Source organism: Numenius arquata, chromosome 8, assembly GCF_964106895.1.
Source record: "Numenius arquata chromosome 8, bNumArq3.hap1.1, whole genome shotgun sequence".
Taxonomy (NCBI): Eukaryota; Metazoa; Chordata; class Aves; order Charadriiformes; family Scolopacidae; genus Numenius; species Numenius arquata.
Genome location: NC_133583.1, coordinates 45,021,416 through 45,093,504, shown reverse-complemented (window position 1 = coordinate 45,093,504; position 72,089 = coordinate 45,021,416).

Genomic DNA, 72,089 nt, shown 5'->3' with positions numbered 1-72,089 from the left:
CCAAAGCACAGGCTAGCATCTGGTCACCTTTGGACCTCTCCCTGGTGTAAGTCACTACTTTTTGCCATTTTCCTTTCAAGGAAGACAAGATAGGAGACATCAAGGTTCTCAAGCCAATTCTCCCTCCCCAGAGTCTCTCACTCCAGAGCAGCTCCAGCTTGGTTGGGGCAGCTTCATTTTGGATCTGCCCTACTCATCAGCTTTAGTCCCAGCTGCAGCAGTAATTAGTCCCTCCCTTTACCATTTGCTGCTGTCTGGGATCTACATTTGTCATTTATCTGTCTCTATGAGTGATTCAGCTCCCTGTGCTACACCTGGAGGGACAACGATAGCGCTTGCTCTGAAGGTGTAGCACAGACCTTGCTCTATCAAATGCCTGGGCACTGATATACTACAGTGCTCACAGCAATCCCTGGCAGTGCGGTCATTCACCATAAATATTCAACAGAGAGATGCTTGGAGAATAGTGATACTGAGATATCTAAGGGCGATAGCTCTAAAGAAATAAATTACCCCCCAAAGCCTGTATGATTTCCTGCCTCATACACTGAAGCATCAAGGCACAGAATAGCCTTACTAATCGCTTATTGTGAGGGAGATTTGGGGCTTTGAGGTTTATTTCGCTGAGAGACACCAAGTGTCTTGAGAGAGATAATACACTTTATCAGGCCATAAGAGAAAGCTGGAAAAAGCAGCTACATTTTCCATAACACGGGACCTGCATGAGGTCATTTAATGTTCTGATCCTTTGAACATCATCACTCTTGGCTCAGTTTGGGCACTGCATCTTTCCAAAGGCATTAATTGATTTGGCTCTGCACAAGATGAATAAGAATATGACAACTAAAAATTTATTCTTGAATAGAATGCTGAGGAATGAGTATCACAACTCTTTTTCCACTAATTTCTATAATAGGTTCTAATTAAATATGGCAAAGAAAAAGATAGGTAGGTTGCCTTATTCAGAAACAAGTAGATCATCCAAGCAACAAATTTGTGGTATAGCAGTTTGGCATTTACCTCTAGCCTGAAAATTTGTACCAATTATCTTACCATTAGTGGAACATGGTACATCACAGATTGCATACTCCAGGCATATAATTTCAAGGGCAGGAAAGGCATATCAAAAGCATCATTTTCTAATTCTGTAGATGAGGGTTTGTTTACACAACCTTATACTATTTCAGATGAATGGAGGCAAGATCAGTAGAAAAAAATTAGCTTTCCTATAGATAATGTGAGCCTCAGCAGGCCTATTTCTTAAGGCTTATATTAATGTCAATACAAGTTTCAAGGGATTACCCATAGGATACTCTTGAAAATAAGATGTCACATTTCAATGAATTTAACCCAAGGCACAAATTTTTAAGTGCACACTGTAAATATTAAATAAATTTGTCTACTCCCTTGTAGCTGCTGCTTATTGTTTGAGAAATATTTCAACTTAAAAACTAAAAACTGTGAAAATTTTGGCATGTGCCAAAAGAATTTTAGAATTTTGACATAAACTGTGATCTAATTAAACAATAAGACCTGACAAAACAGTCACCACTGTCTGATAATGACCTCCCGGGGCAGTTAAACATACCAAAGCAAAGCAGAACAGACTGAGAAGGTCAGCAGCAGCACTAAGAAACCTTTTAGAAGAGGTCTAATCATTCTTATAGCTCTGACTTACTTTGTTTTATTTTTCTTCCATATAAAAAACCCCACATATAGAAATAGAGAAAAGACATTGCTTTGAATTATTTGCAAGTACAAAAACTCTAAAATATCACTATGTGGTCTGATAAATAGTCCCAGTCTCGCTGGCATATTATTTTGCAAATTTCATTAAAACATAATTATTGTTCTCATCTAGGAAAATGAATACTAACATACTGGGGCTAAAAAGAACACTATAGAGACAGACTGTAGAAGGTACTTATTCTACTGCTAGCATATGTATCCCTCTAACATGGAGACCAGAACATATACAGCTCTGCATCCTCTGTCAGATACAAGCAAAAGGTTCAAGTTCACGGTGTGGATAGTCTCTCTTTATATGGGTTGCCCTGAGCTGAGCTATTCACATGCAATTTAGGATATTCAGCCACCTTACTAATGTGTAATTGAGAGTACATAATTTTAGTGAGTTAAGCTGTGCCCATATAATAACTCATAATGATGGATACATTCACAGGTTAGTTCAAGGTTCTTAAGTGCTATACCTAAGTTTACGCTGCAAAACATACTTCCACAGGCAGCTTCCTTTTCATCCATGACAAAATCGAGCAGTTTTTAAGGTACAGAATTAATCTGGGGAGATGTTTATATTACTGCTTTTTTATAATGCAGTTAAGTAACTAGAAACACGGCCCAGGGATCTCCTCACAGAGCTGACAAAAATATAGCCTCTCTCTTTTCAGACCAGTAGTAAGGACCATTCCTTTGTTATTTGCTGGTTCTCTGAAAGACCACCGGTTGAGAAAAAACGCTACGTACAACATACTTAAAGGAACCTCAACAACTTACTCTATAAATTTGATTTCTGAAGTCAATTAAAAGTTTACACATAACACCAAAAAATAATTCCCTGCAGAATGGTAGGGACCATATCCTGGTAGAAAGTCTCTTCCTAATTTGGAGAAAAAGTCCACATAAATACATGTACGTGCTTATACTGAAACGGCATGTAACTTGCTGCTCTGTAACATCCCAGCAGCATGGCAATTATTATAGTAATCTTATTACATTTACTCCCTCTAAGGATAGGTTTTTGTGGGTTCCAGAAAATTAATCCCAATATGCTAATTTTTTTTCCTAATTAAGAATATCAGAGTACATGATATGCAAAAAATGATCCTGTTTCCTTTTGTATATGTAAAAAGGATTCGTTCACCCTCCTTGTCCTCTAAAACATTTTGATTTGTTTTTCAGTTTTTAAGCAGTTAATGCTATCCCTACCTGCCGACTTCCATTGGGATTTCTGCATGGTTTAGTCTAATTACTCTTGATGCCGGACCTCTCATGCTATGAGCTACTTCAAAGGAGAGAACTAGAAAAGGGATTGCTTTTCTAAAAAGCGCAATATCAAGAAGAAAAGATAGCATTTTGCTCTCATGATATGATGGACAAATCATAGAGAAAATCTATTAGAATGATAGATCGTATAAATTTTAATATAAAACACCAGCAGAGGTGCTTTTTTTTCCTGGAGTGGCTTTGAAATTGTGCAGTCTCTGTTTTGTCCAAATTTATTGCTAAAGCCTCCAGTTGAAAAGTTCGCCAATGAACAGAATCAAAGTAATCAGATTTTTACATTACAAGAACTAGTAAAATCTTGGTTCACAGCTATGATTTCCTAATGAAGCACCAGTACCTATAAATGAATATCATTTCCTGCCTCAAGGCTCCCCTGTGTTTTAAGTACAGTGCCCATTTATCCATCAGCATTGACCAGATACTGTTGGATTATGATCTGCTTTTTGGAAGCAACATAAAGCAGGGCCATTTTTTTAAGGTTTAATGTAGCATGTAGTTTATTATAATTTTTCTGGTCAAAGGAATTTTTACATAAATATTCCAATATATCCCAATCAAAACATAGTTTTGGTTCCTAGAGCAAACTTTTTTTCCAGATCAACAATTGGTGCTTTATTATTAATCCAAACAAATATATGTGTTAAGGCAATGTTATGATGTTTTGATTCAAAGAAGCAGACTGGCAGTCAGTCACTCAGTGGTACAGATCAGAGGGAACAAATTTAACTTTAAGCTAAAATTCCAGAAGAAATTCAAACCAAAATTATGTCAGCTTCTACCAATCTATGTCAAAGCCCAGTGCCCTGTTCAGTGGTGGCAGCAGCCGAATGAAAAGACCACAGCTGACCAAAATGTGCGCTCGACAGCCAAGCAGCAAATAACCAGAGCAATAGAGGAATGCACTGATTCAGCAGCCGCTAACAGCAAGGCTCATACGAAATCCCAACCACAAATTAAATTAATCTCCTTCCATCATCAGAAAACACCAAAGGAAGGCAGAGTGCAACGAGCCATGCTGAAACAAGAAAGTGTTATTTATATCTTCCAGACCCAGCACTGGTGAATTTGGCCCTTCATCTATAAATTACCCATTTATGCCTTTAATAGGTATTTCAGGGCCAATGATTTGTAAGACAAAAAAGAGGGTTCAGACTCATGCAATAGCTCAGTGCAGTTATGTGTTAACCAATAGGTTCAGCCTTTGCCCTAAATTTTCTGGGCCAAATTCTAGCATTAATCAGAATGTAGTTAATCGAGTTGCAGGGTTGTATTTGAAGGCAGAAGTTACTTCTCTGTTTTGCAGGTTTCAGTGTCTCCAGTATGTTCCCAAGCAATATTTCCATGCATTTGTCAAGATTTGTGGGCTTTTGGAAAGAACATATGTTTGGGGCCATTTTGTAGTTTATTATATCCCAGCATCTGAGGTGTTAATTTGTTTCATTGTTGGACTGAGTGGAATTCTGGCAAACAATGGGATTTTTAAATGATCAAATAAAAATAATAAAAAGCTTTTTTACATTGTAAACCATTCTTAAGCTTTCATTTTTGGGCATTTTGTAAATGTAAAAATAACCTGATTTTAAAAAAGCAGTAGTTTATAATTATATGGGTAAATTCATCTGAAAGAGCAGGTTCTCTGTCCAAGTTACAACTTGTAATAAACGTGGATTTATAATAAAACTAATGACAGACATAACCACAGAGGTGTCACCAGGCACCACTGTAACTATTATTGTGATCTTCTTATTGACAACTGTAACAAATTCTAGCAGACAGAAACTGGAATCTTAAGGGTAGCAACTGGACTACATCTAAATACTATTAGATACTAACTAGTCAGAACTGTCAGGCTGGCCTTACTTCAAAACATAACGAAAATATCCCCAAAAGGAAGACTTTTTTTTTTTTTAGCCCATTCCTTTTCTTTTTTCTTGAAAGACCTTAACAGGCTGCAAATGTTTTTTGAGTAGCCGTCATTAGGGTGATGCAAAGGGCTGCAGCCTGCTCTCCAGCACTGCCTTCAGAGAGAACCAGCCTACAAACAAGTTACCACAGGGTGTGAACTTACAGTGCATCAGCTGCTCTCTGGTAATTGCCCCTGTGCATGCTTTTATCCTGTGGGTACTTCAAGGTTGTTTATCTTTCTCTCATAGAGAGGTAAACTGCCTTGAATTATCTGATTAGCTGAGGGGAGAGAGGGTGCAGATGGGCCGATCCTTTGAAGCAGCTGATGCGCTGTGGGCCCACACCCTCACTCACCCCACAGTAACGGGCTCCAAGTTCTTCCAGCTCCGGTGACTTAACTCCAGCTGAGTGGAGTGACTCAGGATTTACGTCGCTGGAGCTGCGAGCAAACCCGAGCCGTTACTCTTCATCACGTAGGGCCATACTGTATCATCAATTTTTAAGTCTAAGCCCCAATTGGAATCAGTTAAGAGATCAGCCTAAAAATCAATGACACAATATGGCCCAGAGATAGCAGCAATCCTTCCTGTAGATCTCACATCTTTGCTTTTAAATCTCCTCTCTTGGACAGACCTGTTTTGTTTTGTTCTGCTCCTACTATATCTGAGTAAAAATCTAAGATGGGCCTAGAGTAAAACATGGCGTCTGAATTCCAGTCACCTGGATATGTCTGAAATTTGAATTCAGGCCCCGACTCTAATTTTGTACATGGCCCTAATGTCACACAGATGCCCAGACCCTACTCTTGCCGATCCTCCTGAGAGCTGTGGAATACAAATTCTCTACTAATGATGGCAAAGAGTAACAGAAATAATTTTCAAGAGATTGTCACTACATGGCAAGATCAAGTACTTACCATTATGGGATAAGACCTCTTAAAATGGGAAGTCTCACTCTGACCTTCTACCTTCAGCCCTCACAGAGCTCCAGAGCAGCTCTGCTGGGACTTTCACACCCAAATGCCAAGGGTTCAGAGCTGCCTCTGTCTCTCTTGCTGGAAAGAAGAATGTTTCATCAATAGCAGTCTCTGTGAGTGTATTTTCCTGAATGAAAGACACATAGTTATCTTTCAGAAGGGCATAGGGTTTACGGGTTCTTCCTGTTCAGCTCCCCATGCTCATATGCTGCTGCTCAAAGAAGCTGGTATGTGAATGTGTCATCTGAACATGACCAAGCTGGCTGACAGGTGGAAATTCACAAATGCAAAGTACCAGGGCAGTACAGCTTTCCTAAACTAAGTGCATTTGGCTGGTTTTTAAAACAGCAATACATTTCGAAGACAAAAATGCCACTGTCAAGGCTGGCTATAACTTCTGTGAGGTGAATAAGATTAAAAAGATTTTTGGCATTCCTGCCATAGGGACCCCACCCCAGGAGCATACCACAGCAACCTCCACCTGCAGGGGCGCGAGGCGGACGGTGTGTGTCTGTGCATGTAGGTGTGCACATGCCCACATGTGGTTTCTCAGCCAAAGTGGATTCAGAATCCCGTGGCTAAATTCTAGGCTCATTTACACCCCCCCTCTAATCCCAGCAAAATTAGTGGGACAGCAGGCGGGGGGAGGGAGCGCAGCGCTGGCCTCCAGGCTGTGTGATTCCATTCAATAAACACACTGAGGCACTTGTGCTGAATGAATGCTTTTACCTTCTCCCTTTAAACCTGATATTTTAGATATTAAGAGAAAATAATTACATCCTCCTCCTGGGAGGTTTATTTCAAATCCTTACTAGGGCCCCACTGTGGCCAGTGCTTACATTTTTCAAAATTGATTTTAGGCAGTATAAATAGTCTGAAGCTGCACGTGACATTTCCTCACCCTAACAATGACACACTATTGCAGAAACGTTTCCGAATGCAACACGTGAGTTTGTTTTTTGGCACTGCTTATTTATTAACCCTTTTGCCCTATGCCAGCAAGTGATACCTTTACCATGTGAGCAAACTTATTACTGTTGACAGTTAGAAGAGGGACTCAGATTAATATTTTTGTATATAGGCTCATGCTTAAAAGTGATTGCGCTCCTATGACTTAGCAAGTTACTACTTGTCAGCTGAACAATAGAACCAGATCCTGCATGTGCCTTCAGCCAGTCCCAAGGCAGACTAAAATACATCAGCTTAAATCACTTTCTTGATATTGTCTGCTCCTCTCAAACTGCATGCACAAACACTCTCCATTGAGAAGGAAATCAAATTAATTTCATATAAAAACTGTTCTTTGCAACTTTTTGTTAAGGTGAAGGAAGAACATTTTCATTCTTAAGTTAACTTAATGATTTCTATTTCTGATTCTGTTTCTGGACAGCTAAAAAAAATAAAAGGAAAAGACAACCTGCCTCTCATGAAACAGGCTTTGAGTACTAGAGCTTATGTTAATTTAAAAATAAAAATCAATGTAAGTCTTTATTTCTAGGTTGGTACTCTAAGCCCATAAATGCAGGGTAAAAGGCATATATATGAAGAAAAACCTATTTAGTAACTTTAATGATTGAGGTGTGTGGATCAAAGGTATTCAGCACGTTGTAACTTCTGGAGGTAAATGCTCCAAGTTATAATTTTTATGCTTGATATTTACACAGACCTTTTTCTGCTGCAAGCCATGGAGGCTCTGTCCATCCTTTCAGCCTTCACCTTTCTTCCTGTTTCTATATATGTATTTTTAAATCCAGACTGTTACGAGGTGACAAAATGCTTATGATGATTGATGTAAATACTTGAAATGTGAAAGCAAATAGCTACTATCCCAGCTGAGCACCATGACCACTAATAGCTTGCCTAAAATCAACTTCTGAAGATGAGAGGCACTGATGAAACAGTACAGAGTGTTTCATCATTCCATGGCTTGAAGGCTAAGTCCAATAGCAACGTCCTAACTAGCCTGGCAAAATCTGCAGGGCTCTGCGAGGAACTCTAATGTTAGCGGCCTTCTTACTTCCACCACATGCAGAACTGGCTCACTACTTCAATTAAAATGTAATCTTAAAGGAAAATCCCCGAAGGCCAATTTCAGTAGAAAAACACTTCCACAGATTTTTACTGGCTCTAGACGTGGCCACCGATACTCCTAGCCGTGTCTTGATATGATTTTGGTCTGAAGAAGTCTGAATGCTTTAAATCCCCGAGTTGAAACTCCTTCCTATGAGCTGAATTTAAAACACATTGGTGTGACTGTGCTATACACACAAACACACATCAGTGAAAACAGCCGCGACTGCCCTTTGCTAAAACATTTGTCTATTGATTTTGTTACAGTATTAGTTACAGCCATATCTTGAGTCTACGCTGTAAATCTGTTGCTGTTTAAATGTTTAAATGACAGTATAAAACTCAGATCATATTGATGTTGCAGGTAAATGATGTTTTAGCTCTGTGAGTTGCTGGAACAACTCTTAGCCAACTCTGAATTACTGCGCTTCCTAGAAATTTTGTACTTCTGGAATGTGAGCAGAGTTTCAGCCTCTGGTTTTCTAACATTACAGTAGCTGCTTAGCAAGAGCTCCTTGCTTCCACAGTAAACCTTTTCGATGAGTTTTTCAGTTTGTTTGCTATATTTCATTAACACTCGTGTGCGCATGCACATGCATGCACACACACATTTTGTTGTTTATGTATAAAGCACAGGGTGAGAATATGATAATATTGTATCAAAAAGAATCCAGAAGACAGCAGCAGTAAAGCATTCAGCCTGAAAACCTTCCATCTAACATGTTGAAGTGAAGTTGCTTTGTTTGTTATGCTGACCTACATGAGCCGTTATTGCCATTTGGCTCTGAATTATTAACAATCAGTAAAAAGATTTAGCACCCCTTCAACTCCAGCCTTGTCTATATCCTCCAAGATAAAAACAGTTTACTCTCTGTGCTAGTTAGAAAACATCTGTGAGCACCCCAGCTCTCAGCTTCTAGTGATAACCTTGTTAGTGCTCCATGTAACTGCATGTAACCACTCAGCGTGACAACCTTTTGCATTTCTCTTTATGAATAATTTTGTTATATCACATCCATTTTCATATGCTCTTTATTACAGCACACGACTACATTTATTAGAGTCCCCATCAGAGAATTCTTCTTCTTGTTATCTTTAATGGTGCCATGTACCATTAAAGGACCAGGGAGGTCCATGCCCTCCCTGGACTGTAAGCTTGGCACTTTTCAAACACCATTCACTAGGGGTTTTTTTCACTTTATTTTTTAAAATTCCTGCAACGAATTTCACAGGTGGAAAAATACTTAAATAAATATTTGATATATATATAAGGAGCAACTTAAACACAAAAGGAAGAATTTCAGGGGACTGTGGGATGAAAATGGAGTGAAAGGTGAACTCTCTGTTACTTCAATATAACATTTTATGTGGGAACACTGCGATTTTGCAACCAAAATTTAATTTTCTGGATTGACAAATAAGAACAAATCTGGGGCCTATCCACAACATTTTTTGGCCCAGTTACCAATTTATTTACCATGTAAATAGGAAATTTGAGAAAAGGTTAGGAAAAAAGACTAGACATATCGCTCTACTTTCACTAAGCTGGTAAGAAGGACCAATTACAGAATTTGAGAGGGAAAGTAATGCTACTTGTGGTGAATTTTCATATCTCTAAACTTAGTTTTGTTAGAAAATAGCATGACCTTCAAGGCATGCTTTAAAGCCTAATGTTCCCAGGCATTTAATAGAGATTTGTAGGTGGGAACCAGGATCCAAGCTCCCTACTCTTTGCTAATAAAGATGATATACTTTTAGAAATTGAGGTGTCGGGGAAAAGGTTCTTTAGCAAACTGATAATTATAAAAACAATGAGTCATCAGGTACAGATGATGACATTACACCAAGAGTTCAGAAGGTCGTCAGTATAAATTGGCTAGGCTGCTGGCAAAAGGCAAGCTCTACTTGAGAGACGTACCCTTCCAAAGGAGTTGGGCCAAGTGAATGTTGTCTCTTCAGTGCATGAGACACCACAGAATCATCAAGGAATTAGAGTTTTGAATCATTCATCATGTCTGACTATCTGAATTCAGTAAACCGATTCAAGTAACAGGAAACTATGCCTCACTTAATCTCTTGTAATTCACCACATCAGTATCATAGCAGGTAAGGAGAGCTGCTTGACATAAGGTAACTCTAGTTACAAAGGGCCTGTGACAAGCTTCTTCATGAGAAACTACTATGGAAGCCAAGTGGTTAGGAAGACATATACTGCTGGGGTAATAATTTCTGTAGCAGAAAGTTGAGTATAGCAATCAGGTCAATTTTCTGTAAAGCAAAAGGCTAACTATTGAAGGCTTCATGTTCTGTACTACACCTCTTCTTATTTTGTTGTCTCTTAATGCTTTGGGAGGTCCATGAGCAGTGAGATGGCAGCATCTGCAGGGTACATAAGGGTTAAATACCTTTAGGACAAAGGAGGACCATGATGATATGCTGAGATATCACAAGCAGCTATGCAAATGGACAAGAAATTAATTGTTGACAATTGTAAAGTAATGTACATAAAAATAAAAAACGTGCACCTTTGAAATCAAGAGCCGGACCTAAAAGACATAATGAAATCCCAATAAAATCTTCAACTGCCAGGAAAGAGGGGGGAAAAAGTGTTAGGTGATGAATGAGATACAGTGAAAAACAATTAGACTGTTTGAATACTCTGAAAAGACTAAGATTATTTACTCTAGAAGGGAGATGAACATTAAGGGGATGTATTGGAAGCATGCTAATGAACGGTACAGAGAAGGTAAATCATGGTTTTCTTGTCATGATCAAGAACCAAAAAACCCTCAATCAAGTTAAAAGTTGGGGTATTCAAAACATTTTGTACCATTTCTAGCCACTGGAAATAAATGAGACAAAACACTTTCCAAGATACAAAACTGACGCTTCTACAGAGAAAAAAACCCCACAAACAAACAAACAAAACGCCCAAAACATAACAACCCAGAGAACTGAGTTATCAGAACTGAGTTTTGAAAATACCGTTGAAGGAATACTAAAGTCCTTCCTTCCAAATTTAAATCAGTCTAGGAATATTATGTATTAACAAGACATTGAATACTTTAAGGGAGAAAAATCACCCCACACCTTCCTAATGTAGGACAAATGTAGACACTTGGTATCTCAAGTGTCTGTCATGGATCACTGTCAGAGACAAATCTAAAGTCCTTTCCAGAGTGTAGACAGCTCTATTTCTTTGTTTTGATTGTATTTATTTCAATTTGCCAAGCAGGCAGGTCAACACAGCAGAATCAGTGACCAACTAATAGCAGGTGAACGTTAAACTATCTGCTGTCACTAAATAATGATATATTCACAACGTTCACAACAGAGAAGGTGGTTATTTTGCTACATGGACTATAATTCAGACCCTCCTTCGTACTCTTTTGGCTGTGAGAAACAGTCCACTCCTCCAGATGCTGCAGATGCTGATAGTTAAGCCAATCATGAAGACTCTGTTTCTCACACACATGAAGACTTGCCTGGCTATATCATAGCTATATCATACAGAAGAACTCAACGCTTGTGCTGAACTACAGACTTTATCTGGTATGAAAGCTGATAGTCACCTTAGGACCTCGACTACAAGAACATAAGAATGAGTGCCATAATATTTTGAAGCACACTTTTCACTGTAAATTCCTAAATATTTTTCAATATTCATAACAGAAAAATAGTTGCTAAAGTAAGAATTTTCTCTACAAAATTACTATAAAAATCCCATATGCTCTAATGTCAAGTTTTGTAAAGGAGAATCCAAAAATCTGGTGTAGTCTGCATGGAGAGGACATCTGGGCCTTGCATTCGCACTCCAGAGTCTCGCATTTATTAAAAACAAATAAGCCTATGGTTTGTAGAATTTAAAAAAAAAAAAAGAAAGGAGCCTGAAAAAAAAAACCTCAAAATAGAAACTGTCCTGTTCATCTTAAAATGGACAAACTCTGAAACCATGATATACTCAATGTTATATTCATCTGTAACTAATTCACCAGAATATACAGTGAAGTTGACAAATATTATTAACTAAAATCTAGGGGGATTTCCCAGACTACAACATGCCTCCTTGGGAGAACATGTGTGAAAGCCTGGCTATACCGGATACGGAAGATTAAGACAGGAACATCTTAATCAACACACTGGGGCTGGGTTGCAGGGACTCAATCTTTGAACGGTTCATGAAATACAGTTACAAGAGCAAGTCAAAGTATGTTTCCACAGCAGCTTGCTCTGAGACAAGGTATGCACTGTTCAACACTATAAACAAATTTCAATAATACCAGCAAGTTTCATTACCCAAATACAATGGCAGTTCACAAAGTATTCTACGAAGTCCCCATTTTTATGAGCAAGTAAGAAAGATTTATAATGAATTTTGGCATAATTAATGAACAAGAGGCTTGAATCATTCTTTCCCTCGCAGAGCAAAATTCAGCTTTCCAGTAAAAGTTTAAACAAAGATTAAGGCTGATCATCTATAAGGGGAAAACCGAGTCTATTTCCATTAGTAAAAAAAGGAAGAATTGGAAGAGTCCTTCAAGAACATCACACTGCCAGCAGAAGATTATCTGTGGAAGGTTTACAGATTATTTGCACAAGTCCTTATTACATAAGAGGCTACAATGAAAATCAGATGGCTCAGCTCCTACCTTAGTCTTTATTCAGACTGATGAAATTAACTTTTAAACAATTTTGCTGTTCAAACTTCTATGAGGGGTGCACAAGGACTTACATGTCTTAGAGTAGGAATGCTTACTGATTCACTGTGCTATGTTTTTCTAAGGCACAGACAAGTCCTTGGGTGAAAGGTTCTATGTATGCATACAGAATAACTGGACGTTAACAGCAATAAAAACCTGTTTGGGTAAAAGGATTTTTCTTGTTTGCATCTTTCAGTGTGAAAAGTGCAGGGCTAAGCAATGCCGATGCCTTCACATTTCCGAGAGGGGATACAGTTTTCCCTTCCAACTGGTGCACAGTAATATATGAAAATCCATGTATTTATAACTTTTAAATATATAAGTCAAGTATAAATTGAAGTATTTTTTTCTTTTAAATGTACAGGAATATATCCCATTCATAAATGAACTGTTCAAAGATTGCACTGGGACTCAGAAGGCACACCAGCCACCATCTTCACAAGACAATCAGCTTACTAGGCATCCCCAGTGCTCTGTGAATGGCCCAGATACTTCTGGAAAAATAAAAGAGAAGCATCTGAGAACACTGGGGAATAATGAGAGGTGACTGGCTGGTAATGAGATGTATTAATAATATGGCTTGGAGGAGAGGTAGCAGATGACTTCATTTAACAACACGGTTACAGTGACTCATTGCCAGGAATGGAAAGAGGTGACCAAGCTGATTGGCTGACTTTCCACTCCCACGTTCCTTACCCTATCACAGTGCCTTGTTGTCTCTGCCACCCTAGGGCATGTGCAACAATTGCACCCCAGACACTGGGTTTGCTCACCTATGAAGAGGAAAAAGGTAAGTCTTTCTTCTTGGCCATAATTCTTGACCCAATCCATGATAGGACAGGAGAGATGAGAAGGTGGAGACGACTAGTCCATTTTAAAGCTTTGATTTGCTTTGTCCATGATACTTTGCATTGCTGCCACAGGCAAGAGCTGACAGATGAGAGAAGGAGAAAATCATACCTAAAGCAAACGGATCTATCCGTTGGCCTCTCAGGAGGAGTTGGCTGTATATCCTGGAATGCCTAATGTTCAGAAAATTTATCTTGGTAAAGGCTCAGGAAAATGTATGTTTTTATTTTACCCAAAGTAAAAATATTGGTCAATGTGAAATTAAAAAGTGAAAATAATACTCTCCCTTGTAAAAAATTCCAGCCTCCTACACTCACTGTATCTCATAGACTTCTAAAACAAATAACATGCATTTTATGTGGGTTTTTTCTACTAACATTTTATTGGTATTTATAATGTAGTATTGGAAGAGACTTTTAAGAGGGAAAAAGGCAAGTTACAATAACATACCAAAGCATTTAGAAAAGGTTGTGATTGCAGAGGACATAGGCCATGCTACCTTCCTTTTCTTTCAAGGTGAGGAACAGAAAACATCAGGCAAGTAATGCAAATCCTTTCTGTTGCCGCTGGGGCACACATTAGCATAGAAGGAACATATTTCAGAAGGTCACCTTTTCACACCTATTCTGATTCTAGCAAAAGAACTAGGTCTACAGACCCACGGAAGTAGTATGTATAGATCACCATCAATACAATGAGTAGCAAATAATCCAAAAAACTTCCAAACATAGTAGGCTCTGCTCAGTTAGAATAGAAGTAAAATGGAGGAGAAGGGGGAACAGCCTGGGTGATAACCCTATACCTAAACAGAGTTCTGAGCATATTTTTTCTTAATTGCTTGACCCAGGTGTCAGTAACTACACTGTTTGGAAAGCTGAAGTTTCTAATCATGTTTTTTATATCTCTGACCAGGTATCTAAGACACGTTTGAGACGTACAAATGCAATTGCTCATGGCACTTGTTGAATAAGGCAGATTTTATACCCAGAGTGCATGATTGATGTTAGCCAGTTAATCCTTCAGAATTCCCATAAATTAGCTCTCAAGACTTCTCTTCAGGAGAGTATTGGGTAGTCTGTTATTTGGATTTTACAGTTATTGACACCTGACAACCTTTTCAGCTGCCAGTGTCATCTACTGCTGTCTTAATCGGGAAAATTTAAGCAAGACCTTCTCCTCCTCCCAGCCTTCAGGACAATGGTGTTGAAATGAGAAGCTCTGGTGTCTTATTTCAAATCAAATGGTTGTCCCTATGGTCAACTCATCTTTAGAGGGATATCTGGTCAGCTGGACTCAGACTAGACACGGAGCTAAGCACATAGCTGCCTTTGCAAGACTGGATACAGAAAGTGATGGGCCTACCCAAGCTAGCTGAAAGGCTCAGCTGACCCTCTACTGCCTGGGCTGGGGTGTGAGGCGCTCCTGGCACTCCACCAGGGGACAGGCTGAATTCTAAATTATTTCTGCCGTGTTGCTGCTAACATATGTGAATCTGGTGCTTTTTCTGATTACTTCCACCAGGGCTTGTGAGTTTTGAAAGACAATATTACTGAGGTCTTCTTTCCACTGCTGTCCCTTAGTCCCCAGGATTGCTGTAAAAACAGCAGCTCAGTGCTATTTTGGAGTGGCAGAGTGAAACTGCACGTCCAGCAACCTAACGCTTATCTGACACTAAAAGAGATATACAATGGACAATTGTTTTTCTTCCAGAATAAGACAATATAACCATTGCTTAGTTCATGTTGTTTCAGTAAATACAGGGTACTGAAGTAAGTTTAGCTTCAATCAGTTATATTAATACCCACAGCTCTCAATCAAGCATGTTTCCACCATACTGCCCTTAAATATGTTTTATGTTTGTGTATTAAGCAAGAAGTTCTTTCACAGATCTGCTTTTTTAAGAACTGTAGTCAAAATAAAGACATCAAAGTAATAAAGGCCTGGAATCCAATAATAATAATATGTTAATACCAATACCACAGAATGGTAAAATTCCTTCACATTTCAGCAAACAATCTGTCTTTCTTACAGGCTATAACTGTGCAGATGACTAAGGCAGTCTCTGAGGGGGTGGAAAGGCATGTAGAAATGTTCTGGGTTGCAGCTTGTTAACCATTCCAATGGAAGCAGAGTCCACTGCCTCTAATGAGCTCACTATTTTAAAACAAAGATATTGCAACAACTGTAGAGCTCACTGGTGCCACCAATTAGTGAAAATATAGGCTTGGTTATTGTTCCTTCTAAGGTAAAACTAACTGTCATTTGAGAGCATCAAAGCCACTCTCATCATCATTGGTGAAAGTACAGTTCATTGTACCATCTCTGTAATCAAGAAAGATTATCTAGAGGATGGAAAAATAAAAATAAATAGTATATTAAAAATGACATTACAACTGCTACTATCCAGACGCAGTTGTTAGCTCTTACTCTTCTATTTAATTTTCTTAAGCATGAAAGCTTGTAAATGCGTGACTTGTGCATTGGACTGCCTGTGTCGGTTTTGAATTAGTGCATTAGTTTAATGTGAGATACTACGATATGGAAAGAGATGAGAATTTCTGATACAACGTCAGACACATCATCAACACCTTTCTCGTGCAACATTGAAAGTTAGTCTGAGGTTAAGAAAGAGGCTGTTACTAGAACAAGTAGGAACATGAGACCACATTGCATCACTGCAGAGTTTGGTGAGATGTACAGGAAATGGGGAAGCCCTCAGGGAACCAGCACAAGGGTTTAGGAGAGAAAGCACCTTGAGAGAGGAACTTGGACAGCAGGGAAGAAACTGTGGGGAAGAGACACTGAAATATTATCAGGTTGAAACAAGCCCAAAAAGCAACCCCAGTAAAACAAGTAGGGCACAAATGAGTGGCAGGCTCTGTCACAGCCGCTTTTGTCCCAAACCTAAAGAGAATGAGAAGATGAGTTAGAAACGCAGTGGGTTCTGTTCACACGACAAACTGAAATTTCCACAAGAGAAATACACATGGGCTATGTAGCATGTTTAGTTCCTAAGGGTACAAGAGAGGCCATGCTGATTGAAAACCTATAATGGATCATGAAGTTGTTCTGTCCTCTAGGAAGAGGTCTCGACAAACAGCACCCTTCCCTTTGAGGCTGCAGCTATTTACTCCTCCCCCTTTCCCCACTTACTGTCTGACCAGACAGGCAGCTCCATCTAGGAAGTGAAAAGGAGGCAAATTCCTAGAACTCTTGGCCTTGTCTACAGAACATATGTAGTATTTATTTAGGAACTGGCTTTCTCTTAGTAACCCATGCCCTCAAACAGATAACTTTTACTACATCATAGCTTTGCACTTAGTAATTGCCATTTGCCTTTTATAAGAGCTGGTCTAAAACCAACAACATCTGAGCCATCTCAAACTGCTGGAAACCAGAGCTCATTGGGAATTCTCCAGTGAAACTTGTTTGTTGAAAATGCTGGTTCATCAAAATCTATATATTTTCCCCAAAGTCTCTATTTCAGCCAACATCTGATGAAATCCTGCCTGTCAGGAAGGTCTTGGCATGTCTGGCTTCCTGCCAACTTGTCTGCTGAGCTGTTGGGAAGCCCAGTTTCCCAGACTGCTGTATGTTCTTCTACTGAAGTTCTCAGAACTGGTTTCTTAACTCTCTGGATAAGAATCCAGCCTCAGTCAAACCAGAGCTTTTGGGATCAAGAACCCTTGCCACATGCCTGAAAGTGGCTTTCAAGGTCTGTAGCTTGTGGGTGTCTGCAGGATGACATCTCTCATCCTACTGAATCCCAAAGCTTTCAGATTCCCAGTTCTGATATCTGTGCAGGCTGCCTAGCTCCCATACTGCTCCGCAAGTTGGGAGCTAAGTGGTCTAGAAACCTTGGGTCCTTGCTCCCAGGACAGGTCGTACAATGGACTGTGGGCCCTGGAAGCCCTGGAACCAACAGAATTCCCTCCACTTGGACTCCTCCCTGCAACTCACAGCACTAAAACTGACCAAAATTATGTCAGACTCCATCAGTCAGCTCAGGGTTCCCTGCAGCACAGTTCATTTTGGACATACCTTGTTTCCTGTGGTTTTGGCTTTTGTCAAAAATGGGGGGTAATTCTCCCCTCTTCCTTCCTCCAACCTCAAAGAAAACATTAAAATCTATGGCAGAATGGAAATTCAGTTTCCCAGCCAGCTCTACCTGCACTGTTGGAAGCGACATATTTGGCTATTTCATGACAGTATCCAGAGATCTCTGTAACGCAGACATTGGTATTTCAAGGTCTGTTTTCTACAGCTCTTCTCTATTAGGAAGAGATTTATTTTCCTTTCACCAGGCAGAGGAGAATGCACCTTGCCCTGCAGAGGCATTTTTAAGTTTCGAAATAGGCCCTTCTATTTCCAGCATTTTCTTTGAGATTGCTTCAGTCAGCGCATGATAAAGTAACCTGCACTGTATCAAAGCATTGATGCAGAAGCCCCAGGAAATCATAATTTTCCAAAACCTTTATGCTAAGTCTCTCAACTCCTGCGACAGTAGCTAATACAGTATGAACAACACTCATCCTCTTAAACCTTTGGGTTCCTGTGTCTAAAAATTAATTCCTTTAGGGTTTGTTTGTTTCTAGATATCACAGGCTCAGCCCAGGACACATAACGCTTTGTCAAGAATATGAAGAAAAAAGCAAAAGCATCTTCAGGAAGTATAACTGAAAGACTGCCAGAGAGCTCACAGAACGTCAAAATGGTGTGCAACATGCCCAGGCTTGTTTTCCTTTCCAGTTAACTGAACATTAGGCATAATTTAGAGCCTGATTCAGTACAAAATACACCCACAGTTTCCCTACAGTAAAAGCTTGCACAAGGCTTCTGTAACGCTGAGCCTGAATGAGTTCTTTGCTAAATCAGGCCCTCAGGATTCCCAGTACGCATACATAAGCACGGCTGGAAATGGGGAAAGAAAAGGGGGCAGACTTCTCACCGCTGCAGCGCAGGCCTGATCTGTGTAGCAGACCAGAAGGTCACAGCAGAGGGTGGGAGGAAGCACTGTTCTGCTCCATTCAGGCAGAAGAATTTTATGTTTGTTCAGAAGCATAAGAAACTTTGAAACACCATATAAGGACTGAGACTCAGGCCCTGCTGGAAAAACCTGCTGGAGCTGAGCTCTGTGCATAACTCATATGAACATTAATGAGAGTTAAATGCATGCATTGAAAGAAGAATAGACCCCTTAGTGATTTGTCAAGATAAAATTCAAAATAACTTTGAATGCTCAGAGGTAAATATTAGGTTTAGGAATTAAAAACAGCAGAAGTAGTGGAACAATTGCCTATAATGAGATCCAGGAACAATCTACCCACTGTACCAGGTTTTCATTAGAGTTATGGCCTGCAGCCATACCACCTTGTGCTGTGATCTTAAAAGCTAAGACGGGTTGGGCTGGTTAGTATTTGGAAGGGAGACCTCCAAGCAAGCTTACCACTGCACGAACAGCTTAGTGATTCCATAGATAATGTTCTTCCTTCTGATTCAGTACTGGATCCAGGTGTTAGGAGATCTGAAGGTCTTTTGTGCAAGATCTAAATCTAAGGATCTGATGATCTGTGGTCATTGAAGTATGCCTGTCATTTCTCATGAGTGTTACAATGTCACTTTGAAATGGCTACTGCATTTCACTGTAGAGGCGGTTGCATGTCAGTAAGTGCTGCCAATATAATGTAATAATCAACTTCACAAGGAGGTTGAAAAGCTAGATTTGCCAATACGGGATAAGTAGTTTAAGTCCCAAAAGCTCCAGAGAGGTGCTAAGAAGTGTTTGCTGTATTTTTTTTTTAAGGGTCCATATCTACCCTGGAAACATTGTTCCATCTCAGAGCTCTGCCAAGGGAGGGTACTTTTAACCCTGGGGTTACCCCGGCCATTACTATATGCGTGCTCACGTGCTCTATCACCTGCACACACAGATGAGCTGCCTTTGCAGCAGCACCTGAACCATCAGAGTCCACAAAATGGGCTCCAAGCTTAACAGTGGAGGAGCAGCTCTTGAGGAAGCTCAGCTGTCTAGCTGATGGGAGAACAGCAGACAGCTTGTCAACTGTCCCATCCCTGCTCTTAAATCTTCTGGGATTAAAACCTGCAGGCATTAGCCCTGTAAGGCATTAGGTACATATTCAGTTGTAGACAGTGAATAGTTCCCTTTACCTAAATCAATGGAACTACTCACAGTGCATGAAGTTAAAGATGCATCTGTCTCCAAAGAAAGAAGGCATAAATGAGCAGTGCAGCTACACAATTCCTAATTGATGTTCTTGATTTATTAAGCTCCCTGGTTGTCATCCAGGACACTGTACTAACATTGTTTTGTTTGTCCATGTAGGACATGATCCTGAATACTGCTGAGAGCCCTTGAGTCTGTAGTGCTCAGAGGGCTGACTTCATCAGGAATTCACTGAAATACATCAATTGGAGTTCATTGAATTCAATGGGATTTGAGAGCATTTGGCTTCCCCTAGGAGGCAATTAGCACCTTCCAGAAAACGGCCCTTAGACAATCAGGTCTAGGAAGTTCAGACAGGTTTTCCTCTGGGTTTTGGGGCAGTTACTATTTGTATATAATAAATAGCTGTTTAAATTTTTTGCTTTCATTTTAAAATGTAATTTTGAACAGAGCTTGAGCTGTCTATTAGCATTTGATACCATTCTAGGACTGGACACAGCAACAAGCCTCTGATACTGGTGAGTAACCTACTGGTGATCTGCCAGAACTGAGTAGCTAAATTTATTTAATATGGAATGCATTATAATATTACCCAAATAAAACATCTCTCCCCTTTACCATGATGCTTTTATTTGCTGAATAAAAGATCTGTTTGAAATACCCATACCACTTCCAATAGTTGCTCATCTCTAACTTCTTGCCATGACAAGGAGGAAGCCATGAGTCTGTTGGCTTTAAGTAGCTTCCAGACTATGTCATGCCTTGTGTTTGTACATGGGCCATATTTGCTTAATATCCCAGTTTTACCATTGCCTTCATGGGAACAAGCAAGGTCACATAAACCAGCTGGTGATACATACTTGTGAGGAGGAGGGAAACTATCAGCGCACACTACCCGCTGTCTTATATCAAAAACTCTTCCAACTTACTGTAAATGACGTTGGAAACTGGAGCTGTAAGAAAAGCCTTTCCTTATTTTGATATTTTTCTTTGCACTACATAAACTCAGCCCTAGGACTTCACTCCTATTGCCACAGGCATTCCTCTTGAATGAGTATGTTTGATATCAGTGTCTGTTATCATCATGCTGAGAAAATACCGTGGCTGCTCAGCACAATGAAGACTTTACTACACAAAATGCTGGATAGGCTCCTGTGAACTGACAAATTGCAAATGAAATCAGTTATTCAGGACACCCTGCTGATCTGCTTGAGTCTGCTTGGAAGATTTTCTACAGACAAAATGGTGGTCAGGGAGGAGAAATTACCAATTGAAAATATCTGTTATAACCACCGATAATGTTAAGGCAAGCACCTCGAGCCATTCAGAGAGACCTTTCAACAGCGCCCTGTGTTTGCAGTAGCTCCAACTTTGGGTAAATGAAACTTCCTTCCTTGAGCCATGATCCAAAGAACACTGGAGTCCATCGGAGCTTCTGAATAAAATCAAATAGGTTTTGGATTAGTCCCTTAAACAAAGACAATTTTGCAGGAAGATGTAGCATTGTAGTTAGTACATTTTGACAACTGAGTATTTCACACTCATAAATAACAGAACACTTTAAAGTCTGTACACTGTTCCTTCTTTGCTTTGCTGGTTATAGGTTTATAACTACATTTCCTACTAATAGCAAATTATCACACAAAGAATCACGTAAATGTCCAGTACTCAATACAATCAGAAGAACCAAAGGAACCATGTCCCTATTTAGTTTCCAAACGCTGCTCTAATCCCTCCTAAATTCCTAACAGCTTCTACAGCACTGCATGGGAATCCTTATGCTTCAGAAATACATCTTATTTATCCATGCAGTAGGCAGCTCAAGGCAATAGAAAAAATCCACATTAGAAAGAAGAAGAGTGTAATGCTTTTATAGCATCCTATATCAGCCTTCACACCAGAAAGATGTAAACCACCAAATGTCGAAAGAGCGTATTATCCAGGATAAAGTGAGCACTGCTGCCACTGTCAACTGCTTTAATATATAAGCACTTGAAGCACTGACAGCAATAAGTGAAACTCCTGTTCACATTTTTTTAAGAAATACATATCCACTTTTTTTTTTATCCAGATAATGCTGTAAAGTTCTACCAAGAGGTTACACAAAAGAACTGCAAATAAAGTGCATGTACATAAATAACTTTGTCTGACTTTTTGTTTAATGTCCAAGATGATTGGAACAGATTGTATCATGAACTACTTTCCCTTTGGCTAATTAAATAGCCGTCCCCACTTACCATAAAGCATATTCTTATTAAAACAAGTATCTATATTCACTCTGTTGGATAAATTACTTCCAAGTAAGTGCCATAAAGCCCATTACATTCCTGCTTTAGAAATGGATCAGGTCCAAACAGACAATCAAAGGATTTCACTGGGATTATTTTAGATTAGAAAAACTACGGAAGACATGAGGCACTGACAAGATCGTAAAGGCATAAAGGATAAATTAGCAGTTACATACCAAACAAAGTACTCCAGCAGTTCCCAGCATATTCAAAAAGGGAAAAAAAAAAAGAAAAAAGGGAAAAAATCCTATTGTACTAATCTGAACCCAAATGGAAATCTGTTCACATAGAAATAAAATGTCATGTATAAATGTTATCTCCCATACAAATCAAATAGCTATTTCAAAGTTTAAAAACCAACAATATACAAAAATAACCAAGTTCACCAACTAGCTGAGTAGGAACTTACTTCTTTCCACAAGTTCCTTTTTAAATTGAATAGAAAAGACCATGTTATGATTTACCATATTAACGAGCCATTATTGCATAACTGTATTTTTATTGCAGATATATTACCTGCTAAATGATGCTGTTTTTCCAGAAAAAGTTCACAGTACAGATTCTATGGGAATGTTTCCTGCTGACAGTTCCTAAATCTTTCAGAAGCTGTCAGCAACCTCAGAAATCAAGTTTGCAGTACCCTAGCAAGCAGAAGCACATGCACAGGCTTTCTATTTTTAAACTGCAATCCAAACCATTAAAGAAACGTCTTAAACATAAAAGATTATTGAAAATAAGATGATCCTATCTCACTTGTCAATCTAAAGGACACTGTCAATTACATGTAATCTATGCTGCAATTTTTATAAATATAACTTGACATTTAAAATCTACTTTTTTTCCCCCCACTAACTTCTGCCCAAACTGATTATCCTCAGAACCACATTAACAAATCCTTGATAATAAAATAAGTAATATTAAGTAAAATAAACATTTCCACAGAGAACACTGATCCATGGGGAACATCCTCTTTTTTCTGTTTACCTGTACTCAGCCTGCCTATCATATATTCTTCACCCATGGAGCTCATGCAAGGATGGCAAGTCAGCTAGAAGCCTGAAAGAAATTAGCAAAAAAGGCTATAATTGCAATGAATTACTAAAGATGACCTGCCAGGATTTTGAAATGTCCTCATGCTTTGCTTCACTGTAATGCTCTTGTTCTGCTTTTTACATTATTTTGAATGAAGACACAGAGAAACCAGACCCAACTGAGTCTAACTCTTTGCTAGAATCAGGACTGTACCAATACCACAATGTCCTATTGTTCACTGAACGTGAGCATAAGCACTCCTTACCAAAGCTTACTAGAAAAACTGATTACCAATATTTCCATACAATCTGATTACTTCCTTTTTATTATAGTGGCCATTTTCAAAGTGGTGCTCAAGAGTTTACGGGCACAAACTCCGTTATTGGTAAATTGCATTTTTATGACTAATTTCCCCATTTGCTGTTTGTTATGAAGATTTGTGCACATAAACCTGGTACACAATTTCATGACTGTATTTTAGAATGTCCCTTTGTTTTGGATTTCAGGTAGGAGATAACTTTTTCAAGAACATCATGTACTCTAATATACAATATTCCATGCTGCTTTTCAGCTGGCTTGAGCAACACGGAGTAGCTAGAAAACTGCCACAGCGGGAAAGGGAAATTTCCTCACCACAGCCAAGAGTTTGAAGGTTTTATTACCTCTAAACCGACCTCTCTTACATTCTTCAGAGCTGTGAATCAGGGCGAGGGTTGTATTCCAGAAATTACTGTCTGGCAGAATATTTTCTGTGAAGACCATTTTACCTGCTGATCTTAGCTTAATAAGTAATGATTCAAATAGATGTGGATCAACTTCAAGACAGGCAAGAAAAGGTGACTTAGGGCAGTCATTTCCACCTATCTCGTGGACGCTGCCTTGAGATCTAGTTTAGTAGTCCAGCCCATCATCCATACCTATCTGTGTAAAAGCTACTGGTTACTCACAAACAAGACTAAACTAAATCATAACTCCTGGATGGAATCTCATCAGAACAAACTGAGACTGTTCTGAAGGGCAGACAAAATCTGCAGCTTTTTAATCTTACCACCACTGGCTGCAGGTTCAATAGTTCCATACTCATCACACTTAAATAACAAAAATTGGTAGTAAGAGTTATTTCTGAAAAGTAATGAGGATTTTTTTTTGCTAGTTTCGATTAAGCTTTTCAAATAAATACTTAATTGCAGTTGGCACTATAGAAAATGCAGTAAAAGCAAAACCCGTGGCAACGAAGGTTGCTTTAAAACTGAAGCCCAAGAAAAGAAGGGGAAAGTGTGGATTATGATTTGCTACAAAGAGAGAAAAGAAAGGATGGATCATAAAGTATGAAGTACGTGCATGGAGGCATGTGTATATATTTTACACACACACTTGCATCTATATGCATACATATATACACTTCTGGTCTCCATATATATTGGGCAACATACATATTGTTCAGCAAGAAACTACAGTACAGGGTTTTCATTTTCCATAAGATTTACAGTAAGTCCAGAATCTAAAAACATTTATATTTTTTATTATTTTATCACTGCCAGTTGCCTCTTCTGTGCTATGGATTGATGTAAACAACTTCTCATGAAAAACAGGAGTTTGCCTTCCACCCCTAACTTCAGTTACAAAACCTCCAACTGAACTTCAACAAAATAACATCAATCCAGCTAACACTTTACAGATCTGTTCCTATGTAGATAGGAGTTTTCTGGGGTAATAGCACACTTCTAACAAAGTTTTGGAGATACCAGAGCACAAATGTTCAGCAGGTATGGTTTGTCATATACTGTCTAAAGCTTTTCAGAAAACCACTGCTCGGTGTTGAGAACTACTTTTAGGTCTTCAGCAAATCTACAAAGCCCTCCTTAGTTTCAGTTCCCCACCTGCAAAGTAGAGACAATATTCATACTTAACGTCCTTCATAAAAACCTCTGATACCTTTTGAATAAAAACACCATGTAAGAAACTTGCACATATAGATTTGATTTCATATATATTTACAAGTGAATTACATCTATGGGTACAGATGCATGTATAGAACAGATTGGCAAGTTAATGTTCCTACAAAAACAGACTATAAAACCATCATAACATTTATGGTCAAACTTTATTTGTTTTGTAAATCGTATGGAGCCTTAAGCCAAGCTTAAGCATTACGGTATATACTGTGTATTCTGAATGGACAGAATTTCTAAAGAACTACCTACTAGAAACTTAATGTGTTTCTTCAACCAGAGATTTGTGTTCAGTCTCAAATGAGCACTTTAAAGAAGCCTTCTTATGAAAAACTACCAGCATTGTTACAGCTAAGTTTCTCATATATATCATACGTCACTCACGTAATTGTACATGCTTATGAGTGAAATGGGTTGAATAACTCAGAGTTTTTTAAAAACTTCAAATCTTCAAAATTGTTTTCATTTGCATATATGGAAACGTAACTCCTTTTCCTCCAAAATTTTGTCACTTTTCCCAATAAATATATTAAAGGACCTCTGAAAACCATTATTCAGATACTTTCATAAACATGCACTGAGTTTCAAAAAAGCTGGGCAACATTTTGCTCTAAGTGTCTTAAGTCTTCTGAAGAGGATTGATTGTATATGATACACAGAAGCTCACTTATTAGAATTGTTCATTTTTGAGGTGAATGTTCAGCTATATGCCTCATGGCACAATTATTGGGCTGAATCACTTTTTGAGGTAGTATATTTTGGTGAGTGTGTGGTGGTTACACATATGCAAACACAGACTAGCAGGAGCAGAAAAAGAAGCAGCAAGATGAATACTAATATTTATGAAGTTAAAGGGTTTAGCAGGCTTAGAAACAGAAACATTTTGTTTATCCAGAATCCAGCTACAATTTAGAGGGTGCAAATGCAAACTTCTAACAACCATACAAAAAATGACAAAAACCAGTATGAACCAGCTCAGTTTAAAGTCTGCCTGTGGTTAAAAAGCCAGGCATTAAAAGATGCTGTTACATAGCAGATTTTAAATATGATTTTATCTTATTTTCTCCATACTTTTTATCTCAGCAGGCATCTACTATCAGCTATGCTGACTGACTGTATCCTCTAGCCAGCCCTTGCAGGCATCAGCATGTCCTTCAGACTTTCATCCTCCCCGAGCACCTGGTTTGTAGCTATCACACAATCTCTCTTTTTGTGTCTCCATGGTCCTGCTCGACTGAGACCTGGTATCTGTAAAACCCTCGAGATTCTCCTCTCCAAGGAGCTCTAATTCCCATCCTCCTCTCACACTTGTTTCTTTCAGCTGGCATCATGCTGTGCTAGAGGCCAACTTTTTTTTTTGTCAAGTTTTAACAAGACTTGTAAAATATGTCACCTCAAATCTCTTGATTTTTATCATGAGGTGAATGAACTATTGCTAAACACTTGGTAATTGATAAAATGGGAAGAAAGGGGTTCCCTTCTGCTGTGGCCTGTAAGTCATGTTCAGTGGTGTATTTTGGATATTTCAGCCTTTCCCAGCAGCAAGTCCTTCTCCCTCTCTTCTATAGAACTCTTTCCTTACAGCCCAGATTACAAAAATTTGTTAGTTCCCTGTGAGTTTGTCTCTCTGATACCTGTCCTCCCCCAGGCCTACAAACATGAGAAGAATCTAGGTCATGGGGATGCATCCTCTGTCTTAAGTAAGTGGACAGGGATCCACATCTCCTTTGGACCACTCCATCTAATCAAGAGGTGCACCTACCTGACAGGATGTTGTTTTGGTCTGTTATCACCACTGTTGTACAACTGCATTTAGGACTCTCTCTGAGCAGTATAGAATTAACCCTTAATTATTCTTCCCTTCCCAGGGGTTACAGTGGATGTCTTCTTAGAATTTCACCAATACATCATGCCTGGAAGGGAATGGGTTGGAGTTAAACTGGAGTTAACATCCAGTTAAACTGGAGTTAACATCCAGTTCCTTAGATGTGAACAAGTGGCCTTGTGAGATGACCACACTGACTACCTTCTGCTTAGTTTTAACAGAAAATGCTATCCGTTGTCTATCAATAGAGCTCTAATAGCTCTCTAGCTTATGAAATAGAATGATATATATATATTGAAATAGAACAATATATGTATCCATACCAGCAACACCTCTTTCTTAGGGTCTGAATATAATTCATCAATTCCAAAAGTCACATATCTAATGCGATCATCATCTAGATTTTTCAAGAACGATGTGGATAGACTTAGCCCAGCAGAGAGGAGAGTCTATCTTGCCATCATTCTGGCATTGAGGACTTTAAAAAAGAAACATATTTTAGTAAAATAAGGTTATTTCTCCAGGCTTCTTTCTTTTTGCAGTATTTAAGAATAGAACCATGACAGATAAAAGATCCACCTAGTCAAGTAACCCGAGTCTGACAATGTCTAGCAGACACTGAAAGACACAAATAGAGATAAGCACGTAGTGACATTTCTCCAGAATACTTTCCCAGCACAGACACCAGCACTAGAGCTGTATACAACGACCCTTCATGGATTCCCCCTCACCCCCAACTCTGACCTTCCCCTATTGTTTTTGATCTTGTGTAAAATGTTAGCATCGTGTGACGAGGATTTCCACAGTGATTGCCTGTTCTGCTCTAATGGATCATCTTCAATCAGGAAGTGTCAGTCAGAATTCCAGGTTCTTTTTAAACCACACATCTTTTACACAGTCTTGAGAATAACTACAAAAAATTATTCTTTTTCTTTTTATCAAACACTTCCCTTTAAAGTACTAGACCTACGTTATTACATAAAAATCCAAAAATAAGGCTTAATAGAGCAAACAAAAAATGACAGAACAACTAAGTGACACTTGTTATGCAAACCAAAAAAACCACCAAACAACCCAGGAAAGGGCGTTTGGGCGTTTTCAATTTTCTCAGTTTATTTGATAGAAGATAGGCTGTTAGGTGCCATTAAACATGCCCAGCCATAGCGCATGCAGGGATGGTGATGCCCAGGCATCCTCATTGCCAGCGCTACTGCTCAGGCTCCTTTATAACGGCAGGAAGACATTACCCAGAGCCCTTTGTGCCTGCTGGCTTCAGAGGTACACCAAACAAAAGCAATGGATAGCATATCCTATAAAACAGATCTGACTGCCTCAGATAAACTTTCCACTGTGCTTCTGTACAAGGACCCATGTAGAGCAGAACAAGGTTCCTACCATCACACAGTAATTTCTTTTGAAATCTTTACTACACAGGCAGCGTGGTAAGGCAGAGTGTTGGAGATGAGAGCTTTCAAGAGATACTAGAAGACGTTAAGTACAGACACGGACAAGTGCCTTGTAAAGGTAAGTACCCCCTCTACTGACCTTATGATGATATCTTCCCAACAGACTGGAAGTATAGCATGTACATGTGTGTGATTACACACGCTGTATGGACATATACGCATGCACTGATACATTCACAGAAATGCAAAAGATGAATACCAACCATTAATATGGCAATATTTTCTCTCTAGAGATGTATCAATATTGGTTTATTTCTAAGGTCTATAGCTAATTTCAACTCTGGGTCATATAAGCTTCATATAGCACACCCATTTATCAAATATGTCATACTACATCACCAAGAAAAAGTGTTGAGCTGCTTTCTAAATCAGCTCCTTTTGCCAAGAGTATTTTGGACAATGCCACCTGCCCAAGGAATTATTTCTGCTAAGCCATGTCTTAAAGTCCTGTTGGCTGTGGGGCTGCTTCTACCCTTCAGTAAAATCAATGGATACCCTTGACTTCGGTGACAACAGGGTAAGGTTTCATGCTATAAAAATATAATGCCCACAAGATTTGTCAAAGCAACTTCATTCTGAGATCCTCTGTCACCGTGAGGAAAACCCAATTACTGGCTCACTTTAAAACTGAACTGTGGTTTAAGACCAAGTATTAAATCAAATTCAGTCACATACCGCATAGGATTTAAATATATATTTTAAAAGGACAGTTAAAGAGCAGTTTGGGCACCATATCCACCAGCTAATTTATGTTTAAAACAAGTCTGAAGCAATCTGATGTACGTAGTATGTTTGTACTTCAGAATGCAATATTTGTTATGCTATCTCAGGCAGTTCAGTGTCAGAAATATATAACCTGTCCAGCACTTGGCGAGTCCATGCTTGGAGGAGCTTGTTTAAAGCTCAAGAAACTTTACATAGCATGAAACTGAGTGGTATAGAAATACACATCGTATTAAGGTCAGCTAGTTAAAATACATCTGTTCATATCTGGTGGGACGGAGCTGAAAGTCATCTGTCCTGATTCAGCCAAGACCTCAGAACTGATTTCTAAAGGACAGTTAGACAGTCAGAATGTGTAAGACAGTCCAGGATGGTGAAGAGATGGAACATGCCAAAGGAGAAAAGATAATTGCTCGGAAGTTGCATTAGTTTGGGCTCTCTTTAAATTGCCTCAAAATGCTCCTGAAATTGCCCTGCTAGTAAGCTGTTTCCTGAAGTACAAGCCACTCATTTCAAATTTTAGTTGCATAACTTTATAACTCCTAGAATTATTAAATAATTAGAAAATAAAATGTATGAAGAACACAAGACCAGTCAAGGCATGAAAATGAGTGTAACAACAGCACAGAGTTGTTTTTTACCAAAAACATTACTTTATACAAATTTAGGTATCAGCAATAATGAGAATTATTACTTTCATGACCGCTAGATTGCTATATTTGAATGCCAGGTTTTAAAGATGAGGATTTTTATCAAATTCATACTTAGAAGACTTCAGTGGCAAAGAATTCGAAATACTTCTATATCAGCAATAGCGTAATGTAATGAGAAAGAGCTGATAACTTGTTAAGTCAACATGATCTTCTGTTCTGGTACAGGCCAAATTGAAGTGATTCCTGTTACTTCTGTCACTTACCTCAGCCATTCTCTTTTATCACACCTTATATTTGTGTTGATCCCCAGGTAGGTCACTGAAAGCTTTTTTCTTGACAAGAAATCCAGGTACTGAGGTCAGCCCTTCAACATTGAAATGTACGACTAGCAGGCAGGATTAATCTAAAACTATCCTGTAGTTCTCTTAACTCCTAAAGCAATTGCTTCATTTCCACTAGCAGCACCTTTGTACACAAGTACGGTAAGCGTTAAGCTTCACAAACCATGAAAACTTGAGATAACAGTGGCTGTACATCAAGGTCCATCAGGTGGTGGATATCAAACTGCTGTTCTCAGTGCTGTGGGCTCCATATATTAGCACTCAGAATAGTTGAATCAGCACACAAGTCCATTTCTTGAAAGGTATTAATCTTTTTAAAGGTGAAGAATTAATAACAGAGAGAGAGAGAAAGGGAGAGAGAAATGCAATCTGTTCCAGGACTGGGAGAGTGCAAATGAAGATTAGAGCTGTAGTTAGCTGTCGCAAGAGATTGCAGCCTCTGGTGAACAAACCCTCTCAACTCACTGGCATTTGTCACTCTCCAGCATTCTAGCCTAAATTACATTTAAAATAATTTTGGGACAGTGGAATTGTGTATAAGAGAATATGAGTATGACAGGAGGCTAGAAGTAATGAAAAGAAGGGGATAGATTCTTTATTGATTAACATGAAGAAATAGGCAGAGGGGAGCAAAGTAGTATGGATTTTTTAGCTTGTATTAAACTACAAGATGGAAATAACTGCAAGTACGGAACTATCTGCAAAATTTCAGAGACTCAGCAGGGCTTTTAAAATAATTTGTGTTTCTCTAATCCCAGTCTTCTACTTGATGTGTTTCAGAAAAGGCAAATGAGGATCAGGAATATGTCTATAGAAGGGATGGAAGCAGGTCAGACATGTCCTAATATGGTCAGCAGCTATGCTAAACCCTCCTGGGACTGGAGTTGCAGGGACAGTAACTGGAATCTCCAGTTTAGAAGCCATTTCCTGCTATTTCCCTCTGCTACTGGAATCAACCTATAAAGCAGGACAGAGCCATTTTGGGTTTGGAATTGTGCCAGACTGCACAGACCGAGGACTCAAGGCTTGTGCCGGCACCAACATCCGCCAACAGAGGGATGGTGGTACTGGATCCAAAGGATGGGTTCTCAACACCCAGTGCCACACAGTGCAGTAACAGATTGCTTAAGGTTTCTGCTGCCAGTAGAGCTGCAGGAGAGAGATGTATAGAACTTCCTTTTCACAGCAAGTACCCAGCCATAGTGAAATGACGGATGACTTAAAAGAAACAGCCTTCAGCCAAGCTAGTTCATGCCAAATCCCATAAGGATCACTTTTGGGAGTGATTTTCCCTATGCTGTGAGAACTCACAGCAATTACACAATTTTAACTTTACTAATACATACTACCGACATATGTAACATACGGATATTGACTATTTTGTTCATTTGTTGTACCTAATCTGGTTTACAACTTCAAGGATAACCAGTGGTAGGAGAGCCTCTATGTTCATTCTGTGATGAGGAAAAACTATTGGTACAGTTATGTCCTGTCTTTTGTTATATCATATCAATCATATCTTTTATCATCCCTTTATTCTCGCCATAGGTAGGAAGTTTCAATAGAGCACCTAAGAGAGCGGCTCTAAACCCCTCTGTTCTCATTTGCCTATGTTGCCAGTTGCCAAAATGTCCCATTAATAGGCCTAAATCTTTTAAATCTCATTCAAGGTCGGTGGGAGAACTCATGTGGAAGAGTTTGCAAGACTGAAGTCTAAATATTTTATTTTAGTCTCGCAAATTAATTTATGATCAATGACATAACATAATATAATTGAAAATGTTTGTTACTGTTTCAGAGAAAAAACATGAGAAAACTTGGTTAGAATACAGCACAGTAACTATGTTGTATTGTAGCCTTCATACAAGCTGTGGCCCAAAACACTGCACAAAGTTATATAAAATAATGATATAAATTACATAATGCAGTTACAAAGACATCGTATGATTGATAAATTAAAGTACTTGATCATAAATCCAATGAGAGAGAGAAATTAACAAGCATAAGCAAGGCTGAAAGATGCATTTTAAGATGAATGTGAGAGGAGATTGACAATCAGTGAAGCAGGCAAAACAGAAGGTTGGTCCATACTGGCAAAGCACAGAAGAGTCTTGTGATGAGCAGCTGTAGTTAAGGACAGAAAAGCTCTTGAGAAAGAGGGTGTGAGCAATAACAAGAAAGCTGGTGCTCCACCACCTTGTTGCTTATCTTGTCAATTTACTCCTAGGAAATGGGATGAAGTACAGCCAGATTAGACTGGTAGTATTTACAGCAGTCGATTTTACTCAGATAAAAAAAAGAGTTGGAAGACACAGAAAAAGCAACCGAATGCGTTGATCAGATCTGAGAGGGACACTGAGACCAAAGATGCAGGAGTGTCAAAGCCAAATGAAGACGTGAGGATTTAGTGAGACAGTATAGAGGACATAGCTGTTTTGCACCTGCCACATTTATATTCAGAAGGAACAAAACCAGAGTTACTGGAGCATGTGTGCTGCAGAGATGACATTGAGAGGCAACATAAAAGGTGATACAAACACCGAGGTCAATTGGCTGCGCTTGTCTCAAACTCAGACTATACATGTCCTAATAACCAAAGTATGAGTCCTATACTAGGGACTCTGAATTGGCTTTTTCAAAGAACTGGGGCAAAAATTAAAGTTAACTGCAACAATTAGCTTAAATACACTACACCTGTGCACCCACATACGTTTCTCTACCACTTTCCAAGTTAGCATATTGCTGAGAGGCAAACAAAGCAAGGCTCTAGAGAAAGTCTGAAGCATAAGCAAAGTGATCTCTAAACCAGGTGCTTCATGCAATCTACACGCAAGCTCCAGCCTCCTCCTCAGGCAAGGATAAGGGATCAGGTAACAAACGCCTGCAATGAGCTCCAGGTGCAGAAACACTAGTACCTTTCTGGAAGTCTGGCATAGTCTGGGCAGTACTATACTGACATGTAGGCTCTGCTGATGCAGAGGCCACCACGACACTGATGCCAAAAGGATTTTAAGAACTCAGATTCATTTCTCTGCAATTTTGTGACATGTAGCTTTGGCCTGGGAGCAAAGCTGGCTGCGATCAGCACCATCTTCTCATGCCTTCCGTAAAGAGAAATCACCATTCTAGCAACAAGTATCCCTTTTAACAGTAAAGGCCTCCTTCCCTTTCTAACTGCCCAGGAAGAACATCACCTCTCTCCTTAGTCGTCCTCCATCTGAAACAGACCGAAGCCTGTGCCAGCCACCACTGATCTATGGGCAACTAATTTACAATATATTTCCATTGGAATGAGATTCACCATGATTTAAGTTAAAATAATACCTGAAGTTATGTTAACGGATGCAGACTAAAAGAGAGCAAACAGAATTTGTAACTGTGCTGCACAGCTCCTTGTGACAAGATACCATCAGTTAACCCTTTGTGGTAGCTGCAGTGACCCTCCACTCGGTACAACAACGAAAGTCTGCTGCTAAAGTATCAAACCAGTCCTTGTCCCACCTTTCCTCATTCAACATCATACGCTGAAAACATTTTCCAGACAGAGCACCTTGTCTTTGAAGCTAGGATAAAACAAGAAAGAGAAAACGGGAGGCGGAAATATAGGACTTCAACCCAGTTCGGTCTCATTTTCAAACGGAGTCAGTGTTTTTTCACTCTAGATGCCTGCTTACTTATTCAACTCAAGTTCATTCTTAGGGGGATCTTGTCAATAAAGTCAAATCAGGCTTTCTGTGAGCACTGAGGTTTTTGAGGGTCTTTTTTGAGGGCTTCATTAAAAGCAGACAGTTTCTCTAACCTTTTAGCAGAACCTGTTATCTGATGACGTGAATTAAAGTCTCTCAAATGACTAATAATCATATCAAGGCTGCCATGTCAGCTTGTAGATTTGAATAAGAGGGTCTGAAAACATTTGCATGCCTCGATGTGCCAGTGCTAAGAAGCTAATGTGATAGTGCTGTCATAAAGCACTGGAAAGACATGACTTAATGTAATCTGTCATGTCATATGCTAATCTTCAGCCATTACTTGAGTGCTGTAAGTAAGTAGAAAGCATTTGGGAGAAATCCTTTTCAATTTCTCTGAGTACCACTTCTGCTGCTGGTCAGCTCAAATGGGTTTTGTGCATTTAATGCAGAGCTCAAGTCAAGTTGGTTTAGGTCACACTTAATTAACCAGCACATTGATGGGTTGGGCTGGTACAGCACTATGGAAAATGGGTATTCCTGATACTGCCTAACAAGTAAATATTTCATATGCTGAAGAAAAAAAAAAAAGAAAAAAAAAGAGACTTTCTCAGTCCTTGATAAGAATATGTCCTTTCACAAAAACACTGACTTTTTCACAAGACACTGTTTTCTGTGCCTCACTTCTCTTGCTTCTACATGTGAAGACAATTTAAACAAAGATGATTATAAATAGTTAAAGACATTTCCATTTGTAACTGCAAACTTTTAAACCACCTGATCTGGACTTGTCATTTAAACAACAATAGACAAGAGGCAGCTTTAAATGCAATGTACTTTTTAATAAGAACAGAGAAAATGATCAAAGGGAAAATTTCACTTTACTTATTTGTTTTAGGAAAATGGCACCAACATTTTTTAATATACAGCAGGTAGAAGAGGGAGAAATTCTCACAATGCTAAGTACAGCATGTGGGACGGAAAATGAAACATATTAGTGCGGATGACAGATATTTCAGGACAATTTTAGCAAAGTGTGAAGGGATTTTTAGTCAACACTTGAAGGTTATTTTAATAATAGCTACAGCCTATTCAAATAAAAGCTTAAGAACTCTGTGCTTTTTGCAGCCACGAGGATGTTTAGCAGGGCTCAGCAGTTTGCAACCTGCCCCAGCTAAACCTGAAGGCTTTGTGCTCAAGGATTTCAGATCATTTAGATTAGGAATGCCATAAAGAAATGTGGGAACATTACACCCACACCAAGAATAAGAAAACTTTCCTACTTTCCTCATTCTGTTTTCTTGGTGGTCGCACTGGAATCAAATCCTGCAGAAGTCAGACATTTCATAGACCTACAGGAAACAGAGATAGACAATCTTTGCAGTATTAGGTCATTACATTCATTCTATTGCCAATGCTGGATTGTTCCCCATAGTTACTTCTGAAGAGCTTCATTCAGTCTAAATTTAAAATGACTCATTTTAATAGGGCTTCCACCATTCCCAAAGGGAAAGTGTAAACTATTCTTACTCTCCAGCATCAAGTGTGGCTGTTCCCCCTTCAGATCTAAGCCCCTGCCCTGCCTTCCTACAGCATAGGGAGGCCTGTATTATAATTTCAAGCCTCAGTTTCCCTTGCTACTAAAACACTTAAGAGTTTCTGATCAAGAAACAGTCTTCCCCTTCTGGAGGAATACAAAGATACAAAATATGTGGTCAGCTCTGCTTGGGATCAGTAATCTTTCAGTCCTTTAATACTGGGTTATTCAATTGTGTTCTCAAGCTAAAGACCTCCCTCCTTCCCATTTAGTGGGTTTAATCCTTCAAACACTAGTCTTTTAGAGCTTTTTCTGAAGTTCCTCATCTGTTGATGACTTCACTACTACAATGAAATAAAGTCCTCTGCCTTTTTCTGCATCACAGAGTATGACAGCAGATCTGCCTCTCATTCTCACTAGAATCACCAACTGGCAAGGCAAGGACTTAGAGCAGATGCAGCCACAGGACCTCAAGCCTTCACAAGTACATCGGTGTAGTGAAATGAAGTCTCAGCTTCTGGTGATCTGTCTGGCTTTAAGTACTTTTGCTGTGCAGTAACCCAGGACCAGAGCTAGTCCAACCTTATGGACCATAGTTTTAAAGAGATAATTTCCCTGATTCTTGAAAGTCATGTCTATAGTCTAGTAGATGTCACTATGGTGAAGCTTCCCCAGACAGTCAGCAAGAATGTGTCAACCAGCCAATGTATTTCTATTTCTTCTACTCTTTATTCATACAGAACATTCATCAATCCAACTTCTTAATATTTTTTTTCCTTAGTGTTCTCTCAACTCCTTCCAAATTGTTGACTACCTTTTGATATAATGGTTTCCAGAACTATTTATTAAGCAGCAGCTCCTCAGAGCTGTGAATGGGACTGGATATCTAGAAAGTGAGGCTGATGCATTTCATTGTCTTGTACTGTATTTCCAGGGAAGCATGTTATTTTATTCACCAACAGATAGAAAGGGGCTGCCTTTACAGATGAACAGACAAGCAAGCTGGACTTCAGCTGTACTGACTTGGTTTTCTCATGATCATTGCCAGATGTTTTTAGAGCATTTCCCTTTTATTAAGACACAAAAATCTATTCAAACTCACATTGGGCTTTCTCTTTGCTGTATTAGCTTGAGCTGTAACTCCAGTTCTGCATATAATTTGAAGCCTATCTGCATACATTAGGCATGTTTTGGTGGAGGACCTAGTACATACTAATTCAAACTAACCCTTGCAGTGAGAGGACTTAACAGACACTTTAAAGCATAGGTGATATTCTTAGACTACTTCCAATGCATCATTGTCTTCTGAAGGCCATCAATATTTGGTCAATATTTGGTTCAGCTGCTGAGGATACCATGAAGGGCCCTGGTTAACACCATCTGTGATGGTACTTGCCAACCAAGAGATGTGCTAAAACCACCTACTGATTTCACTTGTGGCAAGACTTAGCCAGCCATCGGGAAGAAGCATTTTCAATTATTGTCATCTGAGTTGGCAGGCTATGACTCAGAATGTCTGTGTGCATGATTACACACACTCTGTTATCCAAACAAAGCAAACAAGGTCTAAGCCAGTTCAAAATTACTATTTATTGGTCTACAGAGTGATATTTATCAAGTGTCACAAAAGTATGGAGCATCAAAAAAAGAATGTAAAGGCATCCATTATTGTAATACCCACTTACAATTGGTTTCCAAAGTTTGTAATAAACTTTTAAAAGAAGAAGAAATGTATCCTAATTTTTTCATGGTTTATGATCAATAGACTATAGGAAACCAGCTCAAAATGACAATATTAAACTATGAATGTTTGTGTGCACCACTGCAGATAACTACCTGAAAGACGTAAATCAATAATATAACAGATGGGAAAAAGAGAGATTATTTTTGTATGCAAATGGAATGACTTGAACTAGTACAAATCAGAAATCAAGATTGTTCAGCAAAAGGTTTTCTGAAGGTTATCAAATTTTTATTTATTAGTGATTTCTTCTTGTCATTGGGGGGAATATTAAGATTGGAAAAATACAAAGCTGAGATCCTCCATATTGCTTCCTTTCATACAATATGATCTCATTCTTCAGAAATATGATGCAGCAGTACCAAAAGGAGACAAAATTTATAGACAGGCTAAGTAAACTAAGATTCAGAAATAATAAACAAGAAAAACAGATTATTAACAGACTGACTGCACAAAGAAGCAATTAAAAGCAGAGAAAAGAATGCAACTGTTTAAAGCCTTCTCAGCCCATGTTAAACTGATTTCCTCAGCCTGACTTTTTCAAAGTCATTTATGGCTTGATCTGTCTCCAATGAGAGTGACCACAGTGGAAGGCTCCTTACGGGCTAGTTTTACAGGACTCTGACATCTGGATGAGAAAGACAGATCTGAGGATCCCTTTGTATCTATTTGCCAGTTGTAAGGTAATTTGCTGATGAGATTTCTTACACTCTGTTAATATCAAACACTAACGAAAAAACAGTGTTACGTTTTCACTGTAATATGGCCAGATTTTTTGATACAACATAAGAAATCCATACTCAATAGTCTCAGAGCATAAAATTTTTCAAATTAGGAATGAAGAGGGCTGTTTCCTCATTTGGGAAACCTAACACTTACCATATCAGATCAACCAAAAATACTTGCACACAAAGAAAGTCTTCCCACCAGTACCACCATTTTCCACAGTAAACTAGACAGGCTGGATATTTCTGTAGGACTTCACAGATGTAGTTCTCTGTTCAAAGAGACACATCTGCTAATGTCATTAGGCAAAGACACTCGGGTGGGTCCCCCATTTTCTTTGGCCCAAGTTTTGACCTCCCCTAAAAAGATGTATTAAAAGCCAGCGGGCACCAATTTAGTCCCTTGCTTTTCCATGAGCAACAGGGCCAATGGCAAACAGTCAAAATAATCCCTTAGAAGCTTGAAGTGGCATTAATATGAGCTTGGGACTTTACCAGGTCTTTGAGTACAGAATTTAGACTTTTCTGCTGTAACATTACACATATGAATGTTCTGAAGCTTCCATTACCTGCAGGCTTTTTTAAAAACAGAAGAATGTTTGATTTGGATGGTTGCATTAAATTAGGGGATATTAATGGATTATACCCACAGCCTCAAAAGTAATTGCCAGTTGTCTACAAGTGACTACTTCTATATGAAGGCCAAAATTATCAAAGCAAACCACAAACAGTAATTCACAAGCACTGAACATGTGCTCCCTGTTTATCTTTCTAGGTCAATGCCTCCAGCATAGGCAGAAACTTCATTACTTCTCAAATACAATAGACAGCAGTTAGAACTCAGAAACTCAGCTTTATTTACAAATTAATGTCCTGTTTTGGGGCAATTGTTGCAGCATGGCCATTCTAGAGGCATATACACATTCATACCCAGACCTAAAATGATTGTATTTGGAAGATAGCAAGAAAAAAGGTATACAGGAAGTTCCTTAGTAGTCCTATTGTACAGGCAAATAGAGGTCTTCAGATTTTCTTTCATTTCTTTCACAAACATCCCCAAACCCAAACTACAGTATACATATATAAATACATGTATATATATGTGCATGTACAAATTGCATATATTGTTTTTACTGTATAATGCTAGAAAATAGACTGCAAAGAGAAACAGAAACAAAATATTAAAAATAAAAAAATGAATTTAAGAAAAAAGTTCATCTGAACCTCTTGCGGTCTGAAGCATCATAATGCGAATTGCCATTGAGCAGTGACAACCTAATAGCCAACAACATGATGATTAACCAACAAGACAATAACCAACAAGAAACCTAAAAAGTTAATCCAAGTAGAAAATTACAGTTGTGAATTCTGAAGAAAATTAACTAAATAAATATCCAGAGAGAGCTCTTCTTTATGCATAGAGCTTCAAGTGAGATTAATGCACCTTCAAACTTTTACAAATAGCTAATAGGGTAGTTCTGCCCTCACAGGAGCATTTGCGTCTGAGAGCTTTAGCTAGTAATGGAGACTGCCTGGATGTTCACAAAATATTGCAACTCGTATTACGGTGACTGGACACACACACATTTGGATTTGATGCCTAACGCTGGACACAAGTTTGTACAAGTCTGCCAAAACACCTATACATTTGCACATAGCCTACAAATGGCTTTAACATCTTCTATACAAACAGTTATAAACCTAAAGCTGCCTCAATGGAAATAAAGTATATGCCCCAGCCATCCCTGACTGGGAGTAATCTATCCACAATACATACACAACAAGCAATGGCTTCTCAGACTTTTTTTTTTTAAACTTCTATTCAGTCCACTTCAAAAAAAGAATTTTTTCTGGTTTTCCCCTCTTCCCTATTTTGTGTCTTTTTTATTTTGGATTTTTCAGTATCTGTGCATAATATAGATGAGAAAATACCTGTATCAACACAGAAAATCATTCTTGACATGAATATTCAAAAGCTAATGCATGGTATACTTATTTTCAGAGTAGTTGTAGCTTCAGTGCTCTGGGCATCTTCAAACACAAAACACTGTTACATCTCAAGGATGAAGTCTCACATAACAGGGTAAACTTCAAAGTTTAGGAAATATAACAGAATAAGAATATGAGTAACACCTCTTACTATTTGCACTACTGTTACTTCCATAACTTCGCAAAACTATCCAATTCTTTCTTTGGGAAGCTGACCCTTTGAAAAAAGTAGCAGAAGTGTGGGTTGTGTTATTTACTTCAATCTTTTGAAACTTCAACATCGACAATGACCTCTGACAAAGAACCAAGAGAGCCAAAGAGCAGGTGGAACAGCGTAAGTACGCACTAATAGATCTGAATGTAAAAGCTCAACTAGTTGAAAAAACCAACCCATCATATCATCAGAGCACTTCTGAGAACACACAGATGCCCGAAGTAAACAACAGCAGATTCGGGTATCTGGGAAAAACTACCTGAAGAGTAGAAATTCAATAGAAAGGCATCCTTCAAGAAAAGAGTGGCATAATAGTCACTCCCGGGAAGTTCATGATTTCATAAGACAGGCCTCTTTCAGGATGCTGTTTTTAGATAGGATGACAGAACAGAAATCAAATTCTAAGTATGCAGTGGTACCAAATTAGAAGAAATAAAAAATTATGAGGAACAGCATAATGAGATATGGAAGCCATTTGATCTTTTAAAAATCCAAGTTAATAGATATTAAATACAATTTGGTGGAAGTATTCACCTCTGAAGGAAACAAAACCTACAAAATGATAAAATACTGTAGTCTGCTGATGAAGGAAAGATTACTTGGAAAATATATTATATTGAAATGATTGCTGGTAGAGACAGTTGTTTGTCAGAAGGAAAGCAGACAGGCATTCCCATGTGAATTTAGCAGTCTCCAACCACCTGGCTATGGTTAGGGCATAATAATCTAAATCCCATTTTATTTTAGGTATGAAATGGGATCTCAGTGTTTCTGAGATGTCAGGGTCTTTACTAACTGAGCCAAAGTCAGCTTCTCAGATGGCAAAACAGTGTTTCTCAAGGATCTGAGACTTCAGAACATCTATTACTTAAAGGGCTGTGCTTTGACTCAAATGAGCTTTGAGTCAAATCTTATCTATATGGAAGACTTGGAAAAGGGTTAGTCTGCACACAAGGACCAGACACCTGCACATATACTGGAATGATGATACAGTCAGGACTTCCTCTGTCCCTAAAAGTATCACTGGAATCCACAGCTATTACCATCATTAGGGCAGCTTTCCACATTATGTTCTTCTGTTTTGAATGCCCTGTGTTCACCTGCAGAGTAGGCAGGGTAGGTTTATTCTAGCCAAAAATCTATAAATAGAGTCTAATTTGATTAATAGGGACCAAACCCTTTTAAAAACAAAAAACAAACAAACAAACAAAAACACCACAAAAAAAACCACAACAAAAAAAACACCAACAAAAAAACACAAAGAAAAAAAGCCACAAAAACCCCACAACAATTAGAACACAGAACTCAAACCTTAGAAAGTTAATATAAAGGGGAGAAAAAGCAAATATTCTACCAAAATATTAAACAGATTAGGCCAAAAATCAGTCACCAGAAATATCTTCAGATGTGTCATAACAGCATATAGCCCTAACAGAGGCCAGAGGCCAAGATGGCTTTCTGAAGTCTTCTCATACTTTTTTTTCTCCAGCCTAGGATATCCATGGACAAAAACTGAAACTCTTCTAACACAGGAGGACAAATATCTTCCAATACAGTAGTGTGTTGCCATTAGGGAAAGCAATGTTTCAAGCAGGCAACATTCTTTTCTAAACTACCCTGAGACTTTGTGAAGGTAACCTGAAGGAAAATGAGTGTGGCAACTAAGGTCTACAGTGGTTGAGAACTGGATCCCAAGTGTCTGATGTGAGACAGCATGGCAAGGGAAAGGGGGAAGAAAGTGACAGAAATCAAATGGAATGCAAGGGGAAACCCTCAAATATTGAAAGTCTCAAATTATTCTCAGTGACTGTACTTCGGGATCCTCATTTGGCAAAATGAATAAATTTTTTTTTCTGGAGCTGAGAGTAATTTTTCCTTCTTTCCCTCTCTTTCTACATTTTTGTACTGCCTTTGGCCTAACAGAGAAAACAAAGTTAATAACAAAGAAAGGACTATATTTTAAAATATTTTATTGCAAATTGTAATTTGGCTTTAAATGGACTCTTGTCAGTTAGGGAATTGGTCTCAATTATACTTTTTCTGAATGTGAGCACACAAAGTGTGAACTACAAAATATGACTTTATTTATCAGCATTGTATTAACTGCCCTACGGGATCTCTCCTTTCTTTTACATTCCACCCTCTTTGGAGTGCTTTTATTGTTATGGTACCATACCTCAGGATTGCTGTTTTTCTGAAGAGTCTTCTAGAGGCAAGAACTGGGAACAAAAGGGGGAAGGAAAGGGAGGAGGGGAAAATCTCAGGTTCATGGCTTAGTCTTCATGGCTTAGTCTGTGTGCTTATGTCCATATGCCCCCCCACACACAAACTTTCTGCTGCCTTCTGCCAACCAAACTTAAAAAAACTATATTCAGTGTCTGCTATTGTATTGAAATGTCTCAGGCAGTTCATCAGTCTATCACAGCTAATACTAATTTTAGTCTTTAAATAAAAAGTGAATACTTTTTCTCCGACTCTTATTATATATATATATCGCTCCTAAAAAATGCCTCAAAATTCACTTGCAAGTCCTTTGACTGACATTAACATTACCTAGAGAACTCAGTTCCTGTAGAATACCTGTACATATAGGTGCTACTAATCTTCTCTTGAAAAAGCATAGGTTTATATTGAGTGTCATTCATGCACTTTCATCATCACCCACACAGAAGAAACTGCCAAGACCAGGGATCGGACCTTTGACCACTCTGACTTTCCCCACAGACTGAGGAAGGTTCAAAAGAGCAATAGAGGAAGTCTGACCTATCCTTGTTCTGAGAAACACACTGTAAATGCAAACTATTAAGAAGCATGGCTTCACTACTCAACACATAAAGGACAATATTAAAGAATGAAATTAATTGTTTCCCAGACCCTCAGCTCTTAAAAAGATGATCCATCGCTTTGATAGAAATTCCAATATTACACAAGCATAAATGACCACATTAAATTTGTAAAGAGAAACTGAAATCTGAACTGAAGGTGGAGTAAGTCATTGGCTGATTGGACTAGCAGTATAGTTACTACTAAAAAAGGTAAGGTACAGATCTGAAAAACTAAACCCAGGTAGAAAACAGTAAGTACAACGGAGAATATCATGTCTAAGTTTAAGGACATATTTCTAATGATAAAATAATACAAGTATGAAATAAAATTATTAAAAATATTAGAAATAGCTCACTAGACTTTTCAGCCTCTAAATAGCTTTGAAAATCCAATCTATCTGCACTTTTGAAAATTTTATCCCAAAGCTTTCTCCCAAAATACCTCAATACAAAGAATGCAGATCATACATCTCTAGCCTTACTGCTCAGTTCTAGAGCTGGATAGTTTTCCTTCAGTCTTAGGGCCTGCAATGTAGCAAATAATCATAATCTACAGAGTTGTTTGGTTTTTTAATTAACGATGATGTTTTAGTTTAGGGTACAAATACCCAAGATAGAAAGTGTAAAATCATACACCAGGTGAAAGAAATATTGCCTTGAACAGCAAACAGAAGAAAACTAAAGCAATCAGGATGAAGCTGGAAGCATGCAGGCTGTGGACCGTTGGAAGTGAGGTAGTCGAGATTGAGAATGAGAGCCGATGAGAGTAGTGTAAATGGGGTGTTGAAAGACTTAACCACTTATTTCCTTGCTTTTTGTTTGTGTTGGCATACAGGAAGTCTAGCAATCTTAACTAGAACCTGATAAAATCTGAGTGTGTGGCTAGGCAGAGAAACAGACAAATACAAGTGTAATATACATTATCACAGAGCATAAATAACATTGGCCAAGAAACTAGAACAGCTTTGTTCCATATATCACAAAGTAGGGACAGAAGTACTATGTAGCATAATACAACACAGAGCTGAATGGAAATGAAGAAATAAATTCAAATTTCTGAGATTTCTGTGATTTTAGCTCAAGTAATAGCATTTGTAGATTTGTTTAAAAGTAGTTCAAGATACTTTGTATACGAATCATTTTATCAGTAAGAAAAGACACACAATGAAAGTTTGAGAGGTAGGGACTGACCCACCTCAACTGAAAGAGACAAGGAAACTTTGGAGACATTCCCTGCAGAAGGACAAAGTAATATGTTTTAGGAATAACAGACATCAGTTGTCTTGAGCTTTAGAGGAAACTAAGAAAAGGTGTCATGTTGAAAAGACTAAATGACAACATGGAAAACAGGTAAGCACACTATGTTACATCATACTTCATCTATAACAAAACATCAGAGCACATGGGAATTGCAACAGTAAATAGGACCCATTCAGAAAGGCTCCAAAACCACCCACTATACACTTTTTTCCCAAGTGATAAGGTACCTAGTGTTTCCTGCATGACAAATTCTTTGCCATAACATCCTAAGCCAGCACAAGGTACTTTGTGATCTTCATCTAATGTGCAAAGCATATTCCAATGAATCACATATAACATTCTGCATGGTTAAAGCACTGCTGAAAATAACTACAATGCAACGCTTAGGAAACCAGCCTCAATGGCAGACTGTGCTACAGTATCATCTCTTCCGCTTTTCTGATCGGTTCTGTTCCCGTCATTGGTTTGCTCAGAATACGTATTGCTCTGAATGCTTTAATTTGATACTCTTCTTTGCTGGTCTGAAGTGATCAGCATCTCGGTATTCTTCATTCAATTGTCTGACAAAAAAAAAAAGAAAAAAAAAAAAAAAGGAGGCTTTTTTCCCTTAAAATAAAAATGAAAGTTCATGACTGCTAGGAAAGGCAAGTATGGCAAGGGATAAGTCTCTCTATTGACTGGAGATGTTTGCAAAAGCGGGGAGAAAAGTAGAGTGGAGGGTAATCACGCTGCTGATATCTAATAAAGGAGGACAGGCAAACTCCCTATATCATGAGAAAACTGAGGTTCAGTTAAGGGAATATAATTTTCCCCTTTGAACAATTTTGAAGGGTTTTCTTTGTCTTTCTTGCCCCACCTTTTTGTTTTGTTTTGGTTTGAGTTTTTTGGTTAAGTTTCCCAACTAGACCTTGCAATTGCTAGACCTAAAGAAAAATCACTCTTAGTTCTTTCTTTCCGTGAATTGGACAACAAAGCTGGATTTTCTATTTGTTTAAAAGGATGGGTCCAAGCCCTGGAAGATGCTGAGTGCTCTCAGCCTGATAACTTCGTAGATCAGAAAATCACTTGGCACCAATACAGATGCAATTATTTTTTGATTACTTAGTCTGACTTCTCTGTCTCTCTTAGAACAAACTGGGAGGGGGAGAGTCTGCCTACCTACCTCACCATCTCCACATAACCTCTTCTTCCTTTTCTCTTCTGAACTCCACGTCCGTAAGTGTAACAGCCCCCAGGTTCCTTCCTTCCCAAGATAGCTGGGAAATAATGGAGGAGTTCTGTAGGGCTGGGTTTTCTTCACACAGAGTGCACAGTCTTAATAACCAGTAAGGGTGACTGGTATCAAGACAGTAACAAAGAGTGTCCAAGAGACCCTTCTTGTCAGAGTAATATAGCCAACTCTTCTCCCCTGCCAGGGCATGGCCAGAAGCTGGACACTTCACTGTATTACGTTTGTCATTGTTCTGTAACACTATGGCAGAGCCTTCTCCCAAACAGCACGCATTTTGAAAATGCCTTTTTAAAAGGCTGTATTCATATTTCTAAAGAAAATCAAAATTTTCTGATTTTTCACCACATTTTGAACTGTAAAAGAATATTATCATTTTTAAAATCTGTTTTACGTTCTATCAAGATAGAATTTACATTAGACAAGTGACACATCAAGAGCTTAATGAAAAGTGTTAGGGCAAGAGTTTAGTTGAAGATAGTATTTCAACAGGTACATTTCAAAGTTATAATGCAATTAGTATTAAACTTACCCTTAGGCTTGTGTAGCTGAACGCTTAAAGTTTAAAAAGAAAACTGTGCCAGAAAACTGTACTGTAGTTTTTTTTACTGTACTGTACTGTAGCTACACTGTATAGCTCTGCTATAGTGTGTATGAATTATATAACATTAACCAAAATTTAAAGGTGTAATAGCAAAAAAATCCTCCAAACAAGTTGAGAACTCTTTCAGCCAGTATGCATGACTGTCTACATAAATTAATTCATTGAACAGAATAAAGAATACCATTAACATTTTTTCTTCATCTATCTTCATTTTCTAAGCAGCTCAGTTAAAAAAAAAAAAGTGCTATTTCTTATTCATTGCCATGAGTTTCATATGTTAAACAGAGACAGACCAACCTTAAGCCTTTTGATAAATACGATGCTGTGGTAACTGCAGCATTCACTTCGTATCCCATTTCTCCAAGATCCTGTCAGCCAGATGTCACTTGCAATGCAAACACTAGAAAAATATGAAATAATAATTTCATACATCATCTATGCAAGCACGAGCCAGTCAAACATTCAATACAAATTCAAACTGCTACTACACATAAAGCAAATATCATCCAAATAATATTTAGAATGATTGAAAAGCTTTTGATTTGGAAGTGTATTCTCTTAAGCTAAGTGGTCCCCAAGACCATCTAGAAAATTCAATTGTTTCATTTTAAAATGTTTTCTGCCCAAAATTATATCAAATCCTAATGTCTCAGTAGAAACACATGGGATTGGATTGCTGACTGGGCGCCTGATGTCAAAGAGGAATCTAATTTTCCAATGGCATTTCCTCATACTGTCTCACCAAAACACAAAATTGATAAAATTTTAATGGATAATTTTCAGAGCAGGACATTAGCCATCGTACTGGGAAATAGCACAGGAGAACACCATGTAGCATCAGAAAGGCAATGTATCAGAAGACAGTCTGAATAAATATTAATATACAGCACATGCCTTACATTCTACATTTTTCTCTTGCAAGCAGAAACAGAATCCAGAAGGTAAGTTTTGCGGTAACAGGCACATCTCTCTTCTCCTTTTCCAGGGCATTTTTTACAAGTGATCTCTTAAAAATATAGGTGCAGTTTCTTAAAAGGGCACAGTGTTCATCTTTTACTGGGGTGACACAGTCACAGTCAACACAGTCCTGACTGAAATCAATTGTGAAAGTCATATTGACTTCAATGACTACACCACTAAACACTTCATATAACAAAATGTTTTTGTTAGGTAACTCTACAGCAAAGATTGCAGTGACGGAATAAATGAAATATCACCCTTCTGGATCTCCTGATGGGGCTAGGTACTGCAGGCATCGAACACGACACCAAAAGCAATGACATCACACAAGATGAAAAGGACTAAATATACTAGGGAGAAAGGTACTCATTAACTGTATTATGTTATCACTCAGTAATGATGCAAAATATGTGTATGGCAATGTGCTATTTAAAGCATGTTCTTCTCTGAAGAATTTTCTTTTTGATTAAGTTAGGTCATTAATCATGTAAAATTTGAGACATTTAAAAGATACAAGTGGACAAGTGTAAAAAAAAAAAGAATTACGATTTTACTAACCTTTGTAATTTACTTTGAACTTACAATGAAAGTGTAACACAGTGGAATATATGGTGAACAGGATGGACCCAGCTTCCCAGCAACCATTTCATGCCATTTATTACTAGCTGGGTTTTGACATCTGTGTATATATATATATATTTTTTTTTTTTTTTTTCAGGTGATTGTTTATGCCAATACAGAGAGGAAGAGCAGCATTTATGGTTAGGAGACCTGTATCTGCTTTCATCAAGACATAAGCATTAAAAAACTTTAATAAATATCTAAGTAAAACTTGCAGAACATTAAAAAGACCACAATAAAGGAAAACAGTGATGAAAGTGGAGAGGTTTAATCTTCTGGGGGAAAAAAAAAAAAAACGCCTGTCCACAACACATGCCAAGTCTGCCACAGGTTAGGATTTTTCTTTCATGGTGATCTGAAAAGCAACACTGAAGTCCTCAGATTGGTTAAAGACTAGGACTGACCATGTAGCCAAAAGGTACCTCCATAGCTACAGCTTTCTTTCCGAAATGCTCAGTTTTATTTCACTGCTCAGAAGCCAGAGCCATTCTGAAGAAGAAATTAATATTTTTCTAAGTTCTTCATGGCTCACTGCATGCTACCTTCCTTGGTAGGAAACTTCTATAGATCTAGTCAGTAAGATGCTTTTGGCACAATGCAAAAGCCACATTAGAGCTTGGTAAGAGGCATAGCTTCCCCAAACGCCAACTATGAGAGGAACACAACCAACGTACAATTGCCTATCCCATGGACCAATCAGTTAGCTATGCCCTTTCCCAAGGCTTTCATTATTTCTGCAGTCACAGTCTGCCAGAGAGCCACATCTAGTCCACCCTCCATACCAGTCACCTTTGTTCCTCCTGCAACTCAAAGGAGTTCCCATTTCTAGTATCAAAAACAAAAGGGGTAAAAACAGAAGGTTGAGCTGGATGTTATTTCTTCAGTGTGTGAGAGTAGGAGAAAAAAGACCCCTGAATACAGCTGTCTTTCTGCTCCTTCTTTCCTCTTTCCCGCTCCTTTTTCTACAATTGGCAGGGAATCTCTGTTCTCTCTATTCTTCAAAGGCAGCAGAGGAGAGCTCTGCTTGCATTGCATAAAAGTTCAACTGGAGAAGATATCCAGCGTAGGAGAGGACTGAAATTCTCAGAGGGTTGGTAAGATCTGTATTGTCTTGATTTGGCTGCTCACAGTATCAAAATCTAAACAGACTTTTATTAACAAGCCTTTTCACACCTCCTCTGCTCTCAGGAGCTGAGCTCAGCACAGAGAGACAGACTATAATGCAGTAACTTTGAGAAGCTTTCCGTGCCTCTCTTAAATGGAGCATGCACTGGTTACCTAACTGTGCATGAGTACAATACAGCATAGGCGTCAGCTTCTGCCAAAACTCCATTACTGGCGGAAATTGCAAAATTGACAGATTTGCCATCCTAAAGTCATAATGGCCTAAGAATGAAGAGGAGAGTAAAATGGCCAATTCCCCCAGTAGACTTTGCTCTGCATCCTGGCTGATCTGCACTGATAGCCCTTGGTAGCTCAAGGCCTCAGAAGAACTCTTTAATTATCAAATTGACTTATGAGTCTAGTTCAGCTTTGCAAACACCACTGCTTTATTTTAACCAGAAAAAAGCACACTGAAAGCACACTTTTCTTCCATCACTTTTCTTCCTCATTTCTAGCAAAATGTTAAGTCTGAGACTTGTAGTCTTATCCTTACAGCCTGTCCCTTCTCCTCCTCAAAAGGATTTAACTTCTCTCAGTGCCAGCTGAACCTCTCTTTTCTGGTTCTCCTTGGAAAACTTTGAACTTTCCAAGCAAGCGGATTAGATGGATATCTATCTGTCCAAGAGTACAAGACTTTGTGGGCCACATTCAGAATACCTAATACAAGGTGGGTAGACGCTGGAGCTGATAGAAGCCAGCACAGCAGAATTGCTACAGAGGCTGTTTGCAGTATAAATAACTGGTACCTCTCTGCAAACTAACTACATATTTTGACTCTACTCAAACAACACACCCCCTTGCATAACTTGCCAGTGGTTTCCTATAGCAGGCATTTCATCAAATAAAATCTGAAGTTATTACAGTGAGCTTTTCCCCCAGTGAAGAAGGAGCCCTGCATGCAGAAATACACTGTGTTGGTTGCCACAAGCTGGACTTATTGACCCACTGCAGGAAGAAATGATACCGTAACTGCCACTTTGCAATATTTAATCTTGAAAATGTGTAACTGAGCATAGGTTGGTATTACATGTCTGTATTGTCTTTGCTTAAAGGTTGTTTAGATACACATCTGCATCTCCAAGACAAAGTACTTGTTAATTACCTCATGTTTGCACTGTACTTGCAGGAAGGAAAAAGCTATGTAAGTGCTAAGTGCTATTAACATCATCCCCTTCTATTTTTCTCTTTCAGCTTTTAAGTGAATGTAGTGCTTGTGAAAGTTGTTGGATTGACAGCCCTGGAGACTGAAGTCTAAAGTGCAGCACACCCGCTGAGCCAAACAGAACTAAAACGTACAAAAGCTTCTCACCAAATTTTAAATATATGCTTCATTTAGTTATTGTTATATGGCTGGTGTAATACTAATACTGAAAGTTTTGCTGCTCCCATTTATTTGTTCTAAACATCAATTCAAACTCTTTCTTTGTTTTCTACTTTTAAAAATAATTTCTTGCTGATGTGCAACACTCAAGAGACTGCTTCCCTGCCTTCAAAATCCTACATTACAATGGAACGCTGTTGAAGCATAACTTCATGCTACTGCAGTCAGGTACAATGCTGCGTCCTGGCATTCACTTTGCACATCACAGAAAAGTACATTAGCTAATCTCATTCAGTTTTAGTACCGATCACACTAAGTGCTTGGCTGCAGAAATGCTACTCTATATTATAATCTAAATCCAAAGCTAGGAGACTTCTGATGGAAGATCTGTTCCTTTAGTTAGGAATACTAGTGTTTCTTAGAAGACTAAGCCAATACTTAAACGACAATTCAACATTTCCTGAGAAAGGGGGCATTTTGTTTTGGTTTAAACACTCTAGATTTCCAAGAGTACAATTTTCACCACTGAAGTGTTTTGGTGTTGGTTTTTCTTAATTTACTTTTTAAAAACTCTTTTTAGTATACAAGACAAATCTCTCTTTGTACAAATACATTCAGCTCACTTGGAAAATTTCCCCATGATTTCAGCTAGGGCAGCCACTTCTTCCAGGAGACAGCCATTCCTGCTCTCTTGTAAAAAGGTACTCTGAACTACTTAAACATTTACTGGCTGTAGGTTTCACATTCTCCTTTTATCCACTGTCCGCTTGCCTCCAGGTGGAACTCTTTCACATTTAAGTGAACGGACTGATCCCCATTGAGTACAGTGAGCACATGTGATGCAGAACATTTGCAGTGTGTAGAGCTGCTACTAACAGCTGCTGTTTCAGATACTTCCAGAACATTCCTTCACTTGTCTTGACAGGTCCTGAAAAGCAAATTTGGTGTCTGGGTCATCATCAGTCCTGAGTTACTTCAAGACCTGGCACGTACAGAAGGTCATTCCTTAGCATTTCCAGTTACTTTTCAGTTCAGGAAATTTCTCAGGGTTTCTTGTCAGGGCAGGCTGGTCTTTTATGATTTTCAGCCTGCAATGCTGCTCCTTTCTATTTCATCTTGACTTAACGTCATTAGTCTTCTTTCACAGAAACCTGAGCATTCTTTTCCTAATTTATCTAAATGGTACCCTGACAGCAGCTCCCTTGATCAAGACTTTGCCATTTATGTCTCTTCTCCCGTTAATCATTCTCTGAAATGAGATTTGTAGTAAAAAAGAATTAAATCAAGTCTGACTGCCTTCGAATTTCTTGACTTTCTGGGATTCTGGATGCTTACTCAGGCCATGTCCTTTGGAGACACTGTGCTTTCTCTGGTTTACTAACCAGGCTCTTAGGGCTATTTTCCTACACTGGAGGGTCAAAGCAGGATATTTACCATTGGTAAAACTAGGTAGAGGTTTACAGGATGCAGCTATGAGCCCTGGACACCTTGCTGTTTGATAGTTCTCCCAAAAAGTATCCATCTTTTCCTATTTCTGGTTATACATTTAAAAAATTTAATCTGGAGGCAAAGTGGCCACATGATAGCTTTTCTTATCTGCTTCCTGAGAACAAGAATTCTCTATTATCCAAAATGTCTACACTGATCTCCAGGTTCCAGCTGTCCTCTTCTCTTCAGATATTGATTTTCTATAACTTCATATGTAGGGAGAAGGTAAAAGACTAATGATTAATTGGAAATTAATTGGAAAGGGATATTAAAAAAAACCTTTTTATAAATGTGGTCTACACCTTATGTTTATCTGCCCCATGTTTCATGAGGTCTGATTCTGAATGAAAATCTCAGCTTGTTTAATGCTGCAGGATCTCTTCTCAGCAAGATGATCCATCTCATACAAGTCAGGTTTGTTCTCTGCTGCCAGCAGATTTTTGCAAGTTAAATTCTTAGTCCCTGTGGCCTGGTCTCTAGAAGTCTAAAAGGCCAACCATGCCCAACATCTCCATTTTTCTCATCAGTGGAAGTCTCTACGTTAAGAGTAAAGCTCCTTTGTGAAGGAGATGAATCTTTCATCAATCTGAGATGATAAAATGAACTGCCCCAAGGGAATAAAAAAATATACCACAATATTTAGCACCTCAATGTGAGGTACATTTCTTTATGACTTTGCTGGCATAAACACAGATATAAGAGGAGCCTAAACTTACATAAACAAGAAGTGTTATTGACCACCTTCTCACAGCTTGGGGAAAAGTAGGAAGAGAAACCAACACAATAGATGTGCAGTCACGTTATTTCGTTCAAGACCAGAAGGTGCTGAGGTTTACAGTGCTCAATATGTTATAGGAATGTGTGCATGTGTGTGTACAAAATAGTTATAAGACTACATTCAGATCTACATATGTATTGAACAGGGTGAAAAAAAACACCATGAAAAAACCCACCCCTACATGAGATGTCCCAGAAGTCCTATTATGACAGACCTGCATTTGTGGTTAAGACAGAAATGATCATCCAGCTTTGTCAAATACCACTGATTTTCAGGAGAAATAGGTTTACAGTCTGCTAAATTCAAGGCAAACCATCATCCAGCTTCTTGTAGTATAAATGGCTGCATTTAAAGCATGTTCTTGCTATTAGGTCTAAAGCATTACAAGACCAAAATGTTCTGTATCTCATCTCAAATTTTCAAACAATCCAATATCCAGGCTATATATAGATATATTCTTGCTGTTCAATCTCTTAAAAATCAATCAATATTAATGTGTCTGCCTTAAACTTTTAAGGTCATTGTCTCCCTTCTGACATCTTTAACGACATCAACATCACATTATATCATTATAGACTCATGAAGCGATGTACTTTTACATTTTTGCAAGATAATGTCTCTTTTGTGTTTCGGTTTTTATCATAATATAAATCTTGAAATGTAATTTGCATATCTTTTGTTTAGCAAAGGAGACCCCCATTTAAGACTTTGTCATTTTAATACATAGACTTAAAAGTGGATGACTTTTTAAAGGAAATGCACCAAAATATTCCAATTTATTCTTCAACTGAAGCGGCTGCTGCATCAGTAAATTAGTAAATTCCCTTAACAATACACTTGGTAACAATTATGGTCTGCCTGCCTTGGGCTCGCTTGACAGTAGGGCTGCCATCTGTTGAGAAGTCCATTCATGGATTTTAAAGGGCTATTTATAGGGTTTTATTTTAAACATTGCAGAATGCCTCTTTGCTCTTCACCCTTCCCTCCACTTACTCTGTCTTTCCTGCCCTCTGTTCATCTTTCTTTCCACGCTGCTAAAGAGCACGGGTGTACTTCCAGCACTGAACTGTCTCTCTGCACCAGCAGCCACATCACAGCAAAAGGCTTTCAGGTGCATTCCGTTCCGAGGAAAGTCTGGTCCATTTTTAATGGCCTAGGTGCTCAAACACAAAGGAGGGCGGACACTTACGGAGAGGGATGGATAGACGTGAACAGGATCAATCAAGAAATTCAAAAGCAGCCATGAAGGAAACAAAATCAAGACAATGAATGGGAAAGGGATGCTAGGAGCCCCGGCTCTGGATAGATGGATATTTCATGAATTCCTTCAATAAATAGGGAACCTCTAGGGAAATTCAACACCTGGCAATCTTAATGGATAGTGGTGCTGCAAAGAAAGCATAATGTTCACCCCTCTGGTAAATTCAAGCAATTAAACCCCCTTAAAAAAAAGGCACTCTTAGGCTTTCTGCCCAGTAAACTACAGTGAAAAGCAACTTTAATAAATGTTATAAATCTCACCTCTGAGCCAACAGGAAATTCAAATGTTTGCATGTGCAGGAGCCAGGGAGCTGCTGAAACAAAAGGTAGATGTGTATATTAGAATAGGTTATGCCCATACTCCAACTGGACAGCAGTAGAAGCATGAGGCCCACAGACATAACAGGTTTTTTGAAAGCATCCTTTCCGGTGCCACCTTTGACCATTTCTGTTTGTGTCACACTAGAGTTCTCCTTTCTTTGGGAGTGGACAAATTTGTTTAGCGATGAGTTTGCTGGCTCGATGAATTCAGAATTACTCCTTATCTTGCAACATTATTGGAAAGCAGTTTTGAGTTTCAATGTTTTAGACATAAAACTAAATAAAGAAATGGCAACAAATATCTGTGGTTTGTAAAATGAAAAGATCAAAGAAAAGAGACTGCAGAGAATTTTTGATCAACACCCTGACAAGGGGTGTTAGTTTTAATAAACAGTAAGAATTTTAGGCCATTATGAAGTATGAGATGCAGTCTCAGCTGTGTTTCTAATTTCCTTTCTTGCCTTTACTGCTGTTATATAAAGCTCTGTAGTGACGAAAAACATTTATTGAAAAAATCTGAGCACACCATTTGGGATTACATTACTTCATCTGCACAAAGTCTTCGCAGCCAATGAGAAATATTTCTTTCTCCATCCTCCATGGTGCCAAGAGCTGCAGGCACATTCTGTGTATGGGACAAGCCACTGGACAGAGATGCACTTGTATAAGTGAGCAAGGAGTTTGTTACTGGGTCTGAAGACTAAATGATCATGGAATGCTGTTCATTTTGATTGTTGTTCTTTTAACGCCACAGATAAACACAGCCAGAGCTTTGTGCACATTTTTAAAAACTGAATTTAAGAATATAAAAACAATACACATTTGGCAACATAACCTGTGAGAAAGAGGTTTTCTGAAAAATTTCTGGTAGCATGTTGTCTACCAAGCTATGAATAGTATACTTTTTGTCTACCACACACTCTACAGGCTTATGAAAATACAAAAGGCCAAGAAAACTAAGATGAAGAAAAAGTGAAGGAGAGACAGAAGGCTGGATGGAACGAAGTTATATTTGTTGCTTGAATTATTCACAGGAATCAGGGCACACGACTGTTCATTCTTCTACTCTTAATTTTTGGGGACTTTCAGGGTGGGCAGAGAGGGTCAGCATGACAGAAGTCTCTCCACAATTCTCTCCATCACCCTTCAAAAAAGCTGAGAATTCATTATTTTATAAAAAGATGGGTGCAAGAAACGAGTCTCTCTTTGTTATAATGACTCCATCTGTGGCTTTCCACCTACACTATTTTTCCTTAGGGGATTATCAAGATTATTAGTAATTATTACTAATAAGCCATTACTATGAATAATGGTAATTACGGTATCATTTAAGGACCCTAGTCATAATCACCGTGGAAAACGTATGAGCATAGTGAAGACCAAGGCTGTGCAACAGCACATCCAAATCTCATAAGAGAAAATGAACAGGCACAGTGTTATACTCCAGAGAGCACAACACTCAAAGCCTTTCATCCCTAAACGGGATGCAGCAGCATCAAATGACAGCATCAAATCCAGTGTTTGTCCACATAACAAATGACTGACAAATTTTAGCAACTATTTTTACTTTAAAAGAAAACAAAAATAAAGAAGTGTTTTCTCTTTAAATTCTAGGATTTGGGAGGATTGGTAGAACCACATAATCCCATTTCCAGCCTCACAGTTGTGTGACATCTCTCATTACAATAAATATTGTCTATAAAAAGCAGTGCAGATCCAGATACCAAATGGATCACAGATACACAGAGAGCATTCAGCCATTATGGATATTTCACAGAAGGGCAACAAGTTTTTTACCAATCCAGTTGCCTTTGTCTGTGTCCCTTATTCAATATACTTGTAGTTTTTAATTTAACAGACAGCAAAGCCCTACCTATTAATGTCCAACATGTGGTCAGAGTGGACACACCTTAATTTTCCCACTTTTTACATTTGTTTTTAAGGTTTTCTCTCAGGGACACATACCCCCCCTTCTCTCTTTGCCTCTTCACATTAGCTCTAAATCCTTGTCTATCTTGCTTTCCATATTGAGAGTCATGACAGAACTCTTCTAAAAGTACTTTGCTGACAATTTCTGATCTGGTTTTCTACTAAGATAAGCAGAACTGCATTTATAACCTTTTAACTTCACATATATAACTTCACAACTTTAGTTTACAACTATATAAAATTTTGTAAGGTTTTATTTTTAAAGGATGGCCTTATCTTAACATGAGATAGGAAATCACAAATTATTTTTTTATATATATAATATACACTATGTATGCATGTATACATATTATATATGTATATTGTTACAAACAGAGAGATGCTTCTGACAAAACATGAAGAGAGGACATTTCATGCTATAAAAAATGGTATTTGCAACTGCAATCCAGAATATACTGCAAAGGGTATGAATGTGTGGACAGTTCTATTTCAAAGAAAAACATTTTCCATTATAACATGCTGCAGCTGTGTTCATTAGAGATCCTGTTTACAGGGGTCACTGTAAGAAACTCAGCACTACCTTTGCAAAGGTGACCAGAAGCCCTCTGCACAAAACTACCTTTCTCTCTGCATTAGAAGAGGAATTGCAGGCCAGATGCTCAGAAGCATGTCCATCAAAGCAAAAATATTTTTGTGAAGCTACATTTAAGAACCTAAAATCACTCAAACAAAATTACAGAAGCTTGTTATCCAACCTCTTTATTACTCTGGCACTACATCTACTTAATTTCTGGCACAATCCAAATGCAGCTGAATTTCAGTACACAAACCCTGGTCCTTTCCTGTCAAGCCCCACACACCAGTTCACATGAATTCAACAATGGAGCAGGGCTAAAAACGATAAGCTTTCAGGGCTGGAATCATCTGACAACCACTGTGTCAAAGCTTGTACAATGTACAGAGCAATAGCCAGTTAGGCCAGCTCTGTTATCTTAAGTACAGAATCTTTTCCAACGCCTTATTCCTAAAAATCATGTAGTTATACCCTCCCATTAACATGTGAAATCTCAATATGGCTCTCAGGACTTTCAACATGCAAGTGTGTCCCCAAAAGTAGAAATGAAATGCAAAAAATATCATTGTTGAGATTCAAGCTACAAAATCACTTCAACGTTGCTCATTTTTAGTAACTGGTGCATACTTAGCGCCCTTGCTCTACATCAGCCAGGAAAATAGACATAAGATGTGTTCTTTGCTTTGTTGCTGTATGAGATCCTGTCTACATTAACGATTTTTGCTGGGTCCTTAACCATTAAGATAGGCAGAGAGAGTATGACAGACAAGTTGCTATTTCAGACTTGAAACAGCACCTGGAGGGCCAAGACCTTTCACAGTTTAATAGTGGACAGAGAATCACAGTGGTGATCAGGGTCATGTGGTAGGTGAGGCAATCACTGATACTGAAATATCAGATGTCACTGTGACAGCTGTAATAACCAGGGCTTACTTCCTTCAGCTAAAAAAATATCCCCAAATATGGTGAATACACTGCTGCAATATGTACCTCTTCTACCTTTGTTTCATGCTATAAGCATATTAAGTCCGGCAGACACAGTGCAAGAACAGAGCAACTAACCCTCACAATACATTTTACATTATAGGGGAAGTATGACAGAAGAAGAAGGGTTTTTTAAATCTTGAGAATTCAGCAGAAAAGTTATTATTTGCTTGTTATTGACAATTCATTCCTCTGAGATAAAATAACTTAGTTACTAGAGGATCCCAAGGAGACAGCTGGCAGTGATGAACAGAACAACATTCAATCTGCAGCAAGTGTACATCATAAAACAGGCGCCACTGGATTAAAAAGTAACCTTAAACTGTTTAGTGTACACAAAGGCAGCCTAGTCAAAGCACTTCAACAATGATTTAAAATCTCAAGTTAGAGGCCAGTTTCAACCTTCAGGGAAGCCTTCTCTATTCATAAGGAGCTTAACTAATCATAACTTTCCATGACTTATCGGAACTGGATGCAGTGTGTCACAGCATGATAACTGAGCTCTGGAAATGTAACAAAAGATGCCTTTTTTATAAAAATAATGGTGAGACTAAACCCCAAATTTTAATCTTTGAACTTGGTGGGGGAAAAACATCCTGTTACTCATGAAGTGTTTCCATTCGCATGCAGGGAGTCTCAGCCAGGCAGCCGCTGCTGATGTTACTGAGTGATGGGTAGGCGTAGGGTAGCGCGTGTATCAGCAACGGAGCAGATTTCTGAAACCCAGGCCCAGGATGCTAAAAAAGTGCATCACAGGAAACAGAACAGCCAGTATCAGACACACTGCATTTCTTTTTGCAGGTAGCTAGCTGTGGAAATAGGTAAGTCTGCCTGAAACATAATATCCCTTTCAGTTGATCTAATTGCTCAGTATTAACAACCTAGTGTTTAAGAAAACATGTAGTATTTATTTTTTAACACGATAAATACTCTTGCCGTGAGAAAGCTTCAGAGTGAGGGTTAAATGGAACCCAAAATGGACCAGATTTCTATCTGTATTTTCTTCAGTGTAGTTGCAGATGCATTAAGACCTCAGCAGAGACCTGCAAGTATTACGTACAGCTTTCTTTTATCTTCCAGAAAAAAAGGGGAAAAAAAAAACCAGTATGAAAGAAAGAAGCAGTGCCAAATGCTACAAGAAAGGCTTCATAATAGAGCCCAGGGTCAAAATGTTGCTCTTATTTGCCCTGAAATATATCGCTGAACTTCTGTATATTCATATTTGTTTACATTATAAATGTACTAAATGAGCTAATTATAGTGATCATAATTTACAATTAAAAACAAACAGTTAGAAATTTCAAAGGCTTTCAATATCTTTTCTTTAATCATTCACCCAGGCTCAAAATATGCATTTTTTAGATTAAAGCATTAAAGTTGCTAATTATATTCTCAGAACTAACAATTATTTCTTTACCCTTTTACTACCTTCTTCTGGCAACAAAAAAATGTCAGCACTGATTTAATTTTTTGTTATTACAGGATTAAAAGAAGTTTCTAAAATGCAATTAAATGTGCCCTATAGCTATAGTAACTTTCCTATCAGCATCCAAAGCCTCTTCACTAAAACAACAGCATAAAAAAATTATTCAGACTTTCTAGACATACTTTTTTCTCCTTTTATAACACATTCCTTTGGTGATTATCTCCAATGACAACTCAACCATCTTAATGAGACTCTCTGCACATCTAGATCTTGGTGAAAGCAGATTAATAGGAGAAAATGGAAGTTAAAGAGGCTGTTAAGAGTGCAAAACCCCGCACATGTCAAGCACTGGTTCTTCACCTTTGGGAGCTTGGTTCAAGTTCACCCTGAGGCCCTAAGTGAAAAGTTCAATAGTCTCAACTATGTCCCTACTTGATGTATCACAAAATCAATTATTTTATGGTGGTACATTTGGTAACCTATGCTCAGACAGAATCAAGCTTTTCCCCATTGGGAATTCACCAATTATCTACTCAGTGAATTATTCTCAGATAAAACAGAAATACCTGCTGTCAGCAGGAGTTTCTCATTATACTGCCTATCAGTACAGTAGTTGATCTGTTTTGGAACAGCGATGTTGCACGCAGACCATGCACTATTAGACACCATGCAATCACAGCGATGCATGGCGACAGGGCACAAAAGCATGATTCAGTGTCCAAATTTGTACTGTTTTGGAAAAGAAAAATTGCTATTGTAAGCAACCAAAATTACACCAGAGAACTGTAGCAAAGCACATCATTGAAAATTCTACAGTTGCTCAAGGAATTAGCTTCTTCTAGATAACCCCGAATGGTAAGGCCCTGCATTTAATTTTCACAGTTGTGAACACTGTTTTCTAATCGCCGTCACCAGCATCCTTGGCCCAGGCTGCAGGAGCACGCTGATCCACCTTATCGGTAGCACTCCCAAATCTACATCTTGTGTTACTTAATATGATATGCCTGTTGCTGGAGTTGATATATTTATGTTAATTATTTAAAATTGTTTCCAATCTAAATACATAGAGGTTTCACATAAGTGAATGCCAGTCTGAATAATAAATACAAGTCCCAGAGTGGTTTAGATATGGAATCTGCACTCCCCATGCTGGTGCATGACCGTTTAAATCATGCCCCATTCATTGCAAAGGACCATTTCATACGTTGCCAGGGGTCCATCCAAACTAAGCTCAATTTGCTTAGTATAATTTTCAGTGGCCAGAATTTTGTTTTGTAAACTCACCATCAACAACATCAATGTCACCCAGCATCCTTTGTCAGACTTGGCTAATGGCATAGACATTCACTGCCCCCGAAAGGGATTACTCAGTCCTAGAACCATGTAAGTCAGCACTGATACTGTCCATGTTGTAGTCACTTTGTGGAATGTATTTTGCTTTAAAAATACATCTTTCAGACAAAAATATTCAAGGGTTGTTTTTTTTATAGTAGACAATTAAACAGAATTTTGATCTTACTCTCTCTAAAGCGGAAATGTCTAGATATGAGCATTGAAAATGATGGGAAATCCCAATGTGCGAAGATTAAAAAGACAGAGACTGCCCAAATAAAGGATGGTGCAATAGAGAGAGGCCAAATAATGAATGACAGAAAGACAAGAAGTCAAAATTCCTATTTAGCCTCACACATAATACAGGAACATAAGGACATGCAATGTCACTGAGAGGATATAAATTTAAAAACAGCGCCAGGTTGAGTTTTAGTCATGTTGACTTCTTACTACTGCTCAGCTAATTTACACTTTCCCAGCTATAAAATGGGGATAATATTCTTGGCTCCCCCCATACAGAAAAACTCACCAGGGAAGTATTCAGATAATTCTATAATGAAGAATGCCATTGAAAACAGTAAAACGAAATTAACAATTCCAAATATAGTGCAGGTTTGGATTACATTAGCTGGCATAGCAGACAATAAATAAGGCCTAAGACTACAGAGTAAGCAATGAAGTTAAAAAGAATATTCAAAAAGAATATTCAACACTTTCCTTTTTCCGTGCGAATCATCACTCCTGTGCGCAAAATGAGGCAAAAATAATACATGATTTGTAAATAAGGATGTTATCATTAACACATACCTGAGGGAAGCTAGTGTAGGATTCTAGAGCCATCCTCTATATTGGGAGTGCTTGATCTTCCAACCTAAATGACTTATGATGTGTTTTTTAATACACAACTAGAAACAAGTTATCATTTCTACAAAAATAACCTGATTATTAAGTTGATTATTTGCAAAATAAATGTGAAATGCTTTCATTGCTTCTCTAGAGAGATGCAAAAAGATTTCACTTGTAGCCTTCGATTCTGTGAGCATTTAGACAGTTTCTCACAGGAAAAATGCAATGCTAGGAGCGTTTCAATTCCTCTGTAAATGTTACATTCCTCTAGTGAACTCTATCAACAAGCCCACTCAAAGCTCATGCTTAGTTTACTGCATCTTGCCAGGCAGACTCTTTCTGCATCAGGACCAGAAATATACTCATTAAAACAGTGATGAACAATAGGACAATTCAGTATTTCACAAGTGCAGAACCTAATGTACCTGCTCTAATTTAGGAAGGCCTCTGGACAATCATCAGGCCAAAATCTTGATGGAAGGATTTTGAAGACTGAATAAATCGTCTAAAATAAAACAAAGGAGTAAGTGTATCAAAAGTTATAATACATACTTTATTTAATGTGCAGTCCTGAACAAAGGGGACTTAGAGCAGGCTATAAAAGCTGCTTTTTCTTTTAGAGCATAGCTGGTATAACACAGCACAAACTTTTTTTAACAGCCCCATGGGAATACTTATCGATTTGAAAATATAAAACCTCAAGGTAAATTTCTGGATAAGATGGCTGCAGCACAAATTGTGCTTCTCATACCTTCCTCTGGTAGGTTAGATGAGATGAACTGGGATGTGTCAGAAACGCTAAAGCACGAGATGCTTCATCTAACAGAAGGGAGGGTAAGATATTAGGAAAAATTTCCTCACCAAAAGGGTTAGCACTAAAACAGGCTGCCCAGGGAAGTGGCAAGTCACCATCCCTGGAGGTATTTATAAGACTCGTAGACGTTGTGCTTAGGGACATGGTTTAGTGGTAGACTCGGCAGTGTTAGGTTTATGGTTGGACTCGATGAGCTTAAGGATCATTTCCAACCCAAATGATTTTATGATTCTATATATGTTGTAACATGTTGGTAACAACAAGTTGGTAACATGTCGGACTGTTACCTTGGGACAGTCAAGTATCCTATCATTGTCTCTTCTGAGCTTCACTAGTACCTCAGGATGAAGTCTAGAAAGTACTTCCAAAAGAGAAATTACTTTCAAAAGAGATGAATGGTTCTACCAGAGCAAATCACTGTCAGATGACAAACCTGGCTGATGATCAGCTGGTAGGAACACAAACTGCCCATTGCCTGTATCAAGTCAGGAAGTGTTTGGAAGGAATGACTTGGAGGAAACATGCAAAATGCAGATCCTTACCCACAGAGGGTAAGAGGGGTGCCATTTGTACTGAGGCAAGCTGCCCAGCCACGTAGAATCAAAATCCTACTGAGACAATCTACGGGTTCAGAGCAGCATTCATAACAACTACTATTCTCCACATTCACTGGTATTCCTCAATTCAGGCTGAATCTGAACACTTAAATAGTATCATATAGGTTTTCTCTCTGAATAAAGGATTCATAAACCAAAAGGTTTTCAAACTATGCATGAAAACTTTCCTGCATGATATGCTATTCTACTGCTACAATCTTCAGAAAATCAAATCCAGCTTGCCCAACTGCTGACAAAAAGCAATGAAATGGATCATGTCACTAATGTGCTAAGATACCTAGAGAAGCAACTAGTAAGGAAATTTTATGAAGGAATTTCCCAGGTTTCCTGTCTACATTGGCATATATCAGTGGCTTTATCTAGAGTTAAAAAGGCAAGAATCCATTCCAGAGAAAATCCACAGCATAATAAGAAAACAATCAACACTCTTTCTAATCCTGATCTTTTATTCACTTTAAACTGCTTCATTGACTTTAATTAAACTTGCCCTAGGTTATGAATCTAGCAAACTGCAGAAACATTTAAAAATTAAATAAAATAAAACCATCTTTCTTGTCAGGAGGGTTCTCACCAGCTGGCCTACCTGTACCACACTTCTGATGTAGAGGATTTTTAGATTATTAGAAATGCTGTATGTATGCAAGACTGTTGTTTTTTGCTCTTGAATTAAAATGACCTCCCACTGCCAAAGTAAGAATTACTGAATAAAATTGTTGAGATTCTCTCCACTGCTCTAGATTCACTGCAGAATTCCTCTGCTGGTTTCTGAGAAATGGTACGAAGATGTCATCACAGACTTTCATACCAGCCCTACTCCCTGTTTTGTCTAAGGCCAAAGAAAAGGAATGTTGTATGTTTAGGATACTGGCAATTCCCATGCCAATAGCTCAGGCCAAGGTTAAAAGTACATGACACAGACTTTGCAGAAATAAAGAGATGGCCTGTGCCCTGCCTCGGCCTGGGCCTGGCTCATGAGAATATGATCAAAATTTGTAAGAGTGAGAGTGAATTCAATAACTTATAATCATCAAGAGAAAAGAAGGTGGAAGTAATTGTATCAAATATATTCCACCCTGGAATCATCTAGTTTCATTAGATGGTGACCCTTACCTTATTAAAATACTAAATAAAATCAGTTCCGGTTAAAGATGGGTCTGAGTACCCCCAAAACATTAGAAAAGCTCAGCTCTGAATTAGCTTTACGATTTGGTCTGCCATTGTTTAGAGTTGTTGCTCACTGAGACATGATCTCTGTCTCCTCCAAGGAACTTCTTGCGAACAAGTGAGAAGAGTTCAAAACCTGCACTTTTTATGTCTAGAAACATCATTAAGGCAAAAATATATTTTGCAAAAATTCCAAAGTTTGCTAAGAAAGTACAGAGCACCAATTACCTGCAACTGTGTTCACTCCTTAATAAAGTGCCATGGAGTATTGTAGTTCAGGCATTGATCTAGGGTTGAAAAGACTTGAATTCAATTTTTGATCAACTGGTTTATTTCTATTTTTTTCTGCACACATCCACAAAAGACAGAGAACAGAATTCCCATGCCTCAGAAGGCTACTATGTCCTACTGCTCTTACAGTATTACCTAGACATCCTCACTAAAGTCAACAGAAAGATCTTCTTAAATTTCAGAGACACCGGGATCAACCATATATATCTGTAAATTTAACAGATACTATGTCTCCAACAGAATACATATATAATATGGTAATTGTAGTTCGTTATATCTTGAATATACACATAATGGTGATGAGATGCGAAGAGTTTTCCAAACTGGTAAAGATAATACAGTGCAAGCAATTTATAGTAAGATACAGACTCTACTTATGTCAACTCAAGCTGTTTAATACCACAACAGAATTACACCATAGTTTATGGACATTTTCCTTCACCAAAGTCTTTGAGAACTTTCCATTAACTTCAATACACGCCAGAACAGGCCTGAGAGCAGGAAATGAAGAAATATACTGTACTCAAATGAAATTGCAGTGGGAATTTAGGTAGGCAGAACGTAATTATTCACACTTGAATCTGGATAGAGCACTGGGTTTATATCCCCATTCTGGCAAACACATAATGAGATACATAATAATCAAGAGGAGCAGGGCTACTGGCTCTCCTCTCATTCAAAAGATAAGACTTAAAGAAGGAGAATGATCTGCTTGCTTGATATTGAATAAAAGGAAGGAGCGACATTTATTGCATTACCTGCAAGACTTGCCAAGAAATAAAATGTATTAAGTAAATAATCACGTTTTTGGGGACTTTCATCTAGAATGTAGTCATTGCTTGTGAAATAAGGAGAGGTTTTGAAAAATTAGAAACTTGGTTCTTTGCTGGTGCAGGCATTTAGGAAAATGGAAAAGTATGGGTTTCCTTTTTACGTGGAAAGTCCTAGGGGACAATGTCTGGAAATCTGTGCCTTTGCAAAATAGTAATACTTAGCATTTCTATATTCATTGATGCAGATGAGGACACCAAGAAGCACTGAAAAAACAAATTTCTTTGGATTTTCTTGCAAATTTACTGGATTGTAAAATAACAAAAAAATCAAAATCTTGTAATAGAACTGCATTATATTCTAGCAAAGTGGATCCATTTCTGAGGCGGAATATGACAGCTTTTTAACTTTCTACAACAATATGTGACAGAAGAATACTATATTCAGTTGATACTGTAGGGCGATTTATGGAGGCAGAATGTAATAATATAAATTGAGTTTCAGAAAAGACACTGTGACTAATCTTACAAAAAATGCTACGGGATGTTTAATAATCCTGGTGGGTCAGAAGCTGTTCTTCAAAAAATTCTCTTAAGACTGATTGTTATTAAAGTATGTACTGCATTTGGTTCATTTTTCATTTAACTATGTAGTCTAAAACTGCTGTCAAGTGCAAATATTTGAGTTGTAATTGGATACCCATACAAATGGAATAGAGCCACCAACCCTCAACCAAAATTGCAGAATCACAGAATATTTAAGGTAGTAAATGCCCTTTGAAGACCCACAAGACAAGCATCTGTCCACTTCTCTTGAGCTATTCCTAGCAGTTCTCATTGCTGTTTATTGCTCCATTAATCAAAAAAAAAAAGCAGCAGGAATAAGGCAGCACACTAGATCTCCTTCCTTGCATTCACTCTGTAATCTTCCTCCATGGCCTCCCTTCAGCATTTAGGGCTATAGTGCTTATTCCTTAAGCTGTGGGTGGTAATTTTGAGGAGACTGAAGTGAGCAGAGAGGAGGAGAGAACACAATGTATAAAGTTAAGGGGCTTGACTCAAATCCCTTAGAAACTAGCAGAAGTCTATGTTTTACTTACATTGCCTCTGTATTAGTCCTAGTGGAGAGGCAGAGAGGTTTCTGCAGTACTTCTCTCACCGTCTGCAGGAAGGCTGTGACTGCTGGTGTCTGAAGTCCCAGTTTTACAAGGAGATGAGAAAGAAACAGACAGCATTCCGTGGGTCTGACATATTCTGTAACACTACAACATGCAGCCCTTCTTCTTTATTGTTCAACCACAGGGCCCTGCGCAGGCCGAGGCCTTCACGGGGCCGGGCGCATGCAGGCCCCACGGGATGGCAGGACAGGCCCTAGCAGCCAGCGCCCGTCCCACCCCCAGCCAGGAGAGGGGCAGGCCGGGGCCGCCGGAGCAGCCCGAGCCCCAGACATCAGGCACTTCCCTGATGACAGCGATAGGCCAAGGGTGGGCCAGGCTGTGGGCCTGTGGGCGGGCCTGGCTCGGAGGTGCCCATGGCCAGGCAGGGCGGGGCTGTGGGGAGCTGGAGACCAGCCCCACTGCGGTGTCAGTGGGCTGAAACGGCGTCCTGTCCGTGGGCAGGGTAAGAGAGCCCCGAAGGGGCTGATGCAGGCCAGTGAGGCCTGGTGGTGGCCTCAGGGCCCTGATGTTTAAACATAAGCAAGAAAGCAAACAAATCTTATACTCATTTTGTTCCACAGGGCTTCCCTTCTTTTCATTTTCTATTTTCCCTTGCATTTTCCTCTGCATTTTCTTTATGATTCAAAATCGACTTAGCCATGGCTTTCAGTACTGCATTCAGCTCTTTTCAGTTCACCATTGTGAATGAGAACAAATGAAAAAGTAATGTTTGTGCTTTTTCAAAGGCTATGCGAATGGGCTGAGATCCACTTGTATCCATTCCTTGGCTTCACAAAAAACCAATATTTTTTTAACTCTGGAAAATTTGCTCCACCTAAAGGTTTGGCTAATGCTAGCATTTTCATCCCAGATTTTGGGCTTCCTATAACGCCATAAAGTTTTTGTTAACAAACCCACGAGTTCCTTTAAGAACTTTTCTCAGAAGGTAAATAGTGAGATGTTTAATGTATACAGTATGTCAGCTTTGGTCCCAATATCTTTCTTATGGCTCTCAGCTTTTTCCACCGCACGATACAGTATATGGCAGAGACCACCCAGCAATTATTTTTTTCACTGTATTTCACATTACCTCTTTGTTAAATTTAGTTGTAGACTTCAACTCCATAAGGTAAAATATTCCTAGATACTTAATACCCTGTGGTTTTCAATCTATATTTAAAACCTGTCTTATCCACTGATCGTACAATATGTTCAGGGACATAAACTCCAACTCACCTCAGTTGATTTGCCATTCTGATATGCTTGCAAAATTCTCAGCTAGCTTCCACAGATTTTTTTTATGTTCTAGGAGCTGAAATAAAAATACCATTTATACTGTATGATACTTATTAGAGGTAAATAAACAATCCATACCAAATAACTTAGAAAACTATCGTTTACTAGATATCCATAAGATGATTCTGATTTATTTGATTTTATTCAACATTCTGCAATTGTTACTGTTTTTTCTCATTGCTTTTGAACTTATATATTTCAAATGTTCAATAGCCAATCTATGTAGTATAGTTCTGATGAATGTGCCCGCGTAGTAATTTTTAAAATTTTCACCAGTAAAATTTAAGCATGTAACTCTGGTGATATTAATATTTGTCTTGGCTTTGACAAACACCTGTGCAATGGTTTCTAAATTAGTTGCAACCACACTTAGATGTACCAATATAGCAGGACTGGAAGCAGCATAGCATCATCAGTGCAGTGCTGTCCCTGATTAATTGCCACCATCAAGATAGAGGATGTATTAGCTCAGGAGCAGCATCACTTGACTGTGGCTCTCTTGCTTTCAGAATCCAAGCTAGTAACCTCTTATGATGCTGCTCCACTCACTGTGGATATATTATCCTCTGTGGAATTAGCTTGGTATTAATTGTGTTATGCTTCAGTATGCAGCACTGTGGTAAAAGTACCATGTTTTCTGGCTACCAACAGAACCTTCAAAGTCAGCTTTTTGAGGGCTTTTCTTTTTCATAGACATAAATATCAATATGAACATGAACTGTCCTACTATTCTGGGATAAAATTTAAATACATGTAACTCATAGGACAGTCTGGGGATGGAATTATTCAAAAGTTACATATATCTGTGAAAAAGCTTTCTTTTCTTAGAATTACCCTTTCTGAATTAGAGGTATCATTAAGCAATAAGACCAGAAATAGGTTTGGCACTCAATAAAATCCATTTAAACAAGGAATACATTGTATATCATAATTCTCTATGCACAGACCTGCCAGTGCTAATGCAGATGAAAAAGAAAACCAGAAGAAGGGTATTAGTTGATTTGTTAATGCACGTAAGTGTCAACAGGTGTGATCAACTGGAAAGAGGCAGGTGTTACAAATGTACTGGTGCTGTCATAGAAGAAGGATGTATGCAGAAGCCTTAAACGTAAAGTTAAAATTGAAAAGCTGTTGAAATCCTCTATCAGCTACCACCTTCCAAGTATTCCACATCTGATTTAAGGCTGGAAATATTCCAGAAAAAAGCTCTAGGACTTAAATATGTGGGTACTAAAATATTTGAACCTAACTCTGACATCTGCACATTTAGATTTTTACGTTCCATAAAGATGTCGTCTTCAAGGGAGGCATCCAACCCTGTTTCCATCCACTGTAGATGTTCATTTGTAGTTTCAGGTAAACACAGCACCATCAGGTAGCTGTCCAGCTAAAATATTTTATTTGTATCTCCATGATACCATTCTTAGCAATGACGGTTAAAATAATCTGAAAAATTAAGATTAAAATTTCTTCATTTTGAGGTAGTATACCCTAACGAGAAAAAAAAATACAATATGAAGACTTGAACAGAGAAAAACATATATTTAAAACAGGAAACCTAAAGAAAAAGTCTGGAAGACTGCTATTTTTATACTAAAATATTTAATCCAATTAGGTTCTAGTTGATGTATATAAAATCTAAAAATAACCTTCACTTTTTTTTCTTTAAGTTTTTCTGAACATACTTCATTGCTTGTTAAAGTAAGGGATTAATAGCACTTGAGATGGGAAAGCACAGTGTAGATTGGCACAGAGCAAAGTTTTCTTCAGCGCCAGACTGTTTTACTGTACAAGGCTGTTCTACTACACATGCTTGAGTCCTCATCTACAAAAGCCCTTCTTTGCCAGTCCTCACAGAAGTCAGAGTTAGAAAACATTTGTGAGGTTTCTTAATTCCAGAACATTGGGATCAACATTAGTTCAGTCCATGTAGTTATCATACTTTTTCTAGTACATTATCTACTCTGCACTGAGTTATAAGCCCATCTAATGATGAGGGCTACTGTAGTTCTCCAAAAAGTCTCTTCCACTATCTAAGAGATTGCACCTCAGAAAATAACTTTTCTTCATATTTTCAAAAATCTGCTCACTTCATTACTCCTAACTACATATTCTTTTAACAGTCCTGGGCAGTGATGGCCAGTTATAGTGAACTGTCCCAAATAAAGAGGTAGTTTAATAAAACAAATCACACAGATTTACATATCTGACCTTTTCTAAATTCCAAATAAATTCTGCATAGGAGAAGAGCTATATTGCATTAACTCAATTTGCCGACATGGTGGGGAGAACAGAATGGTACTCTCCAGAGAAAGCAGTGTGCTAAGGCCAAAGTACAACGTGTGAAATTCATTCTGGCGTAGAATACTGTGTAGATTTGTGATGGCCAAATCCCACATAACTCCTGGTTTAGGGCTAATGTCATTTAACTGGATACAAGTTGCTTGTTCTTTACATGACATACATTTCACTCAAAATGTCTATAAAAAAAAAAAAGAATGTCCCCTTCTGGAAGGTACACAATGTGCCAGCAAAAGAATTTCCTGAGCTATTATCCAGGCTGAAGCATTTTACCATAAAGCAGGACCATCTATATGGGGTTTTGTTTTCTTTGAACTCTGTCACTACACTGTAGTTCCTCACAACTACTATCTCCTGATCTGCAAAGTAGCCAATGCTTCTTGAAATCCCCTTGTTAGCAAAAACATTCTACGAGGGCATCAGCATTTACTGTATCGAACTAAATGATTCAATTTTATACAATAAATTAGTACAAATGGCTAGCATAAAAGCATACAGTTAAAATCTACTGACCAAAATCCTTCTATGAAGAAGGATATTTCACTGTTGGAAGAAAGCAATTAGAACTGTGCAAGAGTGTTTCACAGGGAATTTCAAAATTTGGTGTTGTTTGTATTTGGAATAAAAATCCCCAAATATATTATAATTCATCATGCAGCAAATTCTGAAAAATTCCATTCTGGAAAATAAAAAAATTACCTTTGATAATTTCCAAACAAAGTTCTTCACAGTGGGTGAAGAACTCTCAAACTCCTAGAATTCCATGTCCCTGACTACCTTACATTACATATTTTGGACTGAAGTGCAGCTAACTCCCTCCACACCTTGGGAGTTCCAAATGAACATCAGTGCTTGCAAGCCAGCCTGACTGGCTTCTAGTGACATGACTCTCTGTTGTCCTTTGACACAGGTTGCTGAAGAGCAAGGAGCCTGAAATTCTGGTGACCCAGCAGGTTCCACACAGACTGGAGGGGAGATGGATAGGAAATCAAAGCTTTGATGGATTTTCATTGAAATTGAATCATCTCTGCTAATATTTTTTTTCATGCTTTGCATTTCAGAATTATTTTTTTAATCCTCTTTTCCTGCCTGCACCAGGGGCAGCATCTAGGTGATGGTCATATAAAGAAAAAAGCACCAAAGCGCAAGTGAGATCAGACATGCTTTAAATAAACCATTTTATTCTCAGAAGTGGGAATATAATACTGAGACGGAAGCTACTTGGGAACAGAAGCCTTGGTTTCTTATTTGTCTCACATTCTGGTACGAAGCAGAATAATGCTTACAAAAGAATGACTTTGCAGATGTTGCATTTGCAGCAGGAAACTTGGGCCATGCGAGGAAGAATTAGAGTAACATGAACTGTGTGCTCCAGTCTAATAATGTGCCACACATGATACAAAATCCCGTGCCTCCGGTGAGGGTATTTTTTTGCCAGTGAAGTTTCTCTACCCACAGAAGATCTATGTCAGAACATTGTTAAGCCTATACCTGATTTTTAAAGTTCAATCCTTCACAACGCAGGTACCAAAACCAGGATTATAGTACAGGAATTTACTGTAATGTATAAGAATGCCCACATAAGTGTGGCTGCCATACTGATATCAATGCAGCAAAAAGTGTATGGTAGAACAGAAGGTTTTGTGCTAGAGAACAGATAAGTGACATGGATTGAAATTATGGTAAATTTAAATTGATGGCCTAATTAGTATTATCTCTTTTTGTATTCTCTGTAAGAAATATTATCCAGGAGGAACTCATTTTGCATTAATGTTGATATAAAGTGTAATTCTGTAGCATTTCCATTGTAATCTGGCATTAATTAATGCATCATTATTCCAAAGTGTTAATTAAATTATTACAGAAAGGGACATCTGCCCCAGTTCAGAAAGAAGAGTATGGTGCATGAGAATTAGACTTTCAAAGGTCTGAAATGGCTTGTGAGTTCCCACAACACTGGTAGAAACACAAAGCCAAGCAGAAATACAGGCATGATGAGCTTGTGGCTCATAAACCACAGTATGACATCAACATTTGCTAACTCATGATAGAGTCTGATGAAAGCGTCAGAGCCTCAAAGCCAGGCAGTCATCAGAAATCTGAAATGGCAAATTTCTAATATGGTAAATTAAATACACTGTACACTGACTATCAGAAATTACTCACAAGGAATCCAGGGAATTATATTGTGAAAATATTCGCAATTTCTGCAGGCTCTACTAAATACTTCACTTGGCTGTTGGGCAGGAATACCACTATATAGTCACTGGGAGTGCCATGACAGTACTGGCATTAATTGCAAGCAATCCTGTGCTCCTCAGTGTTGGTTACCTTGACCTTCCGACTGCAGTCGTAAGTGGCTTCACTGAAATCTGAAATCAGCATTTCAGTTGTTCTTGTTGTTATCAGCTTGGTGGTAGCTGTTTTCATATGCAGAGAGGAGAAAACTCAATCTTTTATCAAAGAATATACAGTCCAGTCCAATGGCCGGTGAAGTCTAAAGAAGTCTAACCACTGACTTCACAGAGAATTGGCATTTAAGCCTGCGTCTGAGAATTGCACAAGCAGACCTCTGAGTGACCACTGGCAGCAAGTGGGGCTCTCTGCAAGGGGCCACACAAGCTCTGTGGAATTGGGGTCTCTGTGAATTATTAAACTTGATTAATAATTCAAGAAAACATTAGTCTAGAGCATGAAGCATGAAACAAATTCTGTGCGATGTGACCTACCTGCCAGCTATAAACCAGAGCCAGAGTAGCACAAGATGCATCCAGGACGTGGCTTCCATAAGATTCAGCGTCTATGCTATTCAGCAACTCTGCCTGTTACAACAATTATCACTTTCTTTTGTTACACTTGGGCTTGCATTGAAAGATCT